The sequence below is a fragment of the Manis javanica genome, chromosome 6 (genome assembly GCF_040802235.1).
Source record: "Manis javanica isolate MJ-LG chromosome 6, MJ_LKY, whole genome shotgun sequence".
NCBI classification, from domain to species: domain Eukaryota; kingdom Metazoa; phylum Chordata; class Mammalia; order Pholidota; family Manidae; genus Manis; species Manis javanica.
Window position 1 is genome coordinate 49,396,514 of NC_133161.1, and position 72,089 is coordinate 49,468,602.

The following is a 72,089-nucleotide window of genomic DNA, read 5'->3' on the forward strand; positions in this document are numbered from 1 at the left end:
ATGAGGCCAAGTTCAATCCCTCCCCTGGGGCACTAGGTTTTACTCCTTTTCTCCTACTCAGGGATACAGCTGCAGTAAGCTCCGCTTTTTACTTGAGCGTCAGTTTTATCCTAGCTTGTATATTGGATTGTCCCCATCAACATACCACCCTGCTGTAATCTCTCACAAACAAAGCAAAGAACACTCGCTTGGTCTTGCATAACCCCTAGCTAAGGTCTGAGTTCTCTGCTCCCCGTGACAAGACTCCTTGAAATAGATGTCTCTATTCTCAGTATCCATTTCTCTTCTCCCACTCTCCTTTGAATCTACTTCAACCAGGACTTCATCCCCACTACTCTGTGGAAGCAGCTCTGGTCACGGTCACCAGTGAATGCCATGTGGGTTACAATAATCACTTGCCCAACCTGAGGTGTGTCATCTATTGCCTCTCTGAGACCCATCCCCAAACTGCATATTTGTAAAACACTCATGCTAAGACAAAGAGAAGGAAAGACATTTTTACCCAAGTGGCCCCAAATTTGATAATGCTGCACGTCCAGGCCCTATTTTGTACAACACAGTTTTATGAGACAGTCGAGCCCATCCCATTGAAAATATAAACGTTTCTAGGTCTATACATACAAAGCGGTGAATCAGCAGTTATTCAGTAACTTCAAGCTGGCAAGGCAAAGAGGTAGGCAACTGAGACGTTCTGCATCTTCCCCTCCTTCCTCCCCACTCTTATGGCCTCAGCTGGAGCTACTTGGCCTTGAAGGACATGAGCGACTGTCTCAGTGTTTGCTTTCCCTTTTCCTGGTGAGAGGGGCCTAAAGTCTAGAATGTCACATGTTTTACTTCAAAGGAAAATTCTCAGCATGAGAATGGAGTCTTAGGAGCTGTGCAAGCTGCACCCTGTCCAAAACAGCCTGTCTGTGGGCCCTGGGGAGACGACTGCACTTCAGACTCTCAGAGGAGGCCCCGACTGGACAAGACAGCAGAGGCAGGGGCGGGCTCCGGGGCTGGGGGAAGAAGTTCCTAATAGATCTACATTAGAAGGGACTGCTTTGTAAGTGACTCACGATTTATTGCAGTGGGATACTGTCTTCCTTACCAGCAGAAGGAGAGAAAAGGATCTCAATCCATCTTCTAAGAATTCAGACTATTTCTTCTTTGTCTCCTCATGGGGCATTCTCCATTCTATCTCCTTCCAGCATGAAAGGTTCATTTATTTCCCTAGATAAGGTCTGTATAAGGGCAAGATATAATTTAAATGCAGTCAGGCTTAAGATAAATCAGTCATAAAGAGGCAATTATTTTATATTAAATCTGTGTCCTTTCAAAAGGAATTTGTATTTATCAATTAACTCATTTTCACCATTTAATTTTTCAACAGGAGATCATGAACTTAAAAAAATTCATTGTTTTTTTTTTTCTATTTGCAGAAAGATTTAGATAGCTTGGAGGCTCATAATTATATTAGAGTCATCTTTTGCATCAACATTTCCTAAATAATATTAGGAAACACTGTATATCTTTTTCTTTAAACATTCAAAAGCTCATGCTGCATTTTTGTCATACACTGCAGATTATTAGATGAGTAATAGGAACATATGCCAGATAACTGAATACAGTAAATAATCAAATGTCATTTGCAATCAGACTTGAGTTTTAATTTCAGCCCTAACAATGCATGATCTGCAATTTGCTACTTTATCTTGCAAAGTCTCAATTTCCGCAACCAGAAAATGGGGATATAAATGGCATATGAATGTAGTAAATACCTATTGTCCATCATGCATTTTCTCAGCTTCTAGACCGGGTTACTTCCTTTTTCTCAGGATCTGTCTCTCCTCTGTTCTGGGCCCAAAAAGTTCTAGTAGAGCTCGCCTCCCTCTAGCCTTGGGGTTGGGCACGTGAACTCAGAACTGACAATCACAGCACCTTATTTCCTTGGGTACATGTAGTGATAGGTAATGTGTGTGTGTTCTAAGCTGGACCAGTGACTTCTACTAATGCTACTGGAAAATCAGTACATGCTCTCCACAAGGAGTGCTAAACTAATACACGTAAGCGTAGGGCTATAGGTGTCTATTTTTGTCTTGCTATAAAGGATCCGTCTTGAGAATGCAACCAACAATGAATACTGCAAAGCCAAAAAAAAAAAAATGGGAGAAAGACAGTGTCTTAGAGATATCATCTGAGCTGCCGGCTCCAGCTAGGCCCATAATGCAGTGCAGTTCTGGATTTCTTAAGAGTGTAAACAAAAATTCCCACGTTTTCAAAAGCCAATATGAAGTGGTTTTCTGTCACTTAACAACCAAAAATAATCCTGAAGACTGCAAATATTGACACCTAGAGGTGGGGAACTGCAACTGCAAGTAGTGGGGAACCTAAAATACGAAACTGGCCAAGTCAGGATTGGGGATGGAGATCTGAAGTTTCCCATTTTCCAGGCTGGAAAGCTGGTAACTTCTGTAAAGCGGGATTGCTGTAGCTTACTATTGCAGGAACTAGTAGCTCGCCCAGTATGTGCAGCTTTCTGTGTTCTAGACATATGTTAGAATTGAGTTTTACGGTCTCTTTGATGGGATGTGGCCATGTGACATGCCTGTTCTGGACAATAAATTATGAACAAAAATTGATCATTTAATTGCTTCTGTAAGATTTTCCAGAACACACTTGCCCTCATCATGGTGACCGACAATGTTCAAGATGCAGGCTGCTCTCTCAGCTTGGATTCCAGAGCGTGGAGGATGGGCGCAGCGCCCCCTGCTGACCAGCAGCAGGCATGAAGCAAGAGGAAGGAATAAACCTTAGCAGTCCGTCCTCCAATACTAAGATTTTGGAGGTGTTGGTTAACGTAGTGTGATTGGGTCTTTCATGGCCTATGTGCTTTTTGTATCTTGGGATATAAACTGTATTCCTATCAAAGTTCAGTCCTCAAGAGGCATGGTAGGAAATGTCAGGGTTATATTTTGCCGGCTTCAGAATGGCCCTACGAAAAATAAAAAAACTTTCTTACAAGCTGACACATCTGAAAGCATGATGGGGACTTTCTTATGAGAGTGTTAGCCGTAGCCGTAGCCATAGTCAGGAGAGCTAGATGGCTGCAGGTCAGATTTTCATGACCTTTGAAGGCCTGGCAAAATCAAATCCTCTTCCCCAGTCACAGTTAATGCAAGCAAAGATAAGAAAAAATGCTGTCAACTCCAGGGGAGATAAGATTAGGATCTGGGAAAGGCCTGGGTCCCTGGTTTGTTGAGGGCCTCCAGCTAACAAAGGGGGTGACTGTCAAATTTCCCCCTGCTGAGTCATTCACTGGACCAACTTGGAACAAGGGGTGGACTGGCTGTGCCTCCCCACCCATTACCCAAGGGCAGATGCCAAAATGCGAACACAAAGGCATGTTGCTAAGGGACAGAAGCTTTGAAGTGGGTCTATACTCAAGATACCAGAACTCAACGAAGTTTTGGTTAAGCAACATGACATAGGTGTTTAAAAAATTGGGCTCTGGAGTCAGTTTGGCTGAATTCAATCCCAGCATCAGTAGCTGTGTGACTTTGGGCATGTTATTTAAATTCTTTCCGCCTCCATCTCCTTCCCTACAAAAGAAGGATAATAATGGTTGTTTTGAAGATCTAGTCAAGATAATATGTGTAAAGAGCTTAGGAAGAGTGCCTGAACCTAGAAAAGACTTAATAAATGTGTTAGGTACTATGATTATTATTAGCCAAGATAATGGACAGACAGCATGAAGCAAACTGAATTGCCAGAGAAACCCTAGCTTGGCATTCAAATGCCTATAATTGCTCAATCCCCAAGATGAGCAGGCCCCAAACCCACACTGATAGGAAATAGGCTGCTACAGGAGTGAATGCAGCCTCTGGAAGGGAACCTCTTCCCAAAGATCCTCTCACATGGAGCTGTGTTGGACAGTGTCCAGGAGAGAGGCTTCCAGAGAGCAGAGCTGGGGGCAGCCAAGTTGACCGGGCATACCATGATGCCAGGCAGGCCGGACAAGCTACTCTTGCCCAGCATGTGCTATCATCAGTTTTAAATATGTTGTTTTATTTTTTTCCTTTCCTAAATGAAATATTTTTATTCCAACTACCCTATTTTTCTTTCACCATTGAACATTGGGTGTGATTCAGATTTGCCAAGGTGAGGACCAGAGCTGAGTTTGGAGATAAGAGACGCTGAGAGGCTTGCAAGATAATGAGAGGCTGTAGGCAGTATATGGAATAAAGGAGTCCTTAAAAAATGCCTGGGGGTGAGTAGAACACAAGGGTTGGGGGTGGGAGAGGGCAAAAGTGAAATGAATAAGGTTGCTTAATAATTCACCGGAAACGGTTCACTTGCTGCAGTGAATCCCCACTTGTGCCTCCTCAAAACTTTTGATGCATCTGCTACACATGTATACCCTTGTGAGCGGATTTTTGTGGAGATTAAGCTAAGGAAAGGCTCAGTTCTACATGTGGGTCAACATAGTCACACATATGCATGCACCTAACTGAACAATTAGATAGGGAAGCCCTCAAATCCAAAATTATCATCCTCTACTCTTCAGAATTCATTGAAATATAAAAGGAAAGCCCTGACTGGCCACAGAGTGTGCAATGGAGTTCCAGCTCTTCTTATCCAGATAATAAGGGGCAGGCAGGGAGGCCTCAGCTGAAGGCAGGTTTCATTTTTTGTCAGGTGTTGAAAGCCTTATTGAGATGGGAATGAACATTTCCAGGATGTAATTTTCAGAGTGTCAAAGAATGAAATCAGGACTGAAAAGTCCTTCTGTTTGTGTAGTGCCCTGAAGTCGATAAAGCTCTTTCAGAGCTCTTCTGACTCTCTGGAAGTTGGACAACTCCTGTCTGGTTTGGATGGATAACTGCAGCTAGGGATTGTTTCTAGAATTTCCATTTGTCTTCAGGTTTCATCTTGGACCCTGGAGGAGTCTTTCATGCTTTCCTATACAAACAGCTGAATAGCCCATGAGTCACTTCTGGCCAAGCCAACAGTCCTCTCAGCATGTGACATACAGTCATCTTGTCTGGCTCTGCTGAGTCACCAGGTGCGAGTGGCAGAGCCAGATGCATCTCTGTAGATCAGAGCTGGGAGGCTCTCTCTCCTGGACGGGCCTAGAGCACTATTTCCATTTGGATTGGCTTCTACTACAGGAGGTGAGCAGAGGAAATCCATCTCCTACTATCTGGGGTTACTGGGGGATCTACATGCAGATTAAGATCACCAGGAGCTTTGTTGAAGAGGAAACCCAAGCCTGCCTTCAGTCTGCACGCATGCAGAGCTCTGTCCACATTCACAGAGCATCTCCACATACACAAGAAGCTCTCCTAACCAGCCCCGCTCAGTCTGCTTGCCAGGCCGACTGACCGGTCCATCCCCTCCATTTCACATGCTGGCTGAACCGAACACTAGTTCGGTTAGTCACATCAAACCGAACACTAGTGACTAAAAACGGACTCTCTAGTTCAGGATCTTGGCAAACTCCAGGTTGAGATCCATGAGTCATCATAATAATTGGGTAGGTTGTACCCAGAATTTTTCCAAAAAAAAGAAAAGCAAATAGTAAAGTAGAAGAAAAAATATCCAAATGCATGATGCATCATAAGGGTAAGCTACGTTTTCTGTAATTTTTGTTTCAGGGCATGGGTGTGCTTGTATTTGTATGAGTGTGTGTGTTTGTGTGTTTATGCAAGTGTATAGTAGTGTGTGTGTGTGTGTGTGTGTGTAGGTATGTGTTTGCATCTGTGTATTGTGCTGCTAGAGCAAATGCTTCTCTTACACTGTACATGCATTCAAATAGTTTGAAAGTTACTGCTCTAATATGCCCATGACCCTCTGTTCCTTACCAAGAGTTGTAGTTATTTCTAAATTTATTTTTAGCAGTTTTACTTGTTTAATTTATAATCATATTTATACTTAATTACTTATAATTAATTATTTATATTTAATTTAAAACTGATGAGCTATGAATACAAAGAGGCAGAGAGTTGTTCCCATAAAAACAGAGTTGAAAGATTTGGAAAGATTTCATAAAATGAGTTGCTAAACAAAAAATGGCAGCCAAATTAAGTTTGGGTGAGATCACTATAGAATATCGATGAAAAAATGTTTAAAAAATTCAGGAATTCAATTCATATAATTTTACAAGGGTCTTCAAGTTGTTGTTTTTTTAAAGAAATGGATTTAAGCAAGACTGGGGAAAACTCCATGGGCAATGTGGTCCATGCTTTAGAGTAAAATAAAATGTGCCTGTGCTATTTATTTATCCTTTTCTATGATTCTCTGCCATATGGAATTTTTCAGTTAACACATCATTCTTTGGGTTGCAACCAATCTAGATAAAATGTGGCTTCTATAAAACATCCATCTCATTTGATCCAAAGAGGCAGTTAATGCAGCTGTTTGTATCCCCATTCTGCAGATGAGGGAACTGAAGCCAGGGAATGAGGAGGGGCAAAGCTGAGCCAACTGGAGAAAGCGTGGCAAGGCTTAGAAGCTTAGTGATTTTTTTCAGCCAGGCAATCATCCATGGTATACTATGCAAAATTTAAAAAGACATTCATTTACCTATTTGTCTAATGTCAAAAAGGTAAACAAGGTAACTAAAGTCCTTTCCTTCAGTTAATGATATCCCTGGAAAGGGAAGCACCTATCAGCTTTCTGGTTCCATTTTACCATTGCCTATGTCCATTTTCTATTTTCCTACTAAAACATAATCATTCTTGGCTAGGTAACAGCGGAGTTTGAATATCACAGGTGTCACTGGAAGATATTCATTATGATGACCCAGCAAACAATTACTTGTACAGATATTAGTCCTGTATCAAGTGATACTAGTTCACTGATTCATTCAATAGATAATTAGTTGTCCACCATGTTCTAGGCACTGTCCTGTTACACCGGGGAAGCAGGGAAAAGTAGAATGAATGTGAACTTGTGGTCAGAACATCTAGACTTAGGTCCTGGCTTTTCACATATATAACCACTCTTCAAACCACAACAAAAATTATCTATCATATGTCACATATGCTGTTAGATTAAGTTTGAATGATACCACTGTAAAATATTGGAGGAATATGTTAAAAATCCAAGAGTCCTAATTCATATAGCTTTACAATAGTCTTTAGATTGTAAAATTTCTTTAAAGAAATGGATTGATTCAAAAAAGACCATCAACAAATCTGCTAACTACTACATGTTTAAACATGGGGGATTCGGCGATAAACAGGACCCACTAGGGAGATGACAGTGAACAGGATGCCTAGTCTGCCCTCACAGAGCTGCTACATCTGAGTAGGGAAGACTAAGTGAGTAACTGTAACTGATGGAAGGGAGGATCAGGGCTGGGGAAGCATGTAGAGACTAGAGCGTTAGAAATCACTTTCCTGAGCCTGCCTTTAGTCTCTTTCCTCATCCACGACATAAAGATGGATATAACCCTTCCTACTGCCTCTGAAGGGATTTCATGAAGATCAAAAGAGATTGAATAAAGAAAGTGCTCTATACATGTAGGAATTTTATTAGAAATAGTCCCTGGCACAGTCCACAGTCCAATGCACCTAATGAATGTGAGAGAATGGAAAGAAGGGGTAGAATGAGAAATAATATCTTTATGGAAGATCAACTCAGTTGTTTGGAGGAAAATGTATTATATACTTGAATAGCTAGAAAATTTAGAAACTTAACTTTTCCTGTTTTTGCTTTGGACTGTAGCTAACATTTGTTGAGATCTTTCCCAAATCTGCTAAGGATTTTTCTTCCCCCTTACTCCCCTCATACCTGAGTACCCGAGCAGAGAAAATCTGCTTGCTTCTATATCTGGTCAGGGTTGAATTTTGTTCTTAATTTCTCAACACTGTTCAAGATATTGCCACACGTTTGTACTGAGAGCCTGCTCCTTGCCCAGCCCTTTCCTAAGAGCTCTGTGCCAATTGACAGAAGCCTTCTCGGCATTTTCCCATTTCCCGCCAGCCCTAGTCCTGCCTTTCCTCCCTCTTTCTTGGCAGGTGACCCCCCCACCCCCAGCCTCACCCCACCACCACACACACACACACACTCCTATTTTTCCTGAGAAGAATGAGCCTGCTTGGACTGCAGGAGTTCCTTCCTCCTCAAAATAACAACCCCTGTGTCCTCTTCCCTCGAACCTGTCTCAGAAGTGTCTTGTTTCTGTTCTGAGGCTAATCCCAAGGTTAACTCTCACCCATTCCTTCTTGACTCTAGCCTTTGTCCTTCATTTTTCCTCTCGAGCTCTTCTTTTTGTCCATGTGCAGCAGCACTCCTCTAGTTTGGGAAAAGAATGGCTCTTGACCACACTGCATCTTCAGACCCCCCACAATCTCTCCCTTCCCATCTCTGCCACTTCCTGTGAGTTCTCCGCACTCTCCCCCTCCTCACCGCCGGCTCCTTCAGAGTCTGGTTCCTGCCTCTCCTGCTCTTCAGCTACCCTCAGGAAAGGCTCCGTGACTTCTAACAATAAACGCAATGGTGTTTTCCCAGTCTGCCTCTTCCACGACAAAAGGGAGATTGGATGCATCAAGAGTGTGGGTTCCCTCCTGACCTCGTGTTCCTTTCTCTTTCCCTCTTCATTGGAGAACTCATCACAGTGACTTCTGTGCATGATCCCAAGTCCTCCACCATTAGCTCTGGCCTTTCTTCAGTCACTAGGGACCAATCGAGCTGTGGCATTACAATTTATAATGTAGTTTCTAAGTAGCCTGAACAACTTATATGAATTCAAGTGTTCTATTATGTTGTCAAAAGTCTGGGGCACACCACACAAGGATTGTGTGGCTCCTTACTTACCTCATTAAACCCTATCAAGTGCCTCCAGAAGGTAAAGGGCTTTACTGAGGAATGCATTGAAAGAAATCAAACTTGTCTAAATGGAGAGAGCACTCAAAACACAGGAGGAGTTATGAATATTAATGAGCACACAGGTTGGTGGAGAAACTGCCTCCTCATGGCTTAGTTAACCAATCTGCCTGTTTTCTCCATTTTCTAGAAAGCAGAAAGAAAAAAAAACTGGTTTGCAGTAATGATTGTCAAGAGAATGCAATAGAAGAGCACTTTCTTTTCTCATATGCCAGATCTGAGAAACACCTTGCCTTTGCCTGGCTTCTGTGGGATCATTATGTGGTCAATCTCTTTCTCTTGGCCATCATAATGACAGTGTACAAACACTGACCAGATTGCCTCCCATCCCCCCCAAGACCAGCCTAAACCATGGAATCAACCATTTCTTGACTCAACCATTTTTATCATCATGGTCATGATCTAAGCCTCAAAATGTGGTCTTTGTAAAATTGTGTGGATTGAAACTTCTGTTATAAAGAAAGACAGGAAGATTTAATATTCAGTTTCAATGTTTTCACCATGAGCAAATAAGTCAAACTTTGTATACCTTAGTATAGTTACAAAATACCCATATCTAGGTACAAAATGCCTTAATTTTCCTTTTGATCAATTCAGGATCCCAATTCACTTTATCAGTCAGCTAGAGAATTCCTCAAGGTCTCAGTACTAGGAATAGGTGTATCTAAATAACACCTTTCATTTTGTCATTTGATATTACAATGCATAGAGCTGTCCAGATTTCCCTCTTGGCAATGGCCACAAGGAAACTCGAGCTTAAATTTGTAGCCTGATGCTGGTAGCAGAGTGTATGACTTACATATACTAGAAAAATGTAAGGTCTACATTTAACATATATTTTACCCTCAGTGTTGCCTTTTTTTTTAACCTTTATCTAAATGACCCACATCCCTTCTTGTTCTCACTTATTTGATTATTTTTACTCTTTATATCACTTTAATTATATGAGCTACCACAAATCATACTAAAATAAAATCTGAACTCTTTAGTATGGCCAAAAAAGCAATCCATCTAATTTTGCCTCTAATCACTTCTCTAAATGTATCTTCCATCTGTCCTCGTCTTGTTCACACAGTGGTGTAAGTTAGTCCTTACACTCACCAAACACTTTCCTGTCTCAGAGCTTTGCACTGCTGTTCCCTCTTCCTGCCATACTCGTCCCCACCCAGGCGCACTCCTTCCCTTTACTCAGGCCTCTGCATGTCTGAAGCAGGATACTCTTTACCTTCTGTCCTGCTTTACTTATTTTAGAATCTTTATCCTGACCTGACATTATAAACATTTAATATCAGGCATTCTGGGAAGTGGTTATGAGCAGAGCCAGACTGGATTCATATTCCAGCTTAACCATTAACAGTTGAGTGACCTTGAACAAATTATTTCACCTCTCTGTGCCTCTCAGTTTCTTCACATGTAAATGAAAAACACACAAAATAGTCCCTGTCACATAGTAAATGCTAAATAATTTCATTTGTAAATAAATGAAAAATTACTGTTTATTGCCTGACTCCCACTTGGTCTGTCTTATGCATCATCACATTTTTAGCTTGAGAAATAGTACCTGACATATGATTGGTGCTTAAATATCTGTTGAGAATAAATTCTCTTTTGGAATGAGGTAAGGGTATTAAAAGTTAAGGAAATGCATCTTAAACTTGGCATTAAAGAGAAAGAACACTGGGCTGAGATGTGGAAGATGGAGATTTGGTCTTACTTTGCCACTTAGGAGCCAGCTGACTTCAGACGAATTTGTTACAATATGGCCAAGTCAAGTACAAAACTGGAATGAGACAAGTCTGCTCTGCTCCTGAGGTGTAGGAGAGGTAAATTAAGGATTTTACAAACCTGCACTTGCTTCATAAATAAAGGCTATAGTGTTCCCCAAGGAGAAAGTAAGTGTTTATTAAGCACTTATACATGGTGGGCTTTGAATTAAGCTCTGTGAATATGGAGACTAAAGACATGGCTCTCCCTGGGAATATGGACATCTCTAAAAGAACTGACAAATCACAAGGAAGACAGAAAAGTAAGCAATTACAGTAGAGTAATGGGTGCTCTGGTTGAGGTAAGTTTGGGGAGTACAGAGAAAAGTGTGTGAACTTTTCCCTGAAACTAGGGGGTTGAAGTGGAGTTTTCTGGGTGGGGAGAGCTCACCTAGGCAGAGGAGTGTGTGCGTGAAGATGTGGAGCTGTTTGTACAGCCCACTGCAGGGCCTGAAGGGAGTTTAAGCATGGCAGGTGGCAGGTGCACGTGAGAGGAAATGGCAAGTGGTGGCATGGGACAGGCCGGCAGGGGCCTGATCTTACAGGGTGATGCTGAGATCCTCCCCCTTGCCCTCCCACTCCTCCCCAAAAGTGGCCTGAGTATCCTCTGGAGCTCAGAGATCTCTCCTTGCCTCAGGAGCCCTTCTGACCCTGGTCAGCCTCAAAGCTGCCTGCTGGGATGTGTGTCTTGTGCCTGAGAAGATGCATTCCTAAGAAAGGAGATGAATGATGACCCAGGTAATCAGACCCAGCAAATTTTTCCTAGAGAAATATGCATCAACCTTCCAACCCTTGAGCAGAAGAGGAGAGGGAATGGGCAGAATAGAAAGAAGGCCAGCAGGGGCAAGACACCATCACATTCCTTTAGACGCCTTGAACCTGTTCCTTCTTTTCTCCACATTACTTCCTTCATTTATTTCTCCCATCATGGCAGGTGACTTACACTGATGGCCCCATTTCTCCACCCATCTCTGGGTCTGTGCCCCTTGCCTTGTGAGCTGTGGCATCAAGAGATGGGATCTATTTCCCCACCCCTTGCATGAGCTCGGCCATGTTACTCGCGTCGCCAGCAGAATGCACTGGGGGCTCTGGCGTGCAGCTTCCAAGCCTCGCCCTCAGCTGTCTGCCGGAACCGTGCCTCTGCCACAGAGAAAAGCCCAGGCTGGTCTGCAGCAAGATGAGAGGTGAAGTGGGAGACTGCGAGTCCTTCCCACTGAGGCCATCCTAGACTAATGACCCTTCCCCAAGCCAACTGACTGCAGAAGCACGAACAAGTCCAGCTGAGACGTGCCAAACCCTGACCACCAGCAGAACCAATTACGGTTCCTGGTCAAAATATGATGTTTTAGGTCTGTTACTCAGAATAGCTAGCTGATACATTTACCAATATTCTTTTCCAGTTTTATCCCTGCTTCCCCTAAAAGGCTGAGGAAGTAGGATCCTGGTGAATACATTAGGGAGAGGGCTTTCGTCACCATCTGGCAGCCTCTTCTCTCTACTCTTTCATCCTGGGATATAAAGTTGTATTTATGTGGGTACTAAACTGCCCAGGAGAGACACCATTTATGTGGCAAGATGTGTTTTCCATGCTGATAAACTATTTTTCCCTTTACCCACAGCACAACTCTTCAGTGTTCCCGAGGCTGAAGGTCAGTGCTAATTGGCATGGCTGCTCAGCCCTTCCCTGGGCATTGCCTCACAGAATCTCCCTGCAAAGTGGAGGACCCAGGGGGAGCAGCAGAATTCTGATCACAGACTGAAGATAGTTTCACTGGTTTGCCCCTGGCTTGTTTGCTGGTGATAAAATAAAGCCTAGCTACTCAGCAGCCAAAACGGCTCCAGAGCTGATGTGGGGCCGAGCTGTCTTAATGAGAACACACGGAGCTGTAAGGCCAGCTCACCCTTTATTGTGCGCTCTGTGCCTGTCTGGCTTCTCATCCAGAGATCGGGGATAATCTATTAGTGAGATCCATGCCCTTCACTTCTCATGCTAGAGCCACCTGGGAGAAGTCTTACCCCTTTCTTTTCTGGTCCCTAATTGGAACTGCTGAGTGACTTGTTTGTACCTGAGTGGCTTATGCTGGGGATGCTCAGGGCTCTGGTAGCAAAGCATTTTAAAGGACAGCAGGAGATGTCATTCCCATTGTCTGCAGATCTGTTTGGATGGACTTGGATGGATGCCAGGAGCAGCCAGCCTGGAAGGTCTCTGAGCAAAGATTGCTGTTTTGCAGCGACCTCTGACTGCACTTAAGTGGCTGAATTCTGCCAACCCCAGTGAGTCAAGATTGAGTGTGTTTGAGTCAGCTGGCAAAGAGTTGGAGCTCATTTTCTGGGCCTCCTGTCAGCATCTCAGGGAACACAGACAGGATGTCTTCTGAAAGAGGGCTTCTGGCTATAGTTTTCAATGGCAGGAGGTGGGGCTTCCTCCAAATTTGACATGAAAAACAATTCAGATATGGTCGGTTGGTTCCAATTAATCACCCTCATGGGTCAACAGATGATTGAAGGGGTTATGTACCATCCTTTGGGTTAATGGTTTGCTCTCTCACAACGTGCCCATTTAGTCATTCCCTGGACGGCCAGGCCTGCTGCTGTTCACAGGTGATGAGGCTGATGCATCTCCATGGGAACTTGCTGTGTGAGGGGTGAGAGGATCTCGAGGGGAAGCCAGGAACTCTGTGTTCCTTTGCATTTCACCGAGTAAGCTCCTTCCAAAGAAGGCATTCCAGTCATTCATCAAACTTGTATTGGGCACCTACTGTGTGCCAGGGATTGTTGTATGGGAATGCAAGAACAAATGTAGCGAGGTGTTGCTTATGTGCTGCTCAAGAGGTGCCATGTTTCTCCCTGAAACTCCCTGTTCTGATTCACCCAGCACCCAGGACAGCAGCCCTTCTCCCCCTGCACCCACCAGGCTCTAAAGCAGCTAGAAATACCTGGGAGGTGGGGGTGGCAGTTTTTCCTTCTTGCGGGAATGTGATGGAGATGCTTCTTTCTTACATATCTATGAAAATGAAACTTTCGTATTTCGTTAACTTTTATCCCATCACATTCCAAATGGATATATAAAAATTACAGGTCATAAGTAAAAATGGAAAAGATAAAAGGGAAAATACAGACAGGTAGAAACATACAGAATAAGTGCCACAAAGTCCTGTAAATTTGACTGGGAGAGGTAATGGAGAACACAGATTAGGCTCTGAGCATCTTGGATGCCCCGTGGAAAGAGGGAAACCTGGCCGGCATGTGCAGCAGCAGGATCAGCAGCTGTGAGGGCCCTTTTCCCTCCACATCCTTCAGATGGGTGGGCTGTGTGCACCAGGGGCTGTGCCCCAGGACAGCGGCCAACCCACTGTTGTTTCCTTTTTACTAGGGCGAATATGAGAGAGTCCTTGACAGGAAGCTTCGAGCTCAGTGACAGCTATACCTAGGTCCTAGATTTCAGAGGCGTGCTGGGCAGTACCAGTTGCCCAGGACATGGAGATCCTGGGCCCTCTTGTTCTTTGAAAGTTCAGCTGGGGAGCAGCTTCTCCAGCTGGAGGGAAGGGGACTCACAGTCTCAGCTAGTCTGTCGCCATGGAACCCAGAGAATGTCCTGAGGTCTTTCTTTGAACAATCTTCTTGTTTACAAAGCTCTAAATTTGTACTTCAGAACTCCCTGAAGTTAAAACTTTAATCTCTGGGCAAGTCCAAAATAATGGGACTCTTAAGCAACAGAATATGTCACTGTGGCAAACATGGGCCAAAAGATCCTCTGTTGAGCCTCATGTCATGGGACAGAAATGGCTGCCCACAGTACACCATGTGAGGGGCTACTGGTGGGCACCTGCTCTCTCCACCACAGGAAGCGTGCCCATAATACCTATTACGGGAAGGATCTGGAAACTTGCTCCTGGAGGCTTCTTATCACTTTGCCCAAAAGGCTCTTAGTGCCTTTAATCCTCCTCCCTGACTATGTATAATCGTTATCCCTCCTTACCGCCCCCAGATAAAGGAACAGTGTAACTGAACACACTCCCACTGGGTTTTCCACATAACTGGTTAATGTGTTGGGTCAGTCACAGATTTTTTTAGTCCAATTTGCTATTGAGCGCTGAGAAAATCAATTTCTTAGGCTATAAAATTAATGTCTTAGCAACTAGATGAGTTTGCATTATCTGTAACACAACTGTGCCAAGGTATTTCAAAAAATCTCCAAAGTGATGATGAAGTATCTATTCATTACAGGTTAATCAACTGATAGTATAAGACATTTATTCATTTTCATATAAATGTAGTGGCTACCCGTTACCATGATTTATTCCCCAAATTTAGTCTTGTGTGCTTAAATTGAGAAGTTACAACATAAAAGGTTTATCTTTATAGCTGTCACTGGTGTCATATTTATATACATGCTACATTCACCAACACTTTAACAACTGAGTGGCAATATAAATTGAATAACTTTAAAGACTATATATGTTTCCCTCTAGTACAAGTGTACATTCATTTATATTACAACCTCACTTCTGTAAAGGATTGGTTGCGGCAGAATGGAATCCAAATGGATTCAGACACTGCTTGAAGCACACAAAATATCACCTTAGTTTCCTTTCCTATACTGTAAAGATAACTTTATTATTAAACGGAAAGGAATGACTGAAGAAAGGATATGCATAATGAGTTGTTAGTTTGAGAGTTAACTTTTTCTTCCATTTGTTGGAATACTGTTCACATTTTAATATTTTCTCCATATTCTTAATAAATAAAGCCCTAATATCCTATGATATAATCATTGTTAGTGAACACTCAAAGTCAGATGGACTTATTTTTGAAAGAGCTGTGTGGTCTGCTGAAAGCCATTTAATCTTATAAACCTCAGTTTCTTCATCTAATAAGGAAGCTTTTATGTGTTTGTATATATATATATATATAAAAAATATCACTTATGTATATTACATAATATAAAACATTATAGTATTCCCTTCAAGCATATATTGTAAGGATCAGTGAAATAGTGTATAAAAACTACTAGCATTTGGAATACCAGCCAAATATAAGTACTTAACAAAGGCTAATCAGTATTGTAATTATTACTATTATTTTAAAAGTTAGGCAAAATTATTACTATTATAAAGTTTATATATGCATATCCATATATAAACAGGCATCATTTAAGAAGTTCCGAATCAAGCTGTTCATTTTCCCTGTCAGTCCTTTTTAAAAAAGAAACTTTGAGTAAGTTTATCAGTTAGCTTTAATCTTTTTCTAATACTCAGATAAACTAAAAGAAAAAGTTGGAGTCCCTAGAAGTTGTTTCTATTTCACAATTTCTGTCTGTGTGCAGATGTAAACATCAAAAAAATGAGAGGTGGGGAAGTCTGTATTAGCATTTTTGGGTTACTATATTTTATAGGAAATTCAAGATAAGAGGGAGAAGCAGAGTAGAGACTAGAACTAGAATGGAGGTCCTTTGACTGACAAGTCAATTTTCAAATGATTACTGGATGAAATTTAGTTAATATGAAGCTGATTTGATATGAACATGGGGTTCTAATATCTGTGTTCATGTATAGAGAAAACTCTCTTGAAATTGTGGATTTAGTTCTGCTACGATGAATATTAATAAAATCTATGTATCCTTAACACCCAATAGCTGTATTTCTATACTGTACACAATTATGTATACCTTTTGAACTTAATATTCTATATTTTGATAATGGTAAGCCCCTCCTACCCTTTACTCTTGCCAAAGGAAAGAAAATAAGGGAGACAAAACAGATGGATATGTTTTGGTTCTTAATTTTCACTCAGTGGAATGCAGATAAAAGTAGCTGCTGATACCTAATAAATTAAGCATCTTGTCCCTTTATTTTCAAATAATTTTTTTTAACCCTTCCAGTTGACACTGAATTTCCTTTGCAGTGTTATTTATGGCCATCCATGTAACCAGTCTACTTGGGAGAACAAAATGGAAAATTTTGTGAAGTGTGCTTGGAGTACCAAGTGACATGTGACCACTTCTTACAGAGCAGAGGACGTGTTCTTGGCATGTTAGTGGCCCAAAACATTGTATGTCCCTTTTCTTTGCAGCTGATAAAAATCTGGAAAGTGTACTTTAGACTTTTCTTCCTCCTAGAGTGACAATATCTTCTTAAAAAGGGCTGAGAAATTTCTGGGATTCTGAGGCAGGCGAATCTCCTGACCCCTAAGAGACTGACACCTATTTACAGATCCAAAACTGGGCCCACCGTGATTATGCAGCAAGTCTCCAGCAGCGACAGAGCACTAAATCTTCAGATGTGGGCAAGTCACATCACCCCCCTTGTCTTTTAGTTTCTGCATCTAGAAAATGGAACCGATGAGGTCTACCCTACCCCTCAGGATTGAAATGTGATCGTAAGTGCAAAATACCTGGTGCACAGAAGGGAGCTATTATCATTACCAGTGTGTTTTTATAAAATAAATAACAGATAAAAAATCAGTATGTAAGGGAATGTTGCCAATGCAGCAGGAGAAATGGGGTTCTCTGAGACCATCAAAGTTCAAAGGTGGTCTGTGCTCAAGATATTGAGAAGAAGGGAAGTGGGGTGATGAGAGGCTGGAGTGCTGTTGGCAACATCTTTGTTAGCTTACAGACACTGTTGTCAGGCAAACACTGGAAGGTTCTTGTTGGAGAAACCACTGCATTATGTCTACTAGACAAGACGACAAAGGAGAGCATGCCAAATATTCTTCCAACAAAAATGGGCACTCACATGCATCGTGGGGTCTCTCTTTGCATCATTCAGTAATATGGCAAAGGAGCAGTTATGCCCCAATGTCTGTCTATGACTTGAGGTCTCTAGGGTCTCCATTTAAAAGTACATTATCTCAGTGTAATCCCAGGGAACACATCTTAAAGGGGCAGGACTCTCCTCTGCAAGGACTTTCGGAGTTCAAATAAGCAACTGTGGACCACAGAAAAAAGTTGGGCAAATCCAAAGGAGAGGAGGGGAGACTTTTTCTAAATGATCTAGAAATGTACACTATTGTAAAAAAAAATAAATGGTATTAGATTTCTCTCAGCACAATACCTATGCTACAAGCCAAAATGGCATATCCACAAGTCCTTACACAAAGGAAGAGAACCTGAAGTCAGGTTTGCATTTTTAGCCCTCAAGTAAAAACTTTCAAAAAGCATCCTTCCTGTGCACACACACATTTACGCATTTCACAAAATTATACTTATGATGTGCCAGGCATCATGTACTCGCCACACTCCTCTTTCCTAGACCTTAAATCTACCAGGGCTGCTTCCCAGAGAGCTGCATCAACAAGTTAGGAGAAACAAGAGGGGAAGATGGTAAAGAGGCACCCTGCCCGTCACAGACCAGAAAGCGTGAGCAGGGTAGAATCAGGACCCTTGCCAAGAGGCAGGGCATTTTCTCATGTATCCGATATTGTTGAGCCAGATATCCACAGAGCTGAAGGATTAACACATGTGCCCACCCGCATCTCTGTGTGCGTCATGCACCAGTTTGGCATGAAATGAACTGAAGCCCAACAGTAATTGATGCATCAGGACTTGGGTGGTGACCAGCAGGGTTCCTCAGTTTCCCAAACAATATTTTGAAGACCTGTAGTTTGGCAAAGCTAAAAATGTCTCACTGTAACTGAAGAGACTTCCCCATTTAAAAAACCTGTGATATAATATGCATAACACAATATTCACCATTTTAGCCACTGTCACATGTACAGTTCAGTGGCATTAAGTACATTCACACTGCTGAGCAACCATCACCATTATCTATCTTTAGAACTTTTTCAGCCTCCCAAACTGAAACTCTGTACCCATTAAACAATAACTCCCCACCTCCCTTCATTTTAAAATCCATTCATATTGTAAATGGAATTTAATGTTAGGTATGGTTTTGATTCCCAATTGATCCCTTATAAATATATTATTTTCCAAAAACAAAATTTTCAATGCCCTTATGTGCTACTGCCCACATGCTGAAGAAAGCCTCTGGAAATTTTAATTTTTCTTCACAGAAGTGAGTTTTTACCAGATACATTAAAACACTAAACAGTATTTAAATCCTGCTTCATGTCACTCCTACGTGATTTCTAAAGGGGCAGAGTGAGACCAGTCACTACTCTGGGATGTATCATGACATAAACCCCCCTGGGCAGCAATGGGATGGGGATCTCAGAGGCTCGGGTGGGGAGAGGAGGCCAATACCCAGCATCCCTCCAGTTCTGTTAGCCTTCTTCATCCAGCCTTCATCCCTCCAAACACCCACACTCCAGACAGCCCTACTTCCCCTGAGAGCCATTTCCTCACAACCCATTCCTTGCTAGAATATTTTCAGTTGTAACAAATTATCTTCATTGAGTCCAGTATTTAAAATGACTACCTTCTCTATTCTCACAGTGCTCTGATTTAGCCATGCCTTCATTCCCTTAAAAAGTTCCTTTGGATTCCTTTAAAAATATTATATCAGATTAGATGTACAATTTGGATCAGTACAACTTGAGGAACTGTCTCTTGGTCAAAATGAAGTTTTCTGTTTTAATTTGCATTTAGCTAATCTTGTCATCTCTTGTTCCTCATTAATATCTACAAGCACTTATTAAACACCATCTCTGTGCCTATTGCTGTGCCTGGCACAGAAGCTCCCGAGACGTTTGAGTCACCATCCAGTGGAAAGACAGACAGGAACATATAGTCAGAGCACAGCAGAGCTCCTTGGGAGATGTGCTTTGGGAAAGACAAAACACCCTAGGAACCGGGAGAAGGTGTGATGCGCCACCCCTGACCTCAAAGAGGAGGTGACCCCTGAACTAACCCCTGCACGAGGAGGGGAGAGTTGCCTGAGAGATACGGGAGGGAAGGCACTCCATGTGGAGGAGCAGTGTGTTCACAGGCACGGAGCCTTCCTGGTCGTCCCGCGGAGCCTGACACTCGGAGAGGAGAAGCTAACCTCAGGAGACACTGTGAGGTGGAAGCATCAGTGTTTGGTGACTGGCTGATTAGATATGGGGACTGGGGTGTGGAGGAAGAGAAAAATTAAGAGTGAATGAACCTGCTCATCTGGTAGGTAGGTGGTGACTATGTTTGTTATTACTTTACCGCAAATAACATCTTGGTGGTTTAGTCTATCACCCCGAAAAAGAAATGAGATGCAAGAGTTTTCAAGGAGACAAATTTTTGTTGTTTTTAATAAATCTCAATGAAATATTGCCTTGAGAGCAGGCTATAGAGATATATGGCTGTAACAACCAGTATTTTCACTTCAAAGAACCACTAATTAATGACTTTTTGTCCAACTTTTTATTTTGAAAAATTTCAAACCAAAAGAAACTTTTGACAAAATAGTATAGTGAACACCCATATACCCTTCATCTAGATTCAACAAATGTCAACATTTGCCACATTCTCTCTTTTCCTGTCTCTCTGTCTCTGTCATTACTGAGGCATTTGGAAGTGACTTCCACTTACTTGTCATATTTCAGCCCTAAAAGAACCTTCCTAGAAGAAGAACTTTTTTCCTACATAACCATAGCATCACCATTGCTGGAATTTGTTTTTGTTTCCTTGTAATTGTATCCAAGTTAGATATTTTTACTAAGAATACTAATTAAGTAATGTTATGGATATCCCCATCCTTACAGGAGACACACAATGACAGTTTGTCTTCTTATTGATGATGCCTATTTGGATCACTTGCTTAGGTGATACCTTTCTATTCTCTCTATTGTAATTAATAAGTAATTGTATGACAATAATCTGAGACCATATTATCCAGTGGTCTAAGCATCTATTGATGACTCTTGTCTATCAATTATTGTATTGGTAAGCCTTATTTTTAAATTAAATGTTTAATAAAGGCTTCCCCATTCCAGCATTTAAGGTCAAATATAATTTTTTTGCTGTTGTTTGTCATCTAAAAATTTGAGAACAAAGGAGATCATCCAATTCTATGAAAACATTTCTCATGAAATAGAGCATATGTTAGGAAAATGGCCAAGAAAACATTGTGCAGCTATATTTTAGAAATCAGCATGTATTTTTTTGAAAAGGATAACTCTTACACAAGATTTAATATTGTCCATGATGTTCAGCTTTTGTAGTTTGTGGAAAAAACACTGTAATATGTCATATAACATCATAAAGGAATCTCATGCCTGTCCACTGATAACTCATTGGCAATACACCACAGCTGTTAAGAGGCAGCTCAGAAAAGAGGGGGAAAAAAAGTTCCACAACCCAACCATCTGATTTTAATTACGAAAGGGAATAGTCCCCAAATGTACAAGGATGAGGTCTTTCGCAGGTCAAAGTATTATAGTGGAACTTGAAAAGAGATAGTATAATGACCCTATATGCAAAGGTTAGCTCATGCTTTAAAGGATTTAAAATACAGAGACACAGTCTCCACCCTTTCCTGACAAGCCAACCTTTGCTATACAGTAAATACTCATTTAGGCACAAAAATCTGTACTCTCTAACTGAAGATCTACAGACACCAGGGCAGACACACCATTAACTGATATGGTGAAGGCTGTGGATGGAGCAGGTTCTGTGGGTGAAGAGATCAGAACCAGTTTGGAGCATGATCCATTTGAGACATCCATTAGATAGCCAAGGTGGAGAGGTAGATAGATATATGAGCTGATGCTTAAAGGACGGTCATGGCTGGAGGCATACACTTGAGAATCATTTGCAGATAGATGCTACTTAAAGCCATGGAACTGGAAGAGAATCAGCAAGGGGATGAGTATAGGGATAGGAGAAGAGATTAAGACACCCATGGACTAAGCCCAGGGCACTTCAATACTGTGAGGTTAAGAGGAGAAAGAGGAGATAGCAGAGAAAACTGAGAAGGAACAGCGAGGGGGATTGAAGGAAAGTGAACCGAGCAGCGTCTTAGAGAACAAAGTGAAGAAATCATTTCCACGAGGAGGGAGATATTAACTGTGACACGTGTTCCTGATAGGTCATGTCCGATGGGAAGCGGGATTTGGATGTAGCAACACAGAGGTCACTGGTGATCCTGACAAGCACAAGTCTGGTGGCTTGGCGGGGTTTGGATCCTGACTGCAGTAGGCTGAGGTGGCCAGAGGAGAGGAAATGGAAGCAGTGATACTGAACCACCTTTGAAGGAGTTTTGCTGTACAGTGGGGGGAAGTGGGCAAAGAAAAGAAGTAGCGCTTGGAGAAGTAAAATCAAGGTAATTTTGTTTGCATTTGGTTTTTAAAATGAGGGAGTTAACAGTATAATTGTGTGCTGGTGGAAATGAGTAGGAGAGAGGGGAAGCTATTGTTTAGGAGACAATAGGAGAATGCGGGAGCAAAGCCTTTTGAGTTAGGAACAGAGGGGACGGGTGGAGGGTATACGGGCCAGATCCTGGTAGGTAGGAAGGTGGTGTTGTGGGAAATGTCAATCAACTTCAAAAATTAGAAATAGTACAAGCAATAGTCTCTGGTCACAATGCAATAAAACTGGAATTTAACAATAAAACCAAGAAGTTCCTACTGCTTGTATTAATACCTCTCACTTAAATAACTTGGCTAACAGAGAAAAGCCAAACTGACACTGTTAGGTATTCTAAAAATAAAAATAATGAAAAGACTATCTACAAAGTCTCTGCCATAGTGACCAAGTAGGACTTATTCCAGAAAGTCAAAGAGGGTTCAGTTTTAGGATATCTATTGATTTATTCACCATATTAGTAGATTACAGGAGGAAAGTCATATGATCAGTACATAGATGTTGAAAAAACATCTGACTGGATCATATTAAACATCCATTCAAATTTCATTCTTAATAAATTCAATTTTGCTACTGTTATGCAAGATTATTCTGGATATACTTACTTATCCAGTTACACTGGAGAAATTGGAGATACAACTAAAAAGAAAAAGTAAAATTATCACCATTTGTGGATGATAGGACTATATGCCTAGGAAACCTAAATATATCGATTGAAAACCTATTACAAACAGTAAAAGAATTCAGTAAGATGGCTGGGTGCAGAGCTAACACATAGAAATTAAAAATAAACTTTTCAGAAATAGTCAATAGGCAGTTAGAAGATGTAATAAAAGAGGAGGTCTCATTTACAGTAGTGACAACAAGGATAACATACTTAGAAACAAACTTTAAAAGATACTGATAAAGATAACTTTAAGATGTTCCTGAGTGATTTATAAGTTTAATATTCAATAAAAATATTAATAGTTTTGAACAAGGAAAGCTTAGTCCAAAAATCACATGAAAAATGAACAAGTAATAAAATCTAGAAGAATTCTGAAAATACTTCTGAAAAAGATAGTAATGTGGTAGAACCAGCACTAGCAGACATTAAACATATTATAATGCTACAGTAACTAGATAATAGTTAGAGAAGTGTAGTGTTGACATACCAATAGAAAATCAATGTAACTAAATAAGAAGCTTAACACAGGCTAAAATACATGTAGAAATTTAGAATATATACCTGTAGGATACATATGCACCTAAAGGAATTTAGGATATGATTAAGGTGGCATTTCAAATTGTAGGGGTAAAGATAAACTATACAATATATGATGTTTGAATAACTGAGTATTATTCTAGAAAAAATTAAGGTTGATCCATATCTCACTTCTTACACCAGAGTAAATTCCAAGTGACAATTTGAGATATAAATGTCAAAGATGATGCCATGGAAGTCCTAAACATTTGCTTGCATATGTACTAAAAAAATCTTTGGAAAGATACTCAGGAAATGGATAATATTGGTTGTCTCTGAGTAGGAACACTTGATAATTATGCAAGTGTGGAAGGGAGTTTTGGACCCTCAAGTGAATGCTGACACATTGAAAAACAAATAAATTAGCAAAATTTATGAATAGGATTTTTTTTTCATTAGTGAAGTTATTGCACAGAGTCCTTGGGAATGCTGAAGAACAAAAATCTTTGTCTTTCTGGAAAATCATTGTTCTCCCTTGCCTGAGCTCTTGGAGGAAGCTGGGGGAGCGTGGGGAAGGGGAGAGTGGATGGATAGGGGCGGTGAGAGAAGTGGGAGATGTGAAGAGAGAGAGGGAAGATGGGGGAACAGAGATTCAGTTGCATACTTTTTGACATTCCCTACAGTACTTAGCACAGCATCAGCACCTTATAAGGATGCATTCTTTACTTGTCAAGCCAAAATAAATTTAAAAAAATTTTTTTTCCAGCCTAAGGGTGATATAAAGTGTCCTGATTTCCAAAAAGTAGGCTTAGGAAATTTCCACAAAGTAGGCTAGGACAGTGGGCAGTTTCATCTACAAGAGAATTTCACTCCCTTCTCAGCACTTGGAAAACTTAAAAGTAATCCATGGTTTCACAGGTCCTATTCTGTTGTGGGGTTTTTCTGTTTCAGCTTTACTGAGATATAAATGACAAATAGAATTATGAAATAATTAAAGTGTATGTCATGATGATCTGACATATGTATACACTGTGAAAGTGTTCCCCCCACTAGTTAATTAACAAATCTGTCAATTCACATATTTAGTGGGTTGGGTTTTTCTTTGTGAGAACATTTAAGGACTACTGTCTTAGCAAATTTCAATAAGACAATACAGTGTTATCAACTATAGTTACCATGTTTTACATCAGATTCTCAGAGCTTATTGATCTTATAGTTGAAGTTTGTACCCTTTTACCAAGCTTGCCCTATTTCCCTGAGCCCCTAGCCCCTGGCAGCCATTTTTCTACACTATGAGTTTGACTTTTTTTATGGAGTCCACATATAAGTGATTCCATGCAATATTTATCTTTCTCTGTCTGGCTTATTTTACTTAGCATAACACCCTCAGGGGCCATCCATGTTGTCACAATGGCAGGATTTCCTTCTTTCTCATGGCTGAATAATATTTATTATGTATATGTACCAAATCATCTTTATCCATTCATCTATTGACTGACACTTAGGTTGTTTCCATATCTTGGTTACTGTGATTCATGCCACAATGAACACCGTGAGTACAAACACTCTTCGATACCCTGTTTTCATTCTGTTAGGATATAAACCCAGGAGTGGAATTGCTGGATCACACGGCAGTTCTATTTTTAATTTTTTGAGGAGCCTCTGTACTGTTCTCCACAGTGGCTGCACCAGTTTACATTCCCACTGACAGTGCACCAGAGCTCCCCTTTCTCCACATCTTTGCTGACATTTGTTTTCCCAAGTCTTTTTTTATGACAGCCATTCTAACTGTGTGAAGTGGTATCTCGTTGTGGTTTTGATTTGCGTTCCCTTAATGATTAATGATGTTGAGCACTTTTTCATGTATCTGTGGGCCATTTGCATGACTTCAAATGTCTATTCAATTCTTCTGTCCATTTTTAAATCAGGTCATTTCTTGTTTTTTATTGCTTTTGCTTTTGTTTTGTTATTGAGTTTTGTGAATTTTTTACTTGTATTGGTATTAACTCCTTATCAGGTATACAATTTGCAATTTTTTTCCCCCCATTCCATAGGTTGTTCTTTCATTTTGTTGATGGTTTTCTTTGCTCCCAAGGCCCTCTTCTGGAGACAGAAAGCACCCAGGACATGCTTGCCCTCCTTTTAACTTTGTTTCTGTCTTGATTTTCTCTCGTCTCCACTGTGAACTAAGGTTCTCCCTCCCCACTGATACTCAGATTGAGCACCAAGTGCCTATCAGTCATTGGGTTTAGAATCTTTGTGAGTGTTCAAGAGAGAGGGACTGATGAATGCTTTCTAAGAATATTATTCCAAGTGGGAAGGAAGTGGGCCCTGCAGAGCCAGGAGCTGTGTCCACTGCTGGCTCTCTGGCTGGGTGACTTTAGGGCCCTTGCCCTCGCATTTCCCCTCTGCAGATGGGGGATAAGCGAGCAGAAAGAGCAGGGAGACAAACCGTCATGTGAATGTCAGTTGTTGTTTGGTGTGAACTAGAAAGCATTTTTTTCCTCCCTGTTTTTCTTGTGCTTTGAGTTTCTGTTTCTCGGACCTTCCTCCTTTTCCCTTTTCAGTCTACTATTTCCTACTAAGACCTTTCTCTTCTCTCTTTCTGAAAGCTGCCACTCTTCAGTCCATGGACAATACGGTCTCAAGAGACTATTCCCTGATAATTTGGCCACCCCCCATGAAGGAGCTTCAGCTACAGTCTTGAGCCTCATAATGGGAAATGGGTTTTGTACAAGTCATTTCTGGCTGCCTGGTTTGATTGCAGGCAGGGAACGCAGGTTTACTCTGACTGGAGGGAACAGCCCCTGTATAGCAACCAAGGCCTCGTGCATCATTTCAGAATTTAAGAACTGAAGCCCAAATATGCTCTGAATCAGTGATGTCTCTCAGTCTTGGCAGATTTTTTCAAGTCTTTAAATTTTACCCTTAATAGAAATAGACTTCACAGCCATGTGACCCACAAGAATAATTTCAAGTCTTTGGAAAATTATTCCCTACTATTTGATGGCTGATGTGGTAGAAGTGATATTATACCTACCCACTAATTCTAATACTCAGGTTATAGGAGAACAATCTATTTTATATTTATGCTTTCTTTTATGGGCCTGATTGAAATAAAATGCTGGCTGGAGGTACATTAGAGTTCTCTGAACAAAGTCTCAATAGAATTAGAAAGAATATAAGCTGGTTGCTCTGAGCAGAGCCTCAGACTACAACTGTTTCGTTTGTTCTTCCAGAGATACTTTTTGTGGTTTGCTTTTGGTTCTCTTCCAGTTTGCATGTTTACCAAAATCCCAAGGAAAGAAAAAAACCATTAAGATTTTTTCTATAACCCATTTAAGTCAAAAATGGAGAAGAGAGAGAAAAATTTGTAGCTTTCAAACGCCATTAGTTTGCTAATGATAGCTTTCATCCTGTGACAGTTCTCAGACTGATAAGATGCTCTAAACATCCACCACGAAGGAGAGGGCCATTTACAGGCCCCCGCTCTGTCTCTGCAGCTTGCACATGTTTTCAAACATAATTTCATGCCTGCTTTCTGACAGCTCATTAAACAAAGGCCTCTTGGTGCCGATATTGCCCATCTCCCTGCTGAGGGTATAACATATTTACGGCCTTTGCAGATTGCTGGCTGTGGTGCCTTCTCTTCTTCGTGGCCTGCCTGCCAACTGCTTATCAGTCTCCCCCAAAGGTGACATCCTCCTCGTTTGTTTAGGTAGCGATGGTCCCGTGTTTGACCCCGGGAGGCCAGCAGCAACGTGATTAGGAGCGGCTCCTGCACCAGCTAGATAAAGGCAATCACATGGGCGAGGACAGCTCGGGGCTGCTCAGCAGAGCCTGGCCAGGCAGAGTGCTCCCATTCAGGAACATGCTGGCAGTTAGTTAGCTCGACAGCTGGCAGTGTGCAGACCTGGTGGGATTTCTGCCTCGGAGAAAGCAAACAAGGTTTCGGCAGTGTTGAGGAGCTATCTGGGGCTGTGTACAAGGTGATCAGAGCGGACTGCTCCTACTATCTGTCTCTTGACTGCCATTAAACCATCATTACACATCCAAACCCATAAAACCCCGATGAATGCAGCACCTTATACTCAGTTTTTATCCTTTCCTCCTGCTTTTGCCAAAAACATTTTGCTGGGTCCTGGGAGGACAGATGAAGACATCTTGGATGCAGAGAGAGGCTGCAGGCTGCATCCATCTGCTGTTTCAGGATCTAACAAAATTGGTAACAGGTTTCTGCCACTGCAGTGTCCTGGGAGTGATGCATCATTTCCACTGAATGGGTATGGAGAGAACAGAGAGGTAAGAGGAAAAGGTAGGAGGGAGGAAAAGGGGGAAAGCAAGACCTCTTTTTTTCCAGCTGGTCTCCGTTAATTCAGCCCTTAGCTGCTGTGGGTTAATGGCCAGGCTCCAGGGTCAGGGTTTATGTCAAAGCTTAAGATGACCTTGGCCCCAGAAATGCCCACATGGTACCTCTGGAATCTGATTGGTGCCAAAGCTGGACCATGATTATGGTGTGACTGCATTCACCTTTTGGGCAAATGAAGGCAATGGCCATTGATTTCTAGCACCTCCTATGAATGAGGCAGTGGATTAAGCATTTCCCAACAGAGCATCATCTCATTTAAAGCAACACCACTCTGAGGTAGGGAACATTAGGACCATTGCACCAATGATAAAATAGAAGCTCAAAGAGATTGGAAGGCTCCATCAAACTCCCAGCTGTGAGCAGTTGAACCCAGGTCTGTTAGTTCCAAAGTCCCCCCTCTGAACCTCCAGGCTTCGGCTGAATGGACGACTACAGTGGACCATCAATTTAGAATTAGTTGTTGCAAAGTGTGTTTCCCCACTAGAACTTCTCTACCCCAAGGTGAATGCCCATCATCCAAAGAGCTGGTGAACAGTGGAGCTTCATGGCCTTCTGCATCAGGAAGCGTGCCCAGGCAGAGGATGAGCAATCTTCCATTTTTCATTTTTCAGAAGTACCTTTTTCATTTTTTAGAATCTTCCTTTTCTTTCATTCTATACAGGGGCTCTTCAGGGCACACTCTAAGAAGCCATTTCCTAACCTGGGGCTCCCTGGGGAGGATACAACCTTCTGTCCCTTTGCTCCTCTAGCACTCCATGCACAGAACGCTCCAGCACACATGAGGTGCTCAATAGGTGCTCAACAATTAGAGGAATGGTTCTACTTTATTGCTCTGGGTCTTGTTTTAAATGCTATTGAAACTTCTGTATTTTTTAACCCTCTTGGAAGAAAGCGGGGAATAAATTGTATACAAATAAAATTTATGTTTTTAATACGCCCTGCACACTGATGAGGTGATGTCTTTCAGAGGCACACTGCCTCCACTTCATGCTCAGACAGCTGAGCCTCTGATCTCTAGCAGTTCAACATGGAGATGGCCCTGGCCAAACCTTATTGTTTATTGAATATTTACAATGGAAGTATCATTGCATAGAAAGCATGCCCTCAGCCACATTTTTTAGCAGATGTACACAAGCTTTGTTGTCTATTGCATACAAAAAATATTTGCTACAATACTTATAAATAATTTGAACTCTAGCTTGTTTGCTGAACATGGTCTATAGTTTTGTGTGTACTAGTTTCTGCAAATTGGATCTGTGTGGATTTCTTTATGCATGGTGTTTTTGATAAATCCTGACTTGGAAAATGGGTATCATTATTTCCATTTATGGATGAAGAAAGTGAGGCTCAGAAAAACAAACTTTCCTAAAATGGCATAGCTAGCAGGTAGAGAGACAGTATTTTAACAAGCTCTGTATAAATCCAAAATAAAACACAATTTCTATCCACCATGGTGCCTAAAGAATAAAATGATAATTTAAAAACTGTATAGAAAAAATACTGAAAGGAAGTAATGGTAACTAACAGTGGTCACCTTTAGGAGATAGGATTTTAGTTCTTTATAGTTTTCTGTATTTTCTAATTGCATATGTGTAAGTTTTTAATTATGGATGAACGTTTCTCCAGTTTTTTTCACCACTCTGTAAGTAAAGGACTTTATTTCCTATCATTTCATTCTGGTTTCAAAGTTGTTGATTCAATACATCCTATGCATCAGGCACTGTGCTTTTTGTAGGATAAAAACCCTGAACATTAATCACCAAATTTGAACTTGATTCCTAGCAGCTTTATAAGGTGGGTTGGGGGTGGTCTGTTATTCCCTTTTTCCAATGAGAATACTGAAAGGCAAAAATGAAGTGACTTGCTAACAGGATCCCAGTTAGCAGGAAATGGCATGAGAACTCCAATTTAGGCTAATTCTCAACCCAGTTTCTTTTACCTGAACTACTTCCTGGTGCTTCTTAGGGTCAGATCTGTCCTTAAGAAAGGCTGCAATAGAGATTAGTTAATGATATTGAAGAATGGCAAAAGGGGCCCTGATTATGTAAATTATGATTTAATGGACTACAGTCATTACAAATGTCTAAAATGTTTTGAAATGGTATGAAAACTTCCCTATATTGCAAACTAAAAATAAGGGGGGTGATTATAATTTAAATCGACATTGTAAGAATCATACCCAAAATATTTGAAAGATGATTATCTACAAGTAATTATGTTTAGAAATTGCTATCATAGGTAATGTTTTTCTTCTTTCTACATTTTTTATTTTCTAAGTTTTCTTGAATGAAAATGCCACTTTTCTAATGGAAAAAAACTTATTTGGAAAAATATTATTTTACTTAATACCAGTTTTTACTGGTATTAAGGTAATATAGAAGTGGCTATATCCAAAAGTGATTTAAGAAACAAACATATTATGTATCTGTGCAGAAAAGAGTTAATATAGCAGGTCTGATAGCTATCCTTTTGAAAGCCTGCTTACATGGTTGGCCCTTGGATGGCATCTAGGGACTTCTGTTTCAGCAGGGTCCCTATCTTAGTCTATTTGGGCAGATGTACATAAGCTATAACAAAATGCCAGAGATTGTTCTGAAAGGCCCAGGTATCATCTTAATTATATTCAGTTCCTTAGTCCAAATGTGGACAGACAAAATACATAGCGCTGAAATCTTACTTTTTGTAGGATAAAAACCCCACATCTTTATAATGGTCTTTCAGTTTAAAGGGGAAAATGTTCCAAACTCTGTCTCTCTCTCCTAAGATCCATCTCTATTAATGGTAGATCTGATCTCTACGTTTAGTATTTAAGAAGCTCAATATATAACTTTAAAACCTAATTGATTATTAGTATTTTTACCAATCCTAATAATTGAAGATTATATAGCCACACTATTTAAATTTTTAACTTGATACCTATAACCTATATTCTTTAAAAAGATATATTAACACAAAACAATTTTCGGTATTGGCCATTTTTTCTCTTCATCCACATCCCTGGTCTTTTCTGTTGTTGAATATTGGTAGCAGTGATGAAGAGATAATCCAGTAACAATTTTACAGAGAAAATAGACCCACACCACCACACTGTTAGTCTCAGAGACACATCTCTCTCAGCAAAAAGGCTCTGGGGAAAATCAAGAGCAGAATTAACTCTTAGCTGCATAAAATCACAAATAAATAATTGCCTATGACTTCCCCTTTTCAGCTTTCTGATTTCTTTTCCCTAGCGGGTTCAGCAGGAGAAAAGACCGGCTTCACATCAGCTTGCAGGAATGGGAGAGAGCACCGCACCAACCTCAAAGAACATCTGATGGAAACATGATCCCTTTTGATCTGGAGGGAGATGTAAAATATTATAAATCAACATTTTATTAGCTCATTTGTATATTACATTCTTTGGCATTTGTTTTGTCAAAGAATGGCAGCTAACATATGTTTAAAATGAGGTTCTGGAATGCAGTTCTAGCTTGTGTCCATAAGAGTTTCTGGAGTAGCCCCACAATTTTTACTTTTGTATCAATTCTCAATTCTTAAAGACAATCTAAAAATTCCTTTTACTGAAGAAAAAGTCATACCAAGTCCACTTCTTTTCAATAAATACAAAAAAAAATGTCTGGATGTGAAGATGTGAAAGATTTAGGGTAGTTTATTGTACTAGGTCAGGTTTCCCAGAGACACCCTCAACCGAGACAGGGATTTACCTGCAGGGAAGTCAGCAGGGAATGAACTTGAGAAGAACATTTCTAAAGAAGTGGGCAGCAGGAGTGGGCAGAGGGAGACATGGAATAGCGATGCAGTCACAACAGAGGCCTCCAGCTGATCTGGAAGCAAGATGGCCCTGCAGTGCTGACACAAATTGAGGCAAGATGCTTGCTTTTTGTATCTCTGCATCAATCAAATTTTAGACTCAGGCTACCCCTGGAGAGAGGACAAAACTGCTTCCTTGGCAGAGGGCAATTCCCCAAAAGAATCACAGCTGTGACCCTTCAGCAGCCAACCCTCCTGGCAGCTGAGGGAATGTGTGCCTCAGTCCAGAATGGGATCTGAGCAGGTATTCCACATCTGTGTTGTTTTATATCTTCATAAAATGTGTTCATATTCCAAAGAGGAAACCATTGGGTTATCCCTTTATTTGATATTGTACTGGTTTTTGACTCTCAGTTCTCAAACTCAGATGAGCAAGAAATGTCACACTATCTGTGAAGATACCTTATTTTAATTGCAAGTCTCCCTCCTACCGGGATATATTGGAAAGGTAACTTCAGTCATTCTTAGGGCTTCTTTTCCAAATCAGGGCTGTTTTTAGGTTCTAGGGTCTTAAGCAGGCCAAGGCTTGAAGGTAAGGGGAAAAAGCAGGGGATAGTTATTTATAACTTGGTAATTCTGGTTGCACCTAAGAAGACCACTGGCCCCTTTTGCTTGGTCTCTTTAATGCCATGCTTAAGAAACATCTAGACTATGGCCCTGTTTCCCTAGCCATTCCTTCTGGAGACTTGCCATCACCCGAGAACACTGCCAGGGACAAGAGCCCTTTCCTTTCTGCCTGCAACCCAGGACCTCTTTCTTCCTGTGGCCCTAGGAATTATCTTTCTGACTCAGAAGCTCCTACCTACCTACTACATTTATAAATCACTCCACTGTCCCCTACAAACCCCAATTCCCTTGAATCTTCAGCACATACAAAATTCTTCTTTTCTAGAGGCAGAGAGAGCTAAATCTTCAAACCATCCTTGAAGGAAATATTTGCAATCTACTTTTCTCAGGAATCAAAGGAAGAAAAGCAAAAGAGTTCATTTCCCATATTAAAACAGTCTGAAGATTAATTTTAGCCAAATCACTTATAGATTTCCTGTGTATTCTGGCTACAAGAAAAAAATAACATATTTTTCAATAGTCATGACCAATGGGTTTTATATACAAGACAATTTCAAAAACAGTTGTACAAAATGACTCTTAAGTTGAAAGGTTACCTCTTTGAGGCTGAGTTTGAATATAAACACAGTGAAACGTTTTCTTTTAAATGTATCCAAATTTTAGGCTGGTATTTCCCTCCAACCTAGCCTGTGTATTGTAATGATTTCTGTTAGCAAGTATTTCCAACTTAAAACCCTACTTCTGACACACTGGCAATGTAATCAGCTACATGCAGTCCCCAATCTTTGAATGTGTTGCTTGTCAAAAGATTGTTTGCACATCTGTTTTTATTAGAATTTATGTTCCAAGTGCATAAAACAATAGATTAATGTGTGTGTGTGTGTGTGTAAAGATTTTGAGTTCTTTATGCCAGGAATAGTTTCTTTCTCCTCCCTTTCTTTTTCTCTGTTCGCAGAATTTACCATTTAATATTTATACTAATAATTGCTCAAGCACAAACACTCAGGAAACAAAGGGTAAAATTTTAATCATCTATAATTTCACCACTGCTACCATTAGGTATATGTCCTAGAATTTTTGCTATTATTGGGAATATGTAGTATTATTTCTTTTTACCAAAAATTGTCATGTTGCCCATTGTTTTGTAGAAATCTTTATTTCATTTGGTAATATACTGGAAACATCAAAGGCTGCTATTTTGAGAAGGTGGCATATTCCCACTTCTCCCTCTGTGCCTTTATCCTTGGCCTTGTTCTCTTCTCCTCAGTTTCCCACTTTCACCCCCCCTCCCCCCCCCCCCCCCCCCCCCGGCCCACCACCACCTGCCTTTCTTCTCCCTCTACTTGACTTCCTCCTCTGTCCTGGTTAAAATTTCCTAATACTGCTGATCTTGCAGAAGAGGGCTTGGAAAGAAAACTGAGTGGCAATATTCACATCAACAGTAAATGACAAGTAGCATCTGAACACCCATCTCCAAGTTGCTTTTTAAAGGGTGTTTGTTAACCACAGAGCAATATAATGTCATATGCTCATCATTTTTGGCTCCATCAATCTACAAACCAACTCTTTTCATCCAGCAAGAGTTGAAACTTCTGCCTTCTTTGTGTCTCCTCCCTGTCCTTCCCTGCCCTACCAACTGTACCACCCAGTCCCAACCCAATCCGGTCCCAGACTGCTGGGCCTCGCTTGCATGCTTCCTTGTGAGCAGCCCCTCCTCTCCACACTCCCACTGCCCTTGAGTAACTCTCATTAAATTCCACCAAGATTTGCATCATCCCAGGTCTTCTGGGCTCCTATCTTTGCTACTCCTTGCACCCTGACAACAGTGATCTTCCTAAAACAAGCTCAAACCTATCAAATACTATCCAAATCTTGAGCATCAGCTTAAACACCATTGCTCTCAAAGCGTTCCCTATTATTCTGACATGGAATAACACAAAACGAGGTAAAAGAAGAGGATACAGAGGAGAATTTTTTAATGGTAACTATGCACCAGACTTTCTGCTTAGCATTTAACTTGAATCAAATATTTTATAATCCTTACCACAAAACCAGGAGTTAAGTACTATTACCCAAATTATTTAGGTGAGGAAAACGAAGCTCAGAGAGGCTAGGTGCCCTGTCCAAAGTCAAACAGCTGGTTTTTAAGTGGCAGAGTGGGGAAATGGCCCTACACTTGGGATGCCTATCACTCTCCACCATATAATATATTGTTTATAGATGATATGTATCCTGAACATGGTGCATTGTGTCTGTGCATGTGTGTTCATATGTGTGTTATGTGTATCTCTCTGCGGTGGGTTGCGTTATTGTTCCCAATTATTTGCTGCCTTTCCTGCAACCATATCAGACATCCCAGCCTGTGGCCATATGACTTGCAGTGTTTCCCTGTGGGGGAACATTCATGCCCCTTTCCCATCAGGCTCTGCCATGTGACTTTCTTTGGCCAGTGAGATGGGATCATAAACCGTAATCTTTAATTGTCATCGCATGCCTTTGTCTTTCCTGTTTTCTTTTTCCTTTTCCCTCTGACATGTAAATGGCATGCTCCAGATAGAGGCTGCTCCTTCAGCCTGAGTCCTGTAATGAAGCAAACATATCAGCTGATCTGCAGGTGATATGAGTGAGCATGTTGAAGGCTGGCTGGCATACTCCTCTTTTAGACAGTAAGCATTTTGATGGCAATAAACATCATTAGGGCAAGAATATAAAACCAAATGCCTTCCTTCCCTCCCTTCTTTGTTTCCCCTCTCTCTTCCTCCCTATCTGCTTCCTCTCCCTATCCACTCTCTTTCCCAATAATAGGCAACTTGCAACTTGTGCCATTCCTAGTATTTAACAGATGGAGCTGGTCTCTAGAACTAAGTGGTATATTCAGGCGGGAGGCATCTCAATTCTCACCCAGATCTACATCACTAACAATGGCTCTATGAGAGAGTATCCTTGCCCAGAGTTCAGAGAGCCCAAACAGTGTCCAGACATGGACTGAGTGGCCAAACATTTGGTGGCAATACTGAGATGCATAGATAGACATCAGAATTGCAGGGATACTGTGTCTTCTTTGTGGGAATTTTTAGCTTTTCAGTACTTCTTTAAACTTTGTCATCCTCAGTTATTCCATAATTCAGACAAATCTGAAGTTGCTCTCCAAGAAGGGCTATAAAAATTTCAATACAGTCTCAAACCCACAGATTTATGGGCTTGGGTTGAGCCCACAATCCCTTCTGAAACTGTGACTGGTTTAACAAAAGCAAACAAACAGCAACAACAAAACAGCTTTCTAGTTATTCCACATTCCTAGCTGAAGATGTACAGAAATGAATTCAGGCTTCAGGTGTTAACTGCTCCACCCACATGTTCACTTGACTTGGCTGATGTGTGTTGTGAATGGAGGGAAATAGATTCAGAGTTCTTTTCATTTTCCTTCACTTCAAGTTCAAAGCATTTGGATGCTGTACCACATCAGCAAGAAAAATAATCTTAGGAATTTGGAGGTAAACAGATAAATTGTCTCAGAACCCTTTAATTCTTAAAACTCCCATGATCTGAAGTATCAACGAAACAAAACTTTTCCACAAACTTCTACCATCTAGATATAAGAGTGTTTAAAAAAATTTTTTGTGATACTACCTTCTCTTTCACTTCTAATATACCATAAATTGGCCATAATTAAGGGCCAAATGGAAGAAGATTAGCAATCTAGATCACATTGGCTATCTTAACATAATAATTGTCCTGGTTGCAAAGTTCACGGCACAAATTCTACTAATGACTGAAGAAATGCAAGGTGGTATGCAAACTTTTCCTTGGAGTTCACTAAGGCTATTCTAACTTTTTTTTCCCTTTTGTACTATAAAATACCCAGTCTATTGCAAGTGAATTTACTTTTTTCCACATTTAGACCAAATATCTCAGAGTTTTAAAGGCCTTCATATACATACAAGATTTCTGATAAAATTTCCAGGCAGGTGAAAATTTTCAGCCATGTTTGACCCACAGGTCATAGACTGATGCCTCTCATTCAATAAATGTTGGCCTCTCGCCTTTGTTCTGAAAGATGTTGTAGTGGCTATTATTATTATAGTAGTAGTATTATTAGGCACTAAATAGGGATTCCTTGATCACTAAGTGTCTATATTTTTTTTAACATATAAGTTCCTTTTAATGCTCTGTTTAATTTCCTTTTCCCACTTTTTCATGGTCCCTCTCTCTATTCAAGTTGAATCAAATTTGGGTTTACAGTCAATGAGGGATGACCTACTTTGTCACAACCATAGCTATCCCCCTTTACAGCACTCAGCCAATGTCCCTGAAATTAACCGTATCAAGCATAGTATCACTAACTCCAATGTGTTTAGTAAAAATCTCCACTGCATGTCTGCTCTAGTAATTTCTTCTTACGTATTTTGAGCACAGCCGGAATTAGTCTGATGGAAACACTAAAAGAAAACCTCTTTCCACTGTCCCTTCCACTCAGAAACACCCAGCCCGCAGGTTAGGGACAGCCTTCCTTGCTGCTGCAACATATGGAGGCAGAGCTACAACAGCAGGTTTGGCACCACATCTGTCCCCCAAGACTCTGGTTACAGAAAGAGGGCTTGGCTCTATCAAGATATTAACTTGGCACTTTTCATCTTTATTCAGAAAACACTGAGCCAACCCTGAATAATGAAACCATAATAAAAATTATCATTGTCATTGGAGTCTCTGGATTTGATTCTCGGCAAAGGAAATGCACAGGAAGTGCCTTTGAGGAAGAGCCAACATTCCAAGCTCTACCTTTGTCTTCCTCCCACCACCCCCCTTGTCAATTCTTTGATGTTCATGGGGAAAATCTTTTACAGGGACCAGAACTTCTCCCACTGCGTTTCTTCCAAGCCCTTACAATAAGAGCAAGCCCTTCCATTTGTGTGCTGCTCTTAGCTTACAAACTGCTTCCATACCCTCAGCCCCACCTCGGTTCCCTGCTTAAGGAAGAAAAGCCCCTGTGTTCTTAGGATGGGAATTCAGCTTGAGTCCCTGTCCCAGCCATCTTGCCCAAGGTTAAGCAAGTTCATGTTCTCAAAAACACTTATGAAATTTGGAATTTCCTTAGCAGCCATTGGGGCTGTGACATATCTCTCATCCAGGTTTCTCTAACCTAACAGCTTGACAGACAAGTGGTAGGGGCAGGGTGAATCCTAAGAGCTAACTGTACAGGCCACGCGTGCTGGGGCAGGGGCCTCTCCACCTTGGCTTTTGTGTTTTGCACACCTGCTGGCTCATGTTTCCAAAGGCAATTGACATGTGTTGACCCAAAGGCTACCTGAGCCTGGAAATAAAAGGGGCTGAACTCTCGCAGTTTCTATTCATAGCTTTCAACATCTGTAACCCGTAAGCAACAGGGAGTAGCAGGATTTGGGCCTCATGGTTCTAACAGCCCTTCCTGATTCCCTGTGATTCCCTGTGACCTGATCTCTCATGTAGTCCTTCCCGTGCATTCTCTTTCATGGAAAACTGAACCCTATACATAGAAAAAAATTAAAAGAATACACAGCTTATACAAACAAAGAAAAAAAAGGACACCTTCCTCCCATCTACCCCATGCCCCTTGCCGGAAGTTACAAGTGTTAATGGTTTTTTGTATATCCTTTCAGAACTATTCTATATACATACAAGAAAAAATACATATATATATATATATATATATATATATGTATATGTATATGTATATGTATATGTATATGTATATGTATATGTATATATAAACTAGACATTCTTCTTTCTTATTTCAGAATGCAATACTCAACCTGCATCAACATCAAACCAGGAAAAGAGAGTCTGAGACTATTCAGCATCATTCACAGGTCATCTATGGACCAAGTTCTTCAGTAACTAAAAGACACTCATATGTTAAAACTTTCCAAATGATAGATTTAATATATGTTAATGTTGGGGGCCGTGCCCAACCAGCCAGAGCAGTGAGTCATTCCTGACCTTTCACAAGCTGCAACCGCTCTCAAGGCCGTTCCTCTATTCCCAGAAATGGCCTGTGTTATCAGCAGTGTACCCGGAATCCACCTAACCACAAACAAAGCTTCCTTATGCTTTGATGTAGAACACTGCTCCTGCTTCCGTCCTGCCCCCTCCCCTGAGAAGGGAAAGATGAGTGTAGCACTTGGTTGAGGTCCGAGAAAGGCAGTATAAAAATAAAGGTGCTGCGCCACATCAGGGCTGCAGCCATTGTCTGTCTATCTGTGTTGTCTGTGTTCTTTGTTCTCTCCTTTCACCTAAAGATGAGTGGCACATTACATCTGGCGCCCAACGTGCGGCGTCCTCTCAGAGTGAGTTTAGAGATAGATTAGAGCTTGCTTGCTTGCTTATGCTGTAGTAAAGAGCTTTAACAGAGACACAGCCCCAGCCTGCCTCCTGTCCAACCTGTGCACTGCTGGACGGTGCTTGTTATGTGCTTTTTTTTTTTTTTTTGTGCTGAGGCTAGCAACCAAAGGGAATAATTTTTCCTTATCAATGTAATTCCTTCCCTCCACAGGAGCTCTTATATGGAATCAACCAACTTTTAAAACTTTATGAATAACTTAATTTCTGAGACTGTACTGGCTCCTTTTAAGTTTGTTGTCAAACCTTTGCTTAGAAAATGACTCTTTTTCTATGTCAAGTAGGAAAGCTGTTGAGAGCCTCTCTTTAGCCTCTTTGGAGTTTACTTCTGTTTGGCCAGGTCCTCCAGATCCCTCTCAGACATCACCGGTTTGGTGGGTTGGCGTCTGCTAATTGGAAAAGACTCTTGGGTCAGGCAAACACTGGAAAAATTCAATGAGTCCTGATACTAACAGCTAATACTCACTTAAACACTTAGAACTTCCCTGTGCCAGGCGCTATCCTGAAATTTCACATATATATGCTTGTACCCTCTGACCCCATGAGGTAGGTAAGTCTATCAGCCTTGTTTTGCAGATGAAAATAAGTCTTGGAGAAATTAAGTAACCGGCCCAAGATCAAAGCCCTGCTCTAATAAGTGGTGTGCAGGGCATGTTTTGGTTTCAGTCTGTGCTCTTAACCTCTTGGATCACTGTATCATACTCGTCTTCACGTGAATCTTGATCCCCATTCACTGCATTCACCAACCTCACCGGCAATCTCAAATCTATGCACACCATCCGCCTGCAAGAAAGGGCTTCCTTTCTCCTCCAGCAAGATGGATCCTACCTGGCTCCAGGACTCCAAGTTCCTCAGGCAATCCCCTCATACCTGTTCTTAGATCTTGACAATGTCTCTGAATTTGCACATTTAGCAACTTTGTGCTGTTTTTTTAATTTATTATTATAACTTGTGATTTGTAGGAAAAGATCTTTGCCCTTGTGGACTGACAGGCCAAACCCATCTCAGTGAACAGGTGCCAAAAGAGAGGTGTACCGTGCAATATGAAGGTTAGCCCAGTGACGGGTGAGAGGTGAGCCTCTCCTCACCTCTCTTGCTGCTATGGAGTGCATGTGCACTTTGGAAATCAAGATAACCCCAGCTTAGGAAGTGACACCACCAGAGGAAAGGGAAATCCTCAACTCTGGACTGTGGGCTGAACATGGGTAGTGGATTGTGAATGAATGTTCGGTCTGGTCTCATTAGCATGACCAGCATGGGTCATGCAACCATGAATCCTAACATTACTTCTTCTGGGGACTCCTGCGCCTGCACCCTTGAGAATCTTTGCCTTTTGAGGAAATATAGGTGCCATGGCCCTCAGGCATATTGTAGAATTGCTGTGGCTGTAGAGGTATGATAGGAGAACACCCATTTCCATGGAGCCCTGCCATTTCTGTGGGCCACAGGGCAGGCACTTCCATCTCTCCTACTACTCCCACCCTTTAGCATTCACCACACTCTCGCTGGAGCTCAAGTACCACAGAGAATACCTCTCCAAAGAGTGGACTGGGCAAACAAGAACTGCTACATCCTGAAGCCTTCTAAAGATCAAACACACCCATTGACAAATGCAAATAACAAATAACAAGTTGGGGTTAAAACTGATTTCTGTGAAAACGGCTTTATCAAATCAAAGGCCTTAATGAAATGAAAACCAGGTTTGAATAACTGCATATGGCACAGGAAAGAGGACAGAGAGCCTCAAGGACTAGGCCCAACAGTTCTCCTCTTACACCCCAGCACTCCTTTCCATTCAGCTTTTCCTTGGTGGCTCCGGGAAGGGAAGAATCTCCTCCTGAGCTTAAATCATAGATTTGTTAGAGTCTCTGTTGCAGCAGCACAGTGAATTTGGCACCTCATTGGAGCAACACCCAAAACAAAATTATTTATCGTCCTTTAAACCCTAGATGACCACGTGCATCTGACACACAGAGAAAGAGCAGTGACAGCAAGTGGAGCATCTGGGCAAGTATTTCCCCTGCCAGTCGCTCATTCTCTCTCTCTCTCAGGCTCTCTCCTCCAAAGCTGATTTGTTTCTGATATGTTCCTTGGCTTAGTAGATCCATTATTCTTTTAGTCTGAGAGATTAGCATGTAGGTGTAGTGTAAGTGTGGGTGAAAGCCTCAATAGAGGTGCAAATGTAGCAGAAGGTGAAGTATAAGTGTACAATTTTCTCTTGATAGCTTTACAAAGGTATAAGGACAATGTGTCCTGGTCTGTATAAAGGATAACCACTGGGCAGAGTGGTGCTACCATACAGACTGCCTTCATTGGAACCAAAGAATCTTTCTCCCCTCCCTTACTTACACTGTCCAATCCTTATTCTGCATAACACTATTGCAAGGCTAGATCTGAATGTTCCTATTTTCTCTGGTTATGGATTCCTTAGAGCCACTTAACTTTGGGGCTGCTAAGATTTAAAGAAAAAGGCCACTTGCATTAATGGAATGTAGCATAAATGAAAATAATTTTAGCTGCACTGTATATTTTCCCACTCACCAATAAACAAAAGTGCCTATGGTTTTCAAGTATAGAATGTTGCATAGTGGATGCAAAAGACAAGTGTCTGGTCTTTTTCCGAAAGAGGCTGCCTTGAAAACTCTGCCCAGTCATTAAACCATAGATGTTTGTTTTCTTACAGTGAGGTCTTTTGCTCTTTCAATTGCATTTTCTGCCACATTTGTGCTATTTTGTTTATGTATGAGGGTTTCTTGTTAAGAAAAAGAAAGTGGGCTAATGGAAGATTCTCAAATTCTTATTGTATGTGCTTAAAATCCCTATGGGATAGGTTTCATAGTTTCTACAATAAAAGTAGCATTGACTTTAGGTTTTCTGGCTCAGATAAATATCTTTAATCACTTTTAAGCTGATGTAAAAGGAACTTGGCAATGTGAAACTTTGGAACACTTTGCTTCTTAAAAAGAGAAAACCAAAGAATCTTTCTCCCCTCCCTTATACATGTTCAGATACATGTATAAATCATCTTGCAAGCATTAGAAGGATTCCTGAGTCCTTTCAAGATTCCATAATTAAAGTACCTCCTATTTGTTGCAGAGTTCTGTCATATAGAATACCTTTTTTGGAACCAAAGAATCTTTCTCTCCTCCTTTTTTTACCCCACCCAATTCTTACTCTGCATAAAACTATTGCAAGGCTAGATCTGAATTCATGTCACTCATGTACTCTGTGCACAGACTGGAAGACACAGCTGCTCAACTTAGCTTCTCCCTCCAGAGCCGAACCTTGTCTTTATCAGACACATTGTCACTTAGCAGGTTAAAGACAGATTCTAAGTAGTAAGCGGGCTGGATCCCAAGCAAGCAATAGACAAGACCACAAGTTGACAAAGGCTTTGAGTCTATCTACAGTGTCCCCTTTAGATTTCCCACAATGGGGAGAAGGGAGGTATTGAGAAATGTGTCCCAGGAGGACTCAACAGTGATGGCTAAAATTGCACACCCCATCAGATCTGCAGGTGCTGTGGATTAGTCCTTTAAGAGAAAGACAAGGAGCTGGTTAAGGTGGAAGAGTTTAGATGTCTGACTCCTTTTGGTCCCTTGGCTCTGAAGTGAGTGAGAATGACGTCATGCCAAGTTTGGGTTCATCTTGCTTTGGGGGCCAGAATTCCTTGTGCACTGGGGGGCTCTTTTCATTTCCAGGGCAATTGCTTTGCAGATTCTACCCATTTTCTATCTTATGTTTCAAAATTCAGCCCTTATTAACTGCACAAAAAAGACTAGCCACGCCTCCCCTTGGCTCTTTCAACTCAACAGTGAAGAAAATGAAGAGAGACCTGGGAAGAAAGTTCTCTGCTCTCAGAACTCTTTTGGAGGCATAGCATGAAGAGCTGGATGTAAATATTCTCTTGCTGGAGTCTTTTAAGAAATAGCTATTTCCCAGTGCATGACAGAGAAGCCAAGTGTCGAGCCATTGTCACTGCCTGTTGGCTTGATGCTCCTGACGTCTTGTTGAACCCCAAAACTACATCCACACACAAACCTCCCAATGACTTTCCTGATACTGGTGTTGAGACTTAGTTTTACTTCCTTTTTTCTTACAAGGAAATGATTGGTTTCAATTTTGTCTTTATTGGTTTATTTTCAAAATTTTCCTAAAAGTAGTACTTATTGTATTAGGTTGATGATGGCTACCCGTCATTTTCTTTTTCTAAGCAATAACCCAGTTCCTTCACTGAGATAAACTCTCCATCTCAGACCTGAATTTATCCAGTTCAGTCCAAGATGATTTTCTCATAAGAGCATTAAATTTCTACATGGATGCAATTAAGGTTCACCGTCATTTTAGAGGTGTGGGCGATTGCCTTTATCAGAAATATTGAATCAATCCCCCTTGAAAATTTCACCTTTTCAAAACATGAGCTATATCTCACATTGATTTCTAGAAAACTCCTATTGACTTGAGTTAGACCTAGACATCTATTTCAGAAGATGGACCTACATTTCTCAGTAACAGAGTTTTGTTTTCTTCTTGTGATGTAAAGTGACCCTCATATCCCTAATACAAACTTATGAACTTTGCACTGCTGAATTGAAGCTATAAAAACAAAATAATTTTCAGACCAAAGCCTATGAATGCGTGATTTTGACAGCTCTGTGTATCATATTGCAAGCAACAATTTTTCTTAATATCAGCCACTGAAACCAAGTTATGTGTGAGTGATGTTGTTATTATATGGAACCACTGATGGCCAAGCCAAATGCAGTGTGATTTCTCTTCTGGAAATTATTTGCTATATCTACCTTATATGTATCCAGGCACTAAAAAAAAATCATTTGACTTCAGCTTCAGGTTGCTCTGCCCCCAGTGACATGTTTCAAACCTTCCAAGGGAAATCAAACCCTCCCAGAGAGAAGTTATATCTATTTTGGACAACTAGATCACATAAATGATACAGGTGACTATCTGACCCTTTATTTTCTTCCTCTTAATTAAAACTCTTGGAAGCTAATTTGTTGGCATTTTTAACATACTGCCCTGTTTGCCTAAAGATGCAATTTGTAAAATTCCTACCAGTAGTAGTCAAAGCAATAACCAGATGGCTTTCAGCAATGCTTGTTTATTTTGAATGTGATGTCTTGGCCTTTTTTATTTTTAACTTCACAGGGGAAATTTAGCATTTGTACTTTTTGTTTGGGGCTCTAATCACTGGAACAAACTTGAGAAAGGAAAACAGAGCCCAGAGGAATGAGGAATAATTTACAATTAAACCCATGAAGATGAAAGGGAGAGAGCAAAGAGGGAGTTAATGACTTAGCAAGAGTACAGCCTGACCTGTTCCACAATTTTGTTCATGTCTCTACAACTGAATGTCACTTTAACCCACAGCAAACTGCCCTAGAACTGGCACCTGGCCTCAGCCTGGCCACAAGTGAGGGTCTCTATATTTCTTTCTGTACCTCTGAGAAGTAGAAGGAGATATTTTCTGAGAATCCAAATTTATTTTTCTCTGCCTAGCATTTTAACCTGCTCTCTGTGTTCTAGTGGTATACAATGATTTTTTTTTTTTTCACCAAGTTCATATACATGATATTCAAGGGCATTTGCATTTTTCTTCATTGATTTGCACATTCATTAAATGCATTCATTCTTTCAATGGACCGTTAATTAAGCTTCAAACAGCATATTATTCTAGGGGTTTGGGGAAAAAGGAGGCACACCAAAGTAAACTAGCAACATTCTTGGCTTCTAAGATATGAGAACTTAGAGGAGAGATGGGCTTTGTTCACAACTATCATGTATGCAATGTAGAGTGTGTTTGGTACAATTAAAGTTTATGAACAAAAGTCTATGGTAATTCCAAGAAGCTAAAAATCTTTTGGTAGGCAGCTTTAAAAAGACTTTCAGAGGACTTACCCTTGGAATTTGTTTGGCAAAATGGGATCATTTTCAAGAACTGAGGAGTAGGTTAAATGGAAGCAGTATGTAGGAAAGTAGGAAAAGAGGCACTGTTATCAAGGGGAGGTGAACTTTCAGTTTTACATGAAGCATAGGGCTCAAAAAGGGCCAGGGAAGCAGGTTGCGGGAATGGCCATACAGTGAGTTCCACTCTGGAAAGTCTGGAATGAAGCTCTGCAATAGAGAATTTCCTCTATATATGGCTTATGAATTTCATTCAGAATCATAGAGTTTTTTTGAAGCTGAAAGGAATGTCAGAAATCTAGGCCAGGCCAGATACTTTACAGATAAAGAATCTGAGGTTCAGACAGGCTAAGTTACCAGTCTGAGATCACACAATTAGGGACAGAGTCTGGATGAGAACTCTTCAGAGGCAGCTTTTGTATTACTTAGAAGCAATGGAACTAAAGAAGAAAGAAAGAATAGCCTGAGAAGACAAAATCAGAAACCAAAACCAAACAGCATTTTTACTCTAGATTCAGGCATGTTTTCTCAGGATAGGTGAAGAACTGTAACTAGGATATGCACTTTTGCAAGGAGTTAGAGTTAAGGATGGGTCCGTAGGAGCTCCAGACTGGAAGAGAAAGGCTCGCAGCACCAAGAACTTCTAACCATTGTGCCCTAAAGTGGTCTGTCATCCTATACATAGAGCTCTTGGCAGCCTTCCTTTTGACTTATTCTTTTTTTTTTCCTTTTGACTTATTCTTAACTAGGAACGGACAACCAAAGAATACAAGTTATTGGGGAAAGTCCATGACACACCAGAGAATATACAAAATAAATCAAGAGGAAAATATGATCCCAGCATATATAGAGAAAAGAGATACCAATACCTCTTAGGCCTAGAATATGTGAGCAAATACTTAACTTGTAGTAAGTTACCACCACAGTCACTATAACATAGTAGCACACATTCAAATGTAGTGTCCGTTTGGTACAGCTGATAGAATTTTGTTATCCAAAGATTAGATGGGAAAAGAAAAGAAATTCCAGTTAAATTAGATCTACCTAAATGGGAACCAAAACCTCAAGGCTTGACTGTGACCCTGTCTTCAAAATGAAACTAAATATTATGAAAACTAGGTTGATTGCACTTATCAAATTTTTCTTATAACTACCGATTTTTAGAATGAATAATTAATCAGTTGTGACCTTTGGGGTTTTTTTTTTTGAGGGAGAGGTATAATTTTTTCCATATGACTTCTCAAGTTATATTCCACTTCTCAGCATAATCATTTTTGTGGAAACATTTCTGAGTGTCAGTTCTTTAAAAGGTCTCTCTTAATCCTTTGATATCTAGATGATTCTCTGTTAGAGCTACTATCCTGCTCTCTAATTGTTAATTTAAAAGAAAAACTTTATAGATCCTCTCCTGAAAAGGCCTTCCTAAGTTGCATTTTATTTTTTGTCACCACTTTATAAAATCCTGTCTTTCCTTGAGTCGTAGCTTTGTTTTGCAGTTTATTTGTGTCGTCATTGCAGCCCTTGGACTTAGATAGTTTGGGGGGTTGGGGGGAGCTGTCCTCAGCATGATGTCACTTACTGAGTTTATTTCAAGTGTACAGAGGTTCCTTCTCATCCTTGTGGATTATGGAACAGATTTGGCCAGTTTATGCACTGAAACTAAAATGCTAGCTGAAAGCCTAATCATGCTTATAAAAGAGCACCCATATACATACCCTCTACAGGTTAACACTTTTATCTCTTCCATGTGATTGAATTTAGGAGGAAATGTGTTGCCTCTATCTCACTATCTATAGAATCATGACTCCCATGACTTCTGAGATTACAGTTTCAAGGTTAATTACAAAATCTATAATGTGCTGCCATAATTTATATAGCGACCCCTTTGGCAAATTCCCAATCAGCTTACCTGAAGGATGTGGGCTCCTTGAGGACTGAGAAATGGTAGGGTTCATGGTTTCATAAATTATACCCCTTCTGCCATTACAATAAATCCAGAGTTATAAATTCTATAGAGGGTGTGACTTTAGGTCAATGACTACAGAGGGACATGGCTGGATATCAGTGATAATGGAAGATTCTGTGTCCAACTGATGATTAATTTTGTGTGTCTCAACTTGACTGGGCCACGGGATGCCCACATATCTGGCCAAACATTATTCTGGGTGTGTCAGTGAGGGTGTTTCTGGATGAGATTAACATTTGAATTGGTACACTGAGTACCTGCCCTCCCTAATGTGTATGGGCCTCATCCAATCAGTAGAAGATGTGAATAGAGCAAAAGTTTGAATAAGAGGGAACTCTCCTGCCTGACTGCCTTGAGCCAGGACATCATTTTTGTTTTCTGACTTCAAATGAGAACTTACACCATCAGCTCTCCTCATCAGAACTCTTAGGCTCTCACATCCACTCTGGAACTACACTATCAGCTCTCTTGGTATCCAGCTTGCCAGATGAAGTTCTTGGGACTTGTCATCCTCCATCTGCTACACATAAACATCAGATGTTTTTGGTTCAATCTCAGCTCATACTAGTTATAACTCATTTACCCTCCCTGTGCCTCAGTTTCCTCACCTAAAAAATATAGGGCTAATAATATAATTTGCCCCATAGAGTTTTTGTAAGGATTTAATAAATGAAGACATCTAAATTAGTACATGGTATACAATAAGTGCTCAACAAATATTAACCATAGCTGTTGATCTCAATGATACATAAAGGTGAGGAATCTTGCATTTGTACCCTTGGATTTGGTGTCTCTTGGAGCCCAGTCTGCTTCACTCATGGGTTTTGAGATCTGGCCCAAGCTCTCTTTGCAACTCATACAGACCCTTTGTGACCTTTCCCTGGTCTTTCCATCTCTTAATTACCCTGAATCACAATAATTCCTGCAAATATTTACATGCTTGGGCTGACATTGTTACCCTGGCTAACAGAATCCATCTCAGAGTCTCAGAAAATGTTAGAACTAAAAAGTAGCTTAGAGAGCATCTATTGCAAAAAGATTGAAGATTTTTTAATCTTTTATGAAGATGATCAAAAGTTATACATGCTTTTGGTAGTAAAACTCAGATAGCAGAGAAAAGATCATCTTTCCTGAATTTGCATGGTAGATAAAGTCACTTGATTCTTTGGACTCCCATGGCAACTATTTTTAATCTTCTTTTACAAAAGGCATCATAACACTCAATGGTTTGTGTTTTTCACCTGTCTTCCCGGAGCCTGAGGCATTCAAGAGAAGTCTCTTCTTCTATGCAGCACTATGTGACTGCGCCTGCCACCTTCATTCACGAATGGTGTATGACTAAATTACTAATTAGATGAAGGAATGAGTGGCTGAGCAAATGAATGAGACAAGAGAAGAATAAGACCAATAAACAGTCTTCACCACAGTCTTATCCTACAGGTGCCAGATCACTTGAGACTGGAATGAAAGTCCTCATCATAATTCAGGCTGTATTATATGTGTACACATTTTTATGACTTACATTGAAAATTAAGCACTTGATAATAACCTATTTCATTTTTATGAATGTATAAATTGGGATAATAAAATATGAAATTAAATTTACAGACCAGCCTCAATTCAGCCATCTCGTTTTCCTTGCTATGTCCTTTCTAAGGCACTGAGCCCGGAATTTTGGTTCAGTATGTTTTAAAGGTTCCTGGGTTATTTCTTTCCCTATATTAACCTTTTCGCTGAATCCAGTCACTTTTTTTAGAGATGACTGAATGATCCAAGGTTAGATGTGGTAAATAAAAAAATAGATTCACAAAGTCATGCCTGGAGGAGCCTCTGGTAGTAGAACTTACAATAGTCTTTTTCTGTAGCTTTCTCAGGAACTTAACCATAAGTAGCTCAGATACAAAGAGCTAATAAAGCACATTAAACGTGATATGGATCCTGGGCCTGATCAAACTTCTAGATCCATTAATAACGTGCAGGAAATACAGAGCACAGAGAAATATGGAGTATAGTCAGCAAAATCACAACTGCAAGACAATGACTGATTCCTTCAAAAATAAACAGAGAGCATAAGGTGTGGGGAGAAAAGAGGGAAACAGAAGGGTAACCTACAGATTAAAAGAGACTTACAGAGTCACATTGACTAAACCCAAGGTATGGACCTTATTTGGATCTTGATTCAAGCAAACAAATGATTAAAATTTGTGAGCTAATTGAACAACATAAATTTAAAAATTATTGATTTTTAAAAGATGAAATAATGGTAATGTGTCTATTTTTTTATTTGTGTATTTTTGTAATTTGTATATTTTTAAAATTATTCTTACCTTTAAAGTATATAAGTATTTATGAGTATATACTAAAGTTTTTATGGGTAAAATAATGTAATTTTTCAGATTCAAAATAATATAGGAGGGACTTCCACTTCCAGCCAAGGTGGAATAACAGGAGCCAGATTTACCCCCTGCCTGAAAACCCCTCTGCTCCCCAAAAGACAAAATATATTAAACAATGGTTTTGAAGGCAGTGGTCATCAGGCAACAAAAGACAGTCTTCCTTGAGAGATGGGGGGAAAAGAGGTGAGCCCTATCACTGCCACTGCTTCCTGCATTGAAAAAGCCTCTACATGATGTCACAGGAAAGATATGACCCAAGAAGAACCCAAGGAACCCCTGAGAAAAGGAGGCAGAGCTGAGAATGTAAGGAGAGGATTGCTGGCAGGACAGAGTACTGCAAATGGGAGAGCTGCACGGAGAAAGAACCCCAGAGACAGGCACAGAGTCACTCTTGGGCATTCAATAGAGTATAGGTCAGCACATGCATGTGAGGAAAGTATCTGGGGTAAGGGAAAGAACTATTCGCAGCATAGAGGGAACAGTGTCCAGGTCTCACACAAGGCTGGGAATAGTGCCTGCTCTCTCCAGCCAGACTGGAGAACCTATAAATCAAGCAGCTTGGGTTGAGTATTCAGGAAGGTTTTGCCTCGATAGTGGGGAATAATTAAATCTAGACTGAGCATTGCTCTGGATTTGCTTAACAAACTATAAAATCAAGACCAAAAAAGATCAAGCTGTTTCCAATTAACTGTACCATGGAATTATGCTCAAGAATATTCATAAGAATACAAAATAACCACCCAATAAAGTATAATTTATAATGTATGGCATCCAATAAAAAAATTACCAGGTATGCAAAGAAACAGAAAAACACTACCCATAATGAAAAGACAATCAATAAAGAGAAATTGACAGGGATGTAGCACAGATTTTAGGAATAGCAGACAAGGACATTAATCAAAATATTTTTCTTCCATTCATCAGGAAGATAAAACAATTTATATGTATGTGCACCTTAATACCAGAGTGTATTAATACAGGAAGCAAAAACTGACAGAAATAAAGGTAGAAATAAGTAATTCAACAATAATAGTTGGAGATGCCAATGCCCCACTCTCAGTAATGGAAAGAAACTACACAGAAGATTAGCAACTATATAAAAGATTAGAATATCACTATCAACCAATTTGACCTAACATCTATAGAACATTCTACCCAGGAACAGCAAAATGTGCATTATTTTTAAATGCACACAGAACACTTATTGAGATAGACCATAATGTGAACCACAAAACAAGTATTAACATATTTAAAAGAATTCTAGTTATATGAAGTTTTTTCTTCTGACCACAATAAAATTACATTAGAAATCAGCAACAGAAAGATATTCAGGAACATCCCCAGATATTTGCAAATCAAATTACATACTTCTAAGTAACCCATAAATCATAAAATTAATCAAGAGAGAATTTACAAGGTTTTTTCAGTTGAATGAAAATGAAAATACATCCGAGTTTGTGGGAAGCATCTGGCAGCAGTACTTACAGGAAAATATATAATAATATATTAGAAAAGAAGAAAGGTCTCAAACCAATTACCTTAGCTTCTACTTTAAGAAACTAGAGAAAGAAGGTCAAATTAAATCAAAGTAGTCAGAACAAAGGAAATAATTAAGATCAAAGTATAAATCAATTAAATGGAACACAGAAAAACAATAGAGAAAATCAATGGCACAAAAAATCGGTCCCTTGAGATCAATAAAGCTGATAAAACTCTAGCTAGACTGATTATAAAATAAAGGGAAAAGACATAAATTATCAATATCAGGAATACAAAAGGTGACAGAATTACAGATTCTACAGATACTAAAATGATAATAATGGAATACAGTGAACCATATTATACATCTCAACTTGACAACTTAGCTAAAATGGACAAATTCTTTGAAAGACACAAACTATCAAAGCTCATTCAAAAAGAAATAGGTAAAATGAATAATCCACATTTATTAAAGAAATTAATAGTTAAAAATTCTTTCCACAAAGAAAACTCCAGGCCAATATGACTTCACTGATGAATTATACCAAACACCTAAGGATGAAATAATGCCAACTCTATACAATTCCTCCAATAAATTCAAGATAATAAAATATTTCTCAACCTATTTTATGAGGTCAGCCTTGCACTGATACCAAAATCAGAAAATGACATAAGAAAAATGTCTCCAGAAAATAGAAGTCCTTTCAAAGTTATTATGGGATCCACTGAGACAACCAATCCTCAAATCCTCTCTATTCTACCTTCTGATTATCATTGAACTAATCACTTCTTTCCATCCCCATGAACTTGCAGGCTCCAATCCTGTTGCATGACCACCCAAACCTCTTATTGTCTCCCGCCTAATCCATTATCCATACTAGAAGAAGGGATCTTCTCAAAATGTAATGTAAAGCCTTGGCCTCAATGGCCCTCCTTTCCCATAGGTTAGAGTCTAAACTTCTTGACAAGGCAAATATTTTCCCTGCCCTGCTCATCCCTAGCTCATCTTCTTCTAGTTAACTAACATACTATTTTACGATAGTTACCAGTTCTTCCATGAAGCCTTTCCTTACTACTCTCACCCACCCAACTCCGGTCAGATGCCCAGCTAATGCTCCCATAGATCATTTTGCTACCACTGCTGAAGCCTTTATTATAATTCGCAATAATTACCTACTTATTTTCTAACTTAGGTCTCAACTCTTTGAGGCCAAAGACCATGCATTGCTCATTTGTGGTCCTCCCAACACCCAGAACATTCTGTGAGATAGAAAGGATGTTCAACAAATATTTGTTAAATGAATAATAAGTTCTATTTATTAAATGCTTACAATATTCTAGGTTCTGTACTAGGGACTTCATAGGCATTATCTTTCTGTTAGCACATCCACCCAAGCAGTTCTATTCTAATATCCACTTTACAGAGGAGGAAACTGAGGTACAGAAAATGATACAACTCTTCTGACATCACAACAGATCTACTGTAAAGCAGAATTCAGACTCAAGTCAATGGGTTTCTAGAGCCTAGGCTTCTAACCACAATAGCTTACAAATAAATGAATGAATGATTTCAACAGCTACTTACTGAGCACCTACCACATGTCAGGACCTATTCTAAGTGCTGAAGAGACTGTAATAAAAACAATAGACCAAAATTCATGCCTTCAAGGAGTTTACATTTTAGAGAGAAGACAGTTGATAAACAAAATACATAACTAATTTGAGTATTATGAAGGAACAAAGCCAAGAAAGGGAGATTTAAAATATTTATTTAATTTTCCAACATTTCACAATGTTTTACAAGTGAAGACTTTCAGATACAAAGTACTTTTTTAGTGTAAATATGTCCCATAAACAGGACATATTTATACTAAACAATAATTTGTCTTGTATTTTTGTTTGTTAATTTGGCAACCCTGCACTCATGGCAAAGCTTACCTCTAGATCAGACTAGGAAAAACTGCTTTTCATTATTGTGGGTCCACAGGATCTATGTTTTTCTGAAACTTCAGAAAGATGTGACTGCAGGGCATTGGCATATTAGCATGCAGCTTCAGCAGAGTTCTCCTTGGCAGGGCACTCAGCTCCACATAGATGTCTCCCTTAGGCAGGAAATATCATTTTGTAGATCTTGACAGATGGGCCTTGCCCATGAGGGAGGACATTTAGGACTATTCATACCAACTGGCATATCAACAGACTTTGGAAGACAGCTATTAAAATAGGGATTGTTTTGGCTCTGATTTACGCTGAACAAAATAAGCAAAACAAGGAACCCGTTAGAGGGAAGAAGTAAGATACTTAACATTTGAGGGCTTTGAAAGGCAAAAGAAGAGTGGATAATTAGCTCTTACTTTGCTAGGCTGTAAAATTCTGCTTTTCAAGAGCTAATAGTATAATGATTTCTCATTGAACCTTTAAACATTATCTAAACTTGGGCCGACCCAGACTTGGAGAATGAGTGGGCTTCCTCTTCTGTGCTCTCAACTATACAACACATGGCAAACTCCAATCCAGAATAGTTATAACAAGTACACCCCCTAATAATATGTCTTTCAATTGCCTTCCCTCAACTCCAGTCTCCAGAGGCTCTTACCTGACACATGCTTCTTGCAACAAGCTTAAATGTCACTCCCTCAGCAAGTGTTCCTGCTCTCTAGGACTCCACTAAATCTCCATGTTATCTCTCCCTTCTCACAACACTTATTGCACTGGATAGTCTCCTTCCTCCACACTAGACTGGGGCCATGTATTCACTATATTCATTACCATGTCTCCAGCACCCAGCTTGGTTTGGGCAAGTAAATGGTGCTCAATAAACATGAACTGAATTGATTACAAAGCTTTCCAGGGTTTGGCAGCCTCACTAAGCTGAACTGACGATGGAGTCTGGTCTAACTTTGAACAAAATCAGACTCAGAGCAGAGTCAAGAAGAACGGTAAATTGCAATTCTTTAAATAATGAGTTTGTACAGCATTGCTTTTATGAGGGAAAAAAATTATTCATTTTTTAAAAACTTATTTTTTAAATTAAAATTATAAAACAAAACTTAAAATTCATTTTAAATTATTCATTTAAGAAACACTATTTTTTTAAAAAGTGAAGCCCTAGGACTCAGCAGCTTAACTTCTAAGATCCAAGGAATAAAGTGAGCTAATACATGGTATTAACTGAGTACATATTACAAGATAACAAGGAAATTATCACCAACAGAGGTACAAGTTGATTCCACATCCATGAGCATCCACTTGTTGTGGTAATACACTCACCTGATAAGATTTGATCATTTCTTGCACTCTTAGCATTTTATGTCTCCATACAGCTAATCCAGACTAAAGAGGTATTATGCCCACAGGAATAAAAAAATACTTACAGTTAACCCAGGTTCCTCAACCTCAGCATTATTGATATTTGGGCAGTAAAATTCTTTTTTATTTGAGGGGGGACTGTCCTATGTATTACAGGATTTTTAGTAGTATATCTACTAAATTTACCCACTAGATATCAGTAACACTCTGTCCCCAAGGCGTGACAGCTTAAAATGTCTTTAGACCTGTCAATGTCCCCTGGGGCAAAACAGACCTCAGTTGAGAATCACTGAACTAAACTCTACTGAGTGCTTAAAACATTCCACCACTCTCTCTACTAAGTGCTCACAGGATCTATCTCATTCAATCCTTCAAAAAATTACTCAGATAGGAAAAACTGGTATGCCCATTCCATAAATGGGGGGAAGTTTAAAGACTACTGAAGGTCATACAGCAGTGAAACAGGCTTGTCATCACTTGAAGTATACTTCAAGTGGTTTGTGAGAGGTAAGTGGTGAACCTGGATTTGGTGAGGGAGAACAAAGTAGATACCCGGCGTTAGCTAATGTAGAGGCTTTGTAACTGCTTTTCAGCAAAGGCCGGCTAGGGACAACTAGGAATTCCTTAGAGGACTTCATTAAGGAGGTGACCCTAGGGCAATCAAGCTAGTCTATCTTCATTTCTTTTTGTGAGCTCTCCAGCAGTCAGCAAGCTACGTGCTTAAGTAAACAAGATAGAAACAGGAAGATGAAAGCCAACATTAAACGATTGTTGTTGTTATTTGTTCTCTAACATTTAGAAATAATGAACCCACACAAGGTTAGTCTACTTGCCCCTGTGTCCTGCCCCTGTGCCCTGATTTCAACCCTGTGTCCTGCCCCTGTGCCCTGATCTCAACCTGGGGTGCCACACTTAAAATCTGATGCCAAATTTCTGATCCCAGAGATCCCCAGCTTGCCCCTGCCCTTCATGTCTGGAAGCGCCAGAGGAAGAATTCAGACAGGCAAGACTGAGCATGAAAATTCTGTGTGTGGTAAAGCTGCTTTATGAATAATCCCCATCCCATCTCAGAAAAAGAAAACCAATCCTAGGGACCTTGGAGGAGACTCCCTGGGGGAGCCCAAGGGGAGGGATAAAACTCCTCCAGATTTGGCCAATAGAAGATACCTCACTACCAGGACAGTTAGCCTCTCAGCAGGACATTTAGTACAAAAGCTCTCCCTGTGGGATGTGGCCCTGGTTGAAGAAGCTGCTCCAGAGGAGATGATGAGAGGTTTCCTGAAGAATACCCACAGGCCCAACTCCTGGCTCTAAAGCTCTCCACCAGAAACCAGGCCTCCACGTCTGTGAGCACTAGAAGGTCTGTAACTCAGGAGAAACTCTTTCACAAATACACCAGGAAGCATATACAGGAATGTCCATAGTGACACTGCTAACAGGAGCAAGACTAGATACACACCCAGATGTCTATCGGTGTGAGAGAGGATGCCCAACCTGTGGAGTATTTGCACAAGGGAACACCATACAGCATTCAAAATGAATGAAGTAGCCTTTCACTTCAAGATGGAATACAGGAACCAGGTTTACCCTTCTGCCTGACAACATGCACACCCATGCACACACACACACAACAACACAGGCAAAACATATAAAACCAACAGTTTTCAAGACACTGGAAACCAGGCAATGAAGACAATGATTTCTAAGAGACAAAAAACAAAATGGGACACGCTTACATTATGTGTAGCTTGCTGGCTTAAGAGAATTCCCAGGCCAAGTACAGGAAGGGCACACACAGGTAAGGCCCACCAAACTCCCTGATTTTTGCCCATAAAAACACAAGTTATGTCCCATGGTGACGCAACTGATACTGCCTGTAAACACTGACCAGTTTAGCATCTATTTGTAAATTCATTTCAGCATTCTTTATCTGCCTAAATGTGTGTATTCTTTGAATTCTCCTTGGAACAGATTGTAACATTGTATTAGTCCCCTCACTAGCTAATGAATTAAATAAAATCTTTGACCCATATTCATCTTATAGGTATGTGAGAGTCATGACTTTATCTTTTAAAAAAACATAGTCTTTAGCATGGGAACTCGGGAATAGCCTAGGAAACCAGTTAAACACACTGGAAGAGGCATTTATTGAATGCCTACTAAATACTTTGCACTTTCACATGTGTTATGCAACAATCCTGGAAGGTACCCATTATTACCATTTTTCAAATGACAAAAAATGAACGCAGAGAGGTTATGTAATTTTCCCAAGATCATATAGCAAGTAAGATGTGAGGCTGGGATTCATACTCTCATGTAAATGTCTGAAGTCCATATTTTTCTCACTACCCTAGTTTGTTTTCAAAGGGGGACTGCATAAGCCAGAGAAATATGTGCACACTCCAGGGTTAAAACAATGATTTTTTTAGGCTTCATGAAAGAAACATAATTTCTGTATTTTACCTAAAATACAAATTAAGTTTTGTTAATACTTAATATATAGATTGACCCTTGTACCCCTTCCCTATCCACATGTCACATGGGGGTCCTGAGGGTCCTGAGGGATGAATTGAAGTCCCCCACATGGAGAAGTGATCAAGGTATCCTCAGGTATATATTTGTCACCAGGCTATGAAACACTCAATGGTTTAACATTTATTCATATAGGTAGATTGACAGAATACAATCCAGTTTCAACTAAACTAATATTCATAAAGTAGACAAATGACTTAGAACAATTTATGCAAAAAAAATCAAATCTAAGAAATACTATAATAATTACAAGAGATCAAAAAGAAAATGGTAGAACTCTTTAATACTCTTTGAATATTATTATGATAGTAATATAGGTAAAAAATAAATGTCCAACCTTTTTCATCCTTCTGGTGAGGCTTGCTATCAAACATTTGGAACACCCTCTGACCCACTATACATCTCATGAAAGTGAAAATAGACGAACAGATCAATGGAACAGAATAGGGCCCAGAAATAAGCCCACATAAATAGAGTCAATTGATCTTTGACAAAGGAGCAAAGGCAATACAATGGAGAAAAGAGTCTTTTCAACAAATGGTGCTGGAGCAACTGGACACCCACATGCAAAACAATGAGTCTAGACACAGATCTTATACTTTTCACAGCAATTAATTCAAAATGAATCATAGACCTAAATGTAACATAAAACTATAAAACTCTTAGAATAACATAGGAGAAAATATAGATGATCTTGAGTATTCCAATGACTTTTTAGGTACACCACCAAAGGCATGATCCATGAAAGAGATAACTGATAAGATGAACTTCATTAAAATTAAAATTTTCTGCTCTGCAAAGACACCATCAAGAGAATGACAAGACAAGCCACAAATTGGGAGAAATATTTGCAAACGACATACATGGCTGATAGGGGACTGTAATCCAAAATAAACAAAGAACTCTTAAAACTCAACAGAAAGAAAACGAACAATTGAATTAAAAAATGAGCAAAAGACCTAAACAGATACCTCACCAAAGAAGATATACAGATGGTAAATCAGTATATGAAAAGATGCTAAAATCATATGTCATTAGGGAAATGCTAATAAAAAAATAGGGAGATACCACTACACACCTACTGGGATGGTCAAAATCTAGAACACTGACAATACCAAATGCTGGAAAGGATTTTGACATTATACATTTGTCAAAATCCACAGAATGCACACCATCAAGAGTAAATTATGGACTTTAGGTGATTATAATGTGTCAGTGTAGGTTTATTTATGTGGAGCAACATAACTTTTCATTCATTGCCGGTAGGAATGAGAAAAACTAAACATATTCTTCCCATATGATCCAGCAATCAGGCTGGATCCTCAAATGAATTGAAACTTATATCCACACAAAAACCTGCACAAAGATATTTATAACAGCTTTATTGATAATTGCCAAATCTTTGAAGCAACCAAGATGACCTTCAGTAGGGGAATGGATAAATAAACGGTAATATATCGAGACTAGGGAATATTATTCAGCGATAAATAGAAATGGGCTATCAAACCATGAAAAGAATGGAGGAAACTTAAATGCATATTGCTAAGTGAAAATGCCAATCTGGAAAGACTACATACTGTATAATTCCAAATATGTGACATTCTGGAATAACTGGAACTATGCAGAGAATAAAAGAATCAGAGGTTACCAAGAGTTAGAGGGAAGAGAAGATGAATAGGTAGAGCACACATGATTTTCAGGGCAGTGAAACTATTTTGTAGGACACTAATGGTGGATATATATCATTATACATTTGTCAAAATCCACAGAATGCACACCATCAAAAGTAAATTATAGACTTTAGGTGATTATAATGTGTCAGTGGTAGGTTTATTTATTTTAACAAATGTACCAGTCTGATGTGGGATGTTGATAGTCAGGGAGGCTGTGTATATGTGGGGCCAGGAGGTAAATGGGAAATTTCTGTACCTTCTGCTCTATTTTACTGCTAACTAAAATTGTACTAAAAAATAAAAATAAATAAGTTAACAAATATATATATATATATATACACCAAATATACAAATACACACACACATACACACAAGAATTGACTGCACCAATAAGATATTTTAAGCACAAAATGTTTTGGAAATAAGTGCCCATTTTGTTATAATTAAGGTATTGGAATCCAAATGATTATGGAAATGAAATGCAGATTATAATATTAAAATCCAATTTTTAGGAAAAATGTCCTGGACATTTTTACTCAAGGAGTTATTAATACATACAGAAATGACAGACTGAACTATGTGATAACGAAGGAATTTGTTGTGCAGAATGTTATTATTGATCAAAGCAGTTTTTAATTGCCAGTAATAATGGTTTTTTGATATGCAAAATATATGTATATTTAAAAGCATATGTATATACATGTGTGTACATATGTGTGTATATGTGTGTATATATGTGTGTATATACACACACACACACACACACACACACACACATATATATATATATATATAAAACCACACAAGGCAAGTGTAAAGTACTTAGAATTAAAATAAATGAAAACACTAACAATACTTCTGGGAATTGAGAAAAGCAATACCTAAAAGGAAAATTATAAATTTGAATATATTTATCATAAACCAAAAAGAAATTAAATTAACTGCCTGATTGTCCAACTAAAGAAAGCTAGAAAACAAGCAACTGAGTGAACAAAGAAGGCAGTAAAGATAATGCTGGAAAATCTAAATGATAAAAATAAATGTTGAATCTTTGAAAATACTAATATGCTTACAAAAACTTTTAGCAAAATTGATCATGAGAAAGGGACAAAACTTGAAGAAACAAAATACGCAATGAAAGAGATAACTTCAAATAAAGCAGTTATTTAAAAAATCTTATAAGTATATTATTATCAACAACTACACTCCAATAAATTTGACAACCTAGATACTATTGCAAATTTTCAAGAAAAATGTAAAATGCTAAAATTTACCCTAAAGAAACAGAAAAGTTGAACTAACACCATTTACAAAGACTGAAATAACAATTATCTCTCTATCCCTTACAACACTCCCCAAAGCATTTTTATTGACAAGGTTTACCAATTTTTCAAGGAACAGATAAGAGACATTCTAGAGAAAAGAAAACAAGGACATGTGCCAAAATAATTTGTTTAGGTTAGTATAAGCTCTATACCAAAATAGATATGGACAGCACAAGAAGAGGTGGAAAAGTGTTCCTTAAGACACAAAAGTACATGATATAAAAGGAAATTATTTATTCTTTTTAACCCTTTTATAGTGGTTATGATATGTCAGGCAGTGCCCTATGTGCTTCAGTTATTCATTCATTTAATTGGCATAGCAACTCTATAAACTAGGTACTATTATTACCCCCATTTAATAGGTAAGGAAACTAAAATAATATTCCCAATATTATACAGCTAGTTATTGATATTTTGATAAACTAAAAATGAAAATTTCTACTTTAAGGAAGAGCATCAGAGATAAAATTAACAAGTTGAGGTTATGAACAATATGTAGAACTGACAACTGATTAATATCTAGAACAAATAAAGAACTCCTAAAAATCAACAACAACAAAAAAAATCAGGTTTTGTAGTTACCATGGCTGCAAAACAAATAAGCCCCAAATTTAATGGCTTCAAATAATTTATTGGTTTTGTTCATGGATTCGTAACTTGAGCAGGACTCAGTGGTGATAGCTCATCTATTCTTCACACTCACTTTGAGCTGCAGCATCTTGAAGACTGGGGACAAGAACCACCTATAGGATGGTTTTAGAGGGCAAATTTTAGCCTCATGGGGTAAATCCTGCCATTTATTGTGCAGCTCACAAACTAAGAATAGTTTAAATATCTACTATTTGGCTCTTTAAGAAAACGTTTGTTGACTCCTCTCCTAAAGGCTCACTCATTCACTTGTCACAATTGGAAATGGCAAGCAGCTGAATTCTTAGTTGGGCATGTTAGGCAGAAACACTGTTTTGTCATGTGGTCTATGCTTCCATACAATATGGTGGTTGGGTTTCAAGGGCAAGAAGAGAAAGAGAATTAGAATAAGAAAGAGAAAGAGAAAGAAATACAGAGAAGCTGTATTACTTTTTATAACCTAGCTTGAAAAGTCATGCAGCAACTTCCACCACATTCTATTCATTGAGGTATAAATGGTTACACAGTTTTTTTTCTATGTTACAAAGTCCTACCTAGATTCAAAGAAGGGGAAGTAGACTCCACATCTTGAGAAAAATTACAAAGTTCTGGAAGTGAATGTGGAATGGAATATATTGTTCTGGCCATTTTTGGACAATGTACAGTCTGCTACAAAAGGAAACCCAAAAGAAATGTGCAAAGCATGTGAGTAGACATAACAGATAAGCCTGGATGACTATTAAGCACATAAAGGAATAGTCAATAGAGAAAGGCAAACTAGAATGATGAACTCTCATTATGTCTACTAGATTGGCAAAATAAAAAATAATGTTGGATATTAAACACCATCAAGATTGTGGAGGAAACAGTAAACTTCATGCCCTTACTGTAAACTGCAATTCACTGGAAAGCAATTTGTAAAAATTTAGTTAAATTATGTGTATATGTCTATAATCCAGCATTTCCATCCTTGGTATATGTGATAGAAATACCATCATGGTGTACACAAGAAGGATGTCCATTATAATGTCATTAGTACTAGGAAAAAATGGGAATTGTTAAAGTCCCATTAATAGGAAAATGAATAAACAAAATGCAAACAATGCAAATCATTAATTCTATGTATTAAATTCTATGATATAGATATAAAAAAATACAGTGAGTGAAGAAAATAAGAAGTGGAGAGAGAGGCATAGCACAATATCATTTATAAATTGAGAGCATAGGGAAGGTAACCCACATAGGATGGATTGGAATTAGGAATCAAGAACAGAAGGGTCAAAAGTTAAATTAATTTTTCTAGGAAAAATACAGATTACTTGAGGAGCTTAGTAAGAAATAGTTCTCTATGGCCTCACTCCTGTAAATGCTGATTTGGTAGAATCCAATAATCTGAATTTTTTATCACTGTCCTGGATGAATCTTAAGCCCAGGTGAGTTTTGAAAACACTCTACTTTAACATATTCAAAGTAAGTTTCCATTTAGATTTGTGGTTTGCAAGCAACAGAAACTGACCCATGCTGGCAAAAGCAAACATGGTATTTATTTGGAAGGATGCCAAGGAGTTTACAGAATTGTCAAGAAAGGTATAGAATGTGGCTCAGAAAGAACAAGAACCCCACAGTTTCAGTAGGTTCCAGGGTTTTTTAACAGCTGGAATGAATGGAATCAGTTGTTTCCCATTCTTTAGCTTTGCTCACAAAGCAATTTGAATTTGGGGTATGAAGTATCTAATTAGCCTAAAGAAAAGTCAGTCATTTTACTCTATAGTCCCATCAGCTTGTATTTAGTGGGAAAAGGAAATTCTCTAAAAATAAGCCAGGGTGATGTTACAAAAAGAAGATGAAATGTGTGATGGGCAGTTAATTTTCAACTATGTCTGTCTAGGCAGAAAATAAACAATCAGAAGGAGGAAATGGAAAGTGAGAGATTTTGTAGTTAAGACAAGATCTGTGTTCAAGATCTGGTTATGCCTTATTCTGTTTTACCTTGAACAGGTTCCTTAAGCATTCTGACATATATCCTCCTCTCAGGGTAATGCTGTCATGTGTAAAATTCCTGAAATAGCTGGTTCTTTCAGGGTTGATGGCCCACTGTGCTCATAAGTGACTGGAGACCATGGAGTCATGTAAGAAAGGCTTATGCACATGAGCTTTCATCCCTGGTAATGTCAGGTGTTTGAAACCGAGTATCTCTTTACAGGCCACTTACAGGGCTAATGTTCTGAGACTGAGCCTCTGTCTTGAGGCAGCTGGAGTTCTCAGATGAACTGTCTAATATTCCAGACCTTTGGAACTTCCTCTAATCATCACCATCATCGTCACCACCATCTCAGGACTCATGTGAATTCTCTTCTCTTTGGCCAGCTATTTATACTTGATGGATACTTTGCACAAATTAAAAGCAGATAGACTGTTTTCCCTCCTTAAATTCCTTTGCTTAGAAATGAAGGGCTTAAAACAAAGATTAAGCCTACCAATATAAGCATTCATAAACCGCACTCCCAGATACTGGCCCCGGTAGCCTTGCCAGCTCCTGTCGCTCCACCTCAGTCCTAAGATATCTGTCTCTGTGAGGTTTATGATGATAAACAGATGTAAACATGAACTCCACTTAGGACAAAGGTTAAGTCAGGCAGCTGGGATCCCTTGGAAGGCAGTGTTCTTAAGAGTTCTGCCACGGCTGACCCTAAATACGGGTGACCTCCAAAGTTAACAGAAGGTCAGTTGATTAATCCACATGAAAACCAGATTCCTGGTCCTCCTGGTGTCATGTCACCCTCCCTTACCTCACCCAGTCATTAGCTAAAACGCCCATATATTAAGTTGTCATGTTTTTAAATATCCCCTGAAAAGTTAATAGATGGCGTCCAGTCACAGTGATGCTCGGATGGTGGTAGAGAAGAATGGTGGGGAGAATTTATAACACAGTCAGATGTCAAGAGTAAGAATATTCTGAAAAGACATTAGAGATGCCATATATAAAAAGAGAAATCCAAAGAGGCATTGCAGATAAAGGCACAACGAGTCAGTCAGGGGTAAAGAACTAGGATACAAAAAGAGGTAGGAAGGGCTTAGGACAGTGGACTTTTCTTGAGATTCTTGGAGTAAACATATTTGGGCTACAGTTGGATTTTGTAACAGGAGTTTTAATTTCTGTAAAATTTTGCAAAAGTAGTTCTCTCCAACTGAATTCACCTCACTGCATACCCTGAGGACCTATTCATTTCTGGGATTTATCCAGGAGGAGAGTTTGAAGAAAATGACACTATGAGTAGGTTAAACCATCATATAAAATTGATTTCAGTTTTTTTGAGACCTCAGATCCTTCTGTTTCCTCGTATCACTACTTCATTTTACTTGTATGTGCAACACCTAAACTAAGAATAGTAAAGACAATATAAATTTTGGAAAATGTACATAACTATACAATGGAATTCTATGAATCCACAAAAAATTACGTTGTAGAACCATGTTTCTTAAAGTATGGTTTGAGAAAAAACAATATCACAACCGGCTAGGGGTGCCTGTGAAAGTTACCGATCCCCTGACACTATTCCACACTCACTGGTTCAGAGTCTCTGGGCAGAACTAAGTCCAGGCAGTTGAACACCCTTCCCGGGTGATTCTTAGGCAGAGTAAAGGCTTACAGTCATTGTGATTGAAAACTATGTAATATTTTCAGAAATGTTTTTATATAATATGTGTAGTGTAATTCCAATTTTGTAAAACATAAAAATGCTCAGAACATAGACTGGAAAGTAGAATGATATTCACCAAATATGACTAGTTGTTATCTCTGAGGTGTAGGAAAATGAAGGTTTTTCTTTTCTTTCTTTCCATATTTAACTTTCAAGTTTTTCTATAATGGAAATGTTTTAATATTATATTAGAAAAAAATCTTAATTTTCCTTAAAATATTGGCATCTGCATGGAATCTAAGAAATGCCTGATGGTGGCTTGCTCTAAAACAAGAACAAATGAAGAGTCAGGAAGATGGTAACCTGACTGAGGACAGAGCCTAGAAAAGAGGAAGGGTTCTCTTGAGTCAAGAGCCAGGGCAGGGGTGGGAAAGCATATTAGGGGGTGGGTAGGAAGGACAGACTTCAACCCCAGGAATTACGTGTTGGGTAAGTACCTGAAACTGTGTTTTAAGCTTTTAATGTTTTGGAGGAAATGTTTAAACATCTCACAAGAAAAGGTTAAACCACAAACTATAGACCCTATTCTCTGTTGTTGTTTTATTTCCACTTAAAACTCCTTAGCATTACATATTTACTGAGAAAATATTTTTCATGTCTCACAGAGGAAGAAGGGCTTTTTCTCTGTTTTTCGCAGAGCAAATAAATACTCACTGGTCACCTTCTATGTGACTAGCACCATGCTATGGGCTGCAAAAGATAAAAATAAAGTATGGGTTGGAAGCCTCTTTGATGTGTGTTTTGCATCAAGAAGATTATAATCTGGTTGGAGAAATGCGAGTCCCATGCTCAAAGCAGTTAACAAAGTGGTGCTGAAGTCTGTAAGAATTATGGGAGACAGGAAGGCACCATGTGCATGGGAGGCTGTCTAAAGAATGGCTCACATGCAGATCTGAAGCAGTGTGTTCAGGATGAAGGGTGAATTGTAATGTTTTGTGACAATTTCTTGGCAAGTTGTGGTTTTGATGAGGAGAATATTACCAGTGACTACAACTTACAGAAAGGATAGTTTGTCTGATTCTTGTTTCTGAAATATAAAATGTACACACATTACAGTGAGGAAATAGGTGACACCAAACCATTTTGTAATTGGTGCCCTAATGTTTTATATATGGCTGGCATCATATACCCAAAGATGCTTTTGTGTGGCATTTATAATTAATAAGTACATATTTTTCTAGGCACTGTGGTAAGTATTGGGAAATGTTTGTTATATCAGGGTTTATTTAGAAATCAAATGTTTTGTACTTATTTGGTCTCCTTTTCAGAAAGCTGAAAGGACTTAAACATTCACATCTCATCGACATTGCCTTTCAGATATTTTCCAATCCTAAGATTAAATAGCTCTATCTATGATTCTTTCCTCACCAAACTATTAAAAACAAGCTGCAAGTATATGTAACAATTTGCACTTCAGTGTATCCATGGCAGAATAAAATCATTAGAATAAACAAGCATTGGGTACCACTGTTAAACTGTTACACAAATATCTGTCTCTTATAAAGAAATATTGGAAATATATTTACAGAAGTGAATTTATAGCTTTTGAATTGCATTGCATATCCCATTAATTTTCCCAACATTATCTTGAAATAAGAAAGTGAAGAAAAGAATTCAATTTTCCTACTTTTCTTATAGAATACATGAGATGTTGAGATGCTCATTATCCATGGCTCTGGAGGGTATGTGGCAGGAAATGATTGTATTTAAAGCAACCTGCTGATCTAGTTGGTCTAGTGAAAGCAGTGGCCAACTAAATGGGGTGGGGGGGCATGTGGGTGGATTTAATTCAGTGAAGAAGGCCAATCTGAGCAACTGTTGCATTAACTGAACTTGTGTCGTAACAGTCAGCACAAAAGCCATGCAGACATTCAGACACTGGGTTTGTATTCAAGATGTTGAAACAACTGGTTTATTCAGTTAAATGAACAACAAAAAATGGTCGATTCAATAAGAAAATAATCACAAAGTCAGTTGACTTGTTTGAATAGAAAATACCACGAGTTAATTGTCTGAAGTTTTCAAAGGGTGAGGAATTATCCATTACTGGATGTATTTGATGGTTAAGTATTTATTCTCCAGAATGAACATTTCTTGTTGAATAAATAAGCCCACATATAAAACACAGGCTCTAATGGACTCTATTATTCTTGAGTTTCAGGCCTATTTCCTAGAACTCTCCATTTCTTTTCTCTTCCCTGTGTCCCACTCCTGTGAGCAAGGAGGCCTGGACTCAGTTTCCCCAATGGCTCCTTGTGGAAAAGCAGAAGAGGAGGCACTGTACCAAGTATTTTACATATATTATCTCATTTATTTTTTCACAACAATCCAATGACACAAGTATAATTATCATTCCCATTTTCCAGATGAGGACACTGAGACCCAGAGACTTTAAATAACCTGCCCAAGGTCATATACTGAGTACATGGTAGAGGCAAGGGTTAACCCCAGGTCTGTGTGATACTCACATCTGTGCTCTTAACCCACACTCTTTTTTGCACACATGTAAATGGCAATCTGGCTTTCATATCCTACACAGGTGGCCCAAAGCAAGGGTCCAGTAAGACTCACAGCTGTCAAGCACACTCTTTTGGAGGACAGTAGCCTAAATAAACAAACTTTTTCCCACATCAAATGATATCAGTCACACAGCACCCATTGTTAGGAGGATGAAAATTCAGGTACTGTAGTCATGGCGTATTGGACTGGATATTATGGGGCAAGCCAGAGGGCAACCATACACAGCCTGGGTGTGTTCTCTCTCCCTCAACAGAAGCTTCTGCTCCAGTTGGCTGGCATCAGACCACAGTACCCTAATAAACCACAGCTGTGTGCACAAACCCTCTCCTGAGGAAGCGCCGGTGCAGAGCAGAGAGGTGCTGCTCTCCCACACCTCTCCTAAGAAAGCTTAGTAACTCCACTCACTGCTTGTGAACTTCACTTCAGAGTTGCAAGAACTGGAGCCCAAGGCAACCAGGCCTCAATGCAACAACCTACCTCATATTCTCAGGTTTTCTTCCAAATGATCATCTTCCTCCATGGGAAATTCTCTGGGCATGTCCCTTTCATGTGGCCTTTTGGAATGAGTCCTGCTAAATCAACCCAACTGTCATCATGCTGTAGAGAAATGCCAAAAGCCACGGGGGGTGGGGGGCAAAGCTTTTCTTGAACACTTTACCACCTCCCATCACTGCTGTTAAGTTCCCTCCCCACTCAGTCACGGCCCCTACCGCAGACCCCCAACGATCTCAGCCCTTCTTTGCTACACGCCTGTGACCTGAGTGACTCCTTCCCCACATCAAAACATATCAATCTGTTTGTCCCATTCTCAGCTAATCTGATACAGAAATTTATTCTGCTATGACAGTGATTTAATATGTGACATCAAACAACCTACCAAAGTCTTTCGTTTTTATGATGCATTTTTTTCCTTTTAGGGTCCCTGAGTGTTTGGCAATATCCGTATGTAAAAAGGAATCATATCTTCAGCTGTTCTCATGTCCTAAAAACTCTCTCTCTAGAACCCTGATAGAAGGTTCCTAGTACCACACATGGGAACAGAAATTAATGTCCTGTCTTTACTTGGCATGGACTTGGGAACTCAAGCCCTCTGAGTCAGTGAAAAGTCCCCCTGAAGGGCATCCACAAATGGTTTACTGCATGTTTAAGTGGGACTGACTGACTAATTGTTCTTAGGGTTGATTTTTTTTATTTGTAGGAAATTTATGTCACTATATGCTTGTTTCTCCTCTTTGTGTAAACTCTGTACACTTGTTAAAACTGTAAATATATATATTATAAGCAAAGCTTTCCAGAATGACATTTGTGGGACCAGAGGTATAATTTAACTTTGGGTTGTGTCCACACAGACAAAGGGAAATGGTGGGTTGAAGTAATTATTGAGATAATTCTAGTAAAATGGCCCCTTTCTGCCACTAAAAGAATAGCATTTTTCTTAGGGTCAGAATTTTCCAGATTGGCTGTAATCTTGTTTTTCCACTCTCTACTCTGTTGGTGCAAATTATTTTTCAACTTCAATTGATTTTGTTTCTCGTGGATGTGGGGGCATTGGGGAGGAATGGTGAGGGTGGATAGGGAAAATAAGAGTGTTTCATTCATGGAACTGGGACCAAATCCAGTTCAAGGCCCACGTAGGCTTCATTTCTATATTTTAAGCCATTCCAAATCTCTGCCTTGGTCTGGTAATTAGATAAACCGAAACAAAAGAGATGATTGGCCCTAGGGTACTTGAGCCACAATGACTCCTGAACAAATGCTTCCTCTCTCAATACTAACTGCAAGTCAGATCTGAGACATCCCTTTCTGTGGGCTGGCTTTCTAAGTCCAAGTGGTTGAATTCTCCCATTTGCAGCATAAATGCGCTCTCTATCGCAGGCTATTTCAAAGCAGAAATGTTACCTTAAGCTTGGCACGACCTGGGCAAGAGCCTGCCTCATTTGGGGAAGATAGCTCCTTTCACCAGCTCTGTTACTGGCATAATCATTCTTTGAAATGGATCCCTGGAGGTTTTTGCCTTCCCCCGCTGCTGTGCATTTTCTTTGATGGGTTTTAAAAATAAACAAAAAAAAGTTCCTGAAATCAAGGAATACTTAAGAGTTGGCAATACTGTCAAGATGAGTCAAGTATCATAAGAACAGAAAGTAGAATGGTGGTTGCCAGGAGCAGGGGCACTGAGGAGTTACTGTCTGATGGGGAAGGAGTTTCAGTTTGGGAAGATGAAAAAGTTCTGGAGATGGATGGTAGTGCTGGTTGCACAGCAACATGAATGTGCTTAAATGCCACTGAACTCTATACTTAAAAATGGTTGAAATGGTAAATTTTGTGTTATGTATATTTTATCACAATAAAAAAAAAGGTCAATCCACTCCAGCATTGCTCAACATTTCATGATAAATTACTATTGTTATGGAAATGTTCTTTGAGGACTTCCCTTTTTTCATACTGACTTTTCTGTCCCACTCAAGATCTGTTGTCGCTGTCTTTGCATTTTACTGTTCAAAGATCAGATAAAGAGATAAGTTATCTTTATCTGTTAAATAAAGAGAGAGCACGGCAGAATATATAGGCAATGTGGAGGAGGCAAAGTGAAAACAAGAATGGTTTCTCCCCACTGTTAGTCACTGAAATTGAACAAGGGTGATGTGGATTCAGTCATAACCCAGAGCACTGCGAATCTGGAACTTCTAACTGTTTTTGAAATGTGTGTGACCTAGGAACTCCTCTCAGGTTTGATATGAGTCTTACCTAGACCTTCAGATCTTCTTCCCATAACCCCTGTGGATATGGATTGCCTTGTGCATTTTCTCAGACTATCAAATTATTGGTTAGTAGCTAATACAGTAATTTGGTTAAGGGATACTGTTCTACAGTTAAATAAAGTCAAAAAAATATTCGCCAAAGAAATGTATTTCTTCCCAGATAATTCACAAGATTGTGTTTGTTTTGTTAGTTTGTTTCCTTGTAGTTATTTGCATATCAACACCATTCATGAGGATATTTTAGCAAAGAGATGGAATTGACAATAGAGTCAAACAAGGGCCTCTACAAAGACCTTCATAAATACCTTAGAATGTTCTTTAAAGCAAATTTCTTACTTTAAAAAAATTACATTTACAATTACAATTGGAATTACATTTCTTGCAACCCCTAAGGAATTTTGCTTATGTGCAGTACATTGCTCCAAATGCAAAACAAAGGGAAAAGCGAGTGGAGACGCTAAACCCAAGCAGAATAACCATCAGGGCTAATGCTCTCTCACACCTGCTGATCTGCCATTATTCCCACAGGTAAGTCATTACCCAACAGAGCTGCTGACACCAGTACCTGTGCTCTTGCATCAGAATCTCACTTAATGAGGCCAGCTTATGTGTAGCAACTGCTGTTTTGAGTCATTCTGCAGACAAGAGGAAGTCATTATGTCTAGGCATTGCATCTTTTCAAATTATTAATTTGAAAGGCTAAAACTGGCCTCAGCTGATTTGAAGCATGAGCATTCAGAAAGATAGAACAGCAACTGGAATTTTTGCCAAACTTCCCGCAAAAACACTTAAGTCTGTCTCTGAAAGATTCAGGGTCTGCAGGAGAAATAAAACTTTACATAACTGACTGTGCTCTCAAGTAATGTATGTTGTGTGCAAAAAGAGACACTTTCAGTGGGAGCACTAATAAGATTAATAAGCACTAATAAGAAGGTACGTTAGTATTTCAAGCCCTTAACTTCTAAAAAGATTCCTTCAATCATTGAGCCACAATTTCAAGTTTTTTCTTCTGCTGTTTTGCTCTAAACCTATTAACTTTTAGAATATTTCCTCTATCCTACTAATCTGCCTGGGAGAACTCCCAACATATTTACATCCTATTACACAATGTACAACTTTCTCAGATTCAAACCACAAAATTCTGACTTCAACTAGTAGTGACTCTGTAGCATCTTACTGCACTGATGGACAGTGACTTTGATGGGATATGGGGGGGACTTTATATTATGGGTGAATGTAGTAACCACAATGTTTTTCATGTGAAACCATCATAAGAGTGCATATCAATGATTCCTTAATAAAAAAAATACTGAGATTCAAAAAAGAATTCTGACTTCAAGGCTCCTTTTCTTCATATCTGAAACCCCAATATCCCTCCTCCTTCATTCACACCCTCCACCCCCAAAAATAAAAGTAACTAAGAGATGAAAAGTCCTTGCAATGAAGAGTGAGATGAGTTAATAGCATATTAACTGGAACTTTAAATGAGAGAGACACCTTTAATAACTAAGTCCATCTTCCCACAGAAGCAAAGTCTGACAGGCTTGATGAGAAAAAATGTCATCTCTTTCATGAATGGCTTAGTATCTTAACTGCATCTGAAATCTCCATGTGCTCCAAGGAAAAAGATGGATTCTCTTTAAAAAAGAAATGAGATGACAATTTAGATGGTGTCATTGACTGACCTCCAGGAGAGATCAAGAATTGATTACCAAAGATCATTTGATAGGTACCTAATGCATTGCTTGGAAAGAAAGAAAAGCAAATAGAATATCCTAATGATGTTCTGGACTGGCCAAAAATGGAGTAGGAAAGAGAGGGGAAAGATATATGGGTCTGTATAGTCTTTTCAATTTTCATTAAACTGTTGGGAAGATAAGGAATATCAAGAGCTCTCTAAAAACACATATTTTACTTCACACCTAATAAGAGCAGCTACAGTAACAAGAGACAAATTCAACACAGCAAGACTGGCACTTACTTTTAAAATCATTTTTGTCTATTCCTATATGTTGCATTATTATCTTTAGTCTTCCTAATACCTTTTGATAGCTGTTTCTTGACTATTTTATTTTAATATCAGATTCTCAGTTCTGACTTCAGGCTCCTAAAATCTACTCAGGACTTTGCCCCTTGTTTTGTAGTAAGCCCTTTTTTAATCTGAATCTTCATAAAAGAGAGTGTTCCAAGGGTCCATCGTGTGCAGCCAGCTGTTTGCTGAGCTATTTCAAATGAAAATCGATCCAAAAGCTTGAAGATATTTTTATAGCTTAAAATTTTTTTTCCTCGGAAGAAGGAAACAAAAAGAAAAACTAAAGGAGTGTTAAGTGTGTGTGTGTGTGTTGAGTGGGGTACTAAGTAAAGAAACGTGAACAGATCATTTTTCTATGTGCAGGACAAGTGTTCATCATATGTTGATATTAGCTCTATTACCAAAAAATTATTTCTAAAATCTATGCAACAGTGAGTCTACATAAAACTTGCTACAAGTTTATGTCTGAGTTAGACTTGACTTTGGTCATCCAAAGTCTCACAAAATGAACTAGAAGAGGTTACTGGCTCTAAGGGAACAAGTGCTTAATAAAGAACTGATTAAGTTAGACGTTAGAAACTAGCATGACATACTTCATTAGCTATCAGAGGCTTGAACAGCAGCCATTCCATCTCCTGTTTGTAGCTGGCCTATAGCTTTGTGCCAGCATTTTAGACTTCAGCCTTAGATTCTTAATCGTAAATTGGTGTTTCCAAACCGATGGTCTGAATCTTAACTTCCTCAAGTCCTCCCTGTCCTAAACAATAGTAGTTATAGTTTGACACTTCCTTCCCCACACTCTTTATTGTTGAAGTCCATGAGGGATAATTTAAATCTCTAATGATATGCACTGTTGTGTAGGGATAAAAAAAATGCTAGATTCAGTGACCTGTCCAATTCTATTAGCATGTGACAACTCAAAATATGAAAGCACATATCGGGTAGGATATTTTCACACAGAGCACAATGTAAAACGTCCAAAGTCCGGACAACCCAGAATGCTCTGGTGCCTATTATCTCCCACTATATGACAGTACAAATTCAGCATAACCATAACCCCTGATAATTTTGTTTCTAATCCATTTTAATTTTTTCTTCTTTTGCTATCTCTGAGGAAAACAAGAATTTGGAAATATGACAAATCAAGAAGTAAAGTAAGGTGGGATTAAAGTTGATTTTTATTTTTCTCTTTTACTTTTCTGTGTTTTATAAGTTCTCTCTAACATGTATTACTTTTGAAATGACATTAAGATGAGAAAACAGAGAAAGAAAAAACTGATAACCAATATTCAAAAGTCAGACTTCATCTTATTCTGGCAAAATGGTTGGGTTTAAGAAACCCAGGAAGGGAGACAGCTCAAGATGGCAGCATGAGTAGGGTGGTGGAAATCTCCTCCCAAAACCATGTATATTTTTGAAAATACTATTCCTAAAAGAGAGACCAGAAGATACAGTACAACAGCCAGGCTACATCTACATCTGTGAGAACTCAGCATTTCATGAAAAGGGTAAGATACAAAGCCGTGACCCAGCAGAACCCGAGCATTCCCCCCACCCCAGCTCACCAGAGGGAGGAAAAGAATCAGAGTGGGGAGGGAGTGGAAGCACAGGACTATTTAATAACCAGCCCTAGTAATCTGCACTGGGAACAGACACACATTGCATGGTGTACTG

At 39.5% G+C, this 72,089-nt stretch overlaps 2 long non-coding RNA genes across 3 annotated transcripts; both read left to right on the top strand.

Annotated features, from left to right (window-relative positions):
• Positions 1–4,839: 4,839 nt before the first annotated feature.
• LOC140849889 (uncharacterized) lies at positions 4,840–16,259 on the top strand. Of its 2 annotated transcripts, none has more exons than XR_012132239.1 (3): positions 4,840–5,153; positions 11,272–11,372; positions 12,254–16,259. It is a non-coding gene; the product is annotated as an uncharacterized lncRNA (long non-coding RNA). The 2 variants fall into 2 exon arrangements; XR_012132240.1 differs by lacking the exon at positions 4,840–5,153 and adding an exon at positions 5,162–5,604.
• A 5,366-nt stretch (positions 16,260–21,625) lies between these two features.
• LOC140849890 (uncharacterized) lies at positions 21,626–31,636 on the top strand. Its single transcript, XR_012132241.1, has 3 exons — positions 21,626–21,829; positions 27,207–27,355; positions 30,653–31,636. It is a non-coding gene; the product is annotated as an uncharacterized lncRNA (long non-coding RNA).
• The last annotated feature ends 40,453 nt before the right edge of the window (positions 31,637–72,089 follow it).